This window comes from Hordeum vulgare, chromosome 2H (assembly GCF_904849725.1).
Source record: "Hordeum vulgare subsp. vulgare chromosome 2H, MorexV3_pseudomolecules_assembly, whole genome shotgun sequence".
Taxonomy (NCBI): domain Eukaryota; kingdom Viridiplantae; phylum Streptophyta; class Magnoliopsida; order Poales; family Poaceae; genus Hordeum; species Hordeum vulgare.
In genome coordinates this window covers 26,327,799-26,398,605 of record NC_058519.1, presented here as the reverse complement: position 1 = coordinate 26,398,605, position 70,807 = coordinate 26,327,799, and the positions used below count along the sequence as shown (strand labels likewise).

General features: G+C 45.1%; 4 protein-coding genes and 1 pseudogene across 6 annotated transcripts; 3 read left to right on the top strand and 2 right to left on the bottom strand.

The window, feature by feature from the left end:
* The first annotated feature begins 14,248 nt into the window (after positions 1-14,248).
* Positions 14,249-24,094, top strand: LOC123424594. Of its 2 annotated transcripts, none has more exons than XM_045108233.1 (28): positions 14,249-14,537; positions 14,939-15,098; positions 15,180-15,275; positions 15,361-15,475; positions 15,559-15,721; positions 15,938-16,109; positions 16,262-16,387; positions 16,467-16,928; positions 17,004-17,591; positions 17,793-17,861; positions 18,543-18,659; positions 18,742-18,987; positions 19,640-19,687; positions 19,770-19,913; positions 20,388-20,465; positions 20,544-20,606; positions 20,697-20,804; positions 21,077-21,157; positions 21,260-21,307; positions 21,583-21,657; positions 21,977-22,072; positions 22,173-22,253; positions 22,358-22,429; positions 22,650-22,694; positions 22,780-22,863; positions 23,238-23,341; positions 23,439-23,609; positions 23,705-24,094. In XM_045108233.1, exons 1-27 carry the CDS (start codon positions 14,350-14,352, stop codon positions 23,587-23,589), a joined length of 3,780 nt encoding a protein of 1,259 aa, XP_044964168.1. In that variant the 5' UTR covers positions 14,249-14,349; the 3' UTR covers positions 23,590-23,609; positions 23,705-24,094. The 2 variants fall into 2 exon arrangements, with proteins under 2 accessions (XP_044964168.1, XP_044964169.1); XM_045108234.1 differs by having other exon boundaries at positions 14,304-14,537; positions 23,710-24,094.
* A 938-nt stretch (positions 24,095-25,032) lies between these two features.
* LOC123429369 (peroxidase 21-like) lies at positions 25,033-26,438 on the bottom strand. Its single transcript, XM_045113412.1, has 2 exons — positions 26,331-26,438; positions 25,033-26,205 (listed from the first exon to the last, which is right to left on the bottom strand). Exons 1-2 carry the CDS (start codon positions 26,398-26,400, stop codon positions 25,262-25,264), a joined length of 1,014 nt encoding a protein of 337 aa, XP_044969347.1. The 5' UTR covers positions 26,401-26,438; the 3' UTR covers positions 25,033-25,261.
* Positions 26,439-34,557: 8,119 nt separating this feature from the next.
* Positions 34,558-38,224, top strand: LOC123424593 (phosphoinositide phospholipase C 2-like). The gene is made up of 8 exons (XM_045108232.1): positions 34,558-35,245; positions 35,678-35,813; positions 35,909-36,163; positions 36,252-36,493; positions 36,609-36,726; positions 37,261-37,407; positions 37,492-37,578; positions 37,697-38,224. Exons 1-8 carry the CDS (start codon positions 34,692-34,694, stop codon positions 37,988-37,990), a joined length of 1,833 nt encoding a protein of 610 aa, XP_044964167.1. The 5' UTR covers positions 34,558-34,691; the 3' UTR covers positions 37,991-38,224.
* Positions 38,225-40,891: 2,667 nt separating this feature from the next.
* Positions 40,892-41,022, bottom strand: LOC123433633 (annotated as a pseudogene).
* A 1,527-nt stretch (positions 41,023-42,549) lies between these two features.
* LOC123429368 lies at positions 42,550-46,480 on the top strand. 2 transcript variants are annotated; one of them, XR_006622656.1, is made up of 8 exons: positions 42,550-42,928; positions 43,197-43,316; positions 44,888-45,131; positions 45,223-45,288; positions 45,414-45,494; positions 45,727-45,771; positions 45,861-45,919; positions 46,098-46,480. XR_006622656.1 is itself a non-coding variant. In XM_045113411.1 (6 exons), the coding sequence occupies exons 3-6, from the start codon at positions 44,942-44,944 to the stop codon at positions 45,768-45,770; spliced, it is 381 nt and encodes a 126-aa protein (XP_044969346.1). In that variant the 5' UTR covers positions 42,571-42,928; positions 43,197-43,316; positions 44,888-44,941; the 3' UTR covers positions 45,771-45,839. The 2 variants fall into 2 exon arrangements, 1 of the variants encoding a protein (XP_044969346.1); XM_045113411.1 differs by lacking the exons at positions 45,861-45,919; positions 46,098-46,480 and having other exon boundaries at positions 42,571-42,928; positions 45,727-45,839.
* The last annotated feature ends 24,327 nt before the right edge of the window (positions 46,481-70,807 follow it).

Below are 70,807 nucleotides of genomic sequence, written 5' to 3'. Positions count from 1 at the left end.
GAGACAACCACACTCATTTTAAATAGGGCACCGCGTATTTCCGTTGAGATGACACAGTATAGACTGAGGTTTAGAGAAATCTAAACTGTCGTTTCTTGAAAGTTTGGGGCTTCGACACTTATGTGAAAAAGTTTCAGTATGATAAGCTCGAACCCAAAGCGGACAAATGCATCTTCATAGGATATCCAAAACAGTTGGATACATCTCCTATCTCAGATCCAAAAGCAAAGTGTTTGTTTCTAGAAACGGATCCTTTCTCGAGGAAAGGTTTCTCTCGAAAGAATTGAGTGGGAGGGTAGTAGAACTTGATGAGGTTATTGAACCATCACTTCAACCAGTGTGTAGCAGGGCGCAGGAAGTTGTTCCTGTGGCGCCTACACCAATTGAAGTGGAAGCTGATGATGGTGATCATTGAGCTTCGAATCAAGTCACTACAAACCTCGTAGGTCGACAAGGTCGCGTACTGCTGCAGAGTAGTACGGTAACCCTGTCTTGGAGGTCATGTTGTTGAGCAACAGTGAACCTACGAGTTATGGAGAAAGCGATGGTGGGCCCAGATTCCGACAAATGGCTGGAAGCCATGAAATCCGAGAGAGGATCCATGTATGAAAACAAAGTGTAGACTTTAAAAGAACTACTTGATGGTCATAAGACTATTGAGTAAAGATGGATCTTTAAAAGAAGACAGACGATGATGGTGATAAGTCACTACTAAGAAAAGCTCGACTTGTCGCAAAGATGTTTTCGATAAGATCAAACAGTTGACTATGATGAGACTTTCTCACTCTTAGCGATGCTAAAAGTCTGTTAGAATTATGTTAGTTGTTGATGCATTATTTATGAAATATTGCACGTAGGATGTCAAAACATTGTTTTCTCGACGGTTTCCTTGAGCAAACATTGTATGTGATACAACCAGAAGGTTTTGTCGATCCTAAAGATACTAGCAAGTATGCAAGCTCCAGTAATCCTTCAATGGACTGGTGCAAGCATCTCGGAGTTGGAATATACACTTTGATGAGATGATCAAAGATTTTGGGTTTGTACAAGGTTTATGAGAAACTTGTATTTCCAAAAAAAAGGTGAGTGGGAGCACTATAGAATTTCTGATAGGTATATGTGGTTGACATATTGTGGATCAGAAGTAATGTAGAATTTCTGTAAAGCATACAAGGTTGTTTGAAAGAAGTTTTCAAAGGAGTACCTGGATTACGCTACCTGAACGTTGAGCATCAAAGATCTATGGAGATAGATCGAAAGCGCTTAATAGAAGTTTCAACAAGATGCATGCCTTGACAAGTTTTTGAAAGAGTTCAAAATAGACCAGCAAAGAAGGAGTTCTTGGTTGCGTTGTGAGGTGTGAATTTGAGTAAGACTCAAAACCCGACCACGGCAGAATAAAGAGAATAGACGAAGGTCGTCTTCTATGCCTTAGCCGTAGAATCCAAAGTATGCCATGCTGTGTACCGCACCTGAAGTGTGCCTTGACTCAAAGTATGTTGAGAGGTACAGAGAGTGATCCATGATTGAATCACTAGCAGCGGTCGAAATTTATCCTTAGTAACTAATGGACTAAGGAATTTTTCTCGATTATGGAGGTGGTTAAAGAGTTTGTCGTAAAGGGTTACGTCAATGCAAGCTTTGACACTAATCCGGATAACTATGAGTAGTGAAACGGATTCATATAGTAGAGTAGATATTTGGAGCATTTCCGAATAGCTCGTAGTAGCAGCATCTATAAGATGACAAAAAGATTTGTAAAGAACGCACGAATCTGAAAGTTTCAGAACCGTTGACTAAAACCTCTCTCACGAGCAAGACGTGATCAGACCCCATAACTATATGGGTGTTGGATTCGTTGGAATCACATGGTGATGTGAACTAGATTATTGACTCTAGTGCAAGTGGGAGCCTGTTGGAAATATGCCCTAGAGGCAATAATAAATTAGTTATTATTATATTTCTTAGTTCATGATAATCGTTTATTATCCATGCTATAATTGTATTGATTGGAAACACAATACTTGTGTGGATACATAGACAAAACACTGTCCCTAGTAAGCCTCTAGTTGACTAGCTCGTTGTTCAAAAGATGGTCAAGGTTTCCTGGCCATAGGCAAGTGTTGTCACTTGATAACGGGATCACATCATTAGGAGAATCATGTGATGGACTAGACCCAAACTAATAGACGTAGCATGTTGATCGTGTCATTTTGTTGCTACTGTTTTCTGCGTGTCAAGTATTTATTCCTATGACCATGAGATCATATAACTCACTGACACCGGAGGAATGCTTTGTGTGTATCAAACGTCGCAACGTAACTGGGTGACTATAAAGATGCTCTACAGGTATCTCCGAAGGTGTTAGTTGAGTTAGTATGGATCGAGACTGGGATTTGTCACTCCGTGTGACGGAGAGGTATCTCGGGGCCCACTCGGTAATACAACATCACACACAAGCCTTGCAAGCAATGTGACTTAGTGTAAGTTGCGGGATCTTGTATTACGGAACGAGTAAAGAGACTTGCCGGTAAACGAGATTGAAATAGGTATGCGGATACTGACGACCGAATCTCGGGCAAGTAACATACCGAAGGACAAAGGGAATGACATACGGGATTATATGAATCCTTGGCACTGAGGTTCAAACGATAAGATCTTCGTAGAATATGTAGGATCCAATATGGGCATCCAGGTCCCGCTATTGGATATTGACCGAGGAGTCACTCGGGTCATGTCTACATAGTTCTCGAACCCGCAGGGTCTGCACACTTAAGGTTCGACGTTGTTTTATGCGTATTTGAGTTATATGGTTGGTTACCGAATGTTGTTCGGAGTCCCGGATGAGATCACGGACGTCACGAGGGTTTCCGGAATGGTCCGGAAACGAAGATTGATATATAGGATGACCTCATTTGGTTACCGGAAGGTTTTCGTGCATTACCGGAAAAGTTTCGGGCTCATCGGTAGTGTACCGGGAGTGCCGGGAGGGGTGCCGGGGACCATCGGGAGGGGTGTCACGCCCCAAGGGGTCTCATGGGCTATGGGAAGAGATAAACCAGCCCCTAGTGGGCTGGAATAAGTTCCCACTAAGCCCCATAAGGTTTGAGAAGGAAAAAACACAAGGTGGAAAGAGTTTCCAAGTGGGAAGGTGGAATCCTACTCCAAGTAGGATTGGAGTAGGACTCCTCCACCTCCAATTTCGGCCAAACCTTTAGGTTTTGAGGCTGCCTCCTCCCCTCCCTCCCACCTATATATACGGAGGTTTTAGGGCTGATTTGAGACGACTTTTCTCACGGCTGCCCGACCACATACCTCCATAGTTTTTCCTCTAGATCGCGTTTCTGCGGAGCTCGGGCGGAGCCCTGCTGAGACGAGATCATCACCAACCTCCGGAGCGCCGTCACGCTGCCGGAGAACTCTTCTACCTCTCCGTCTCTCTTGCTGGATCAAGAAGGCCGAGATCATCGTCGAGCTGTACGTGTGCTGAACGCGGAGGTGCCGTCTGTTCGGTACTAGATCGTGGGACTGATCGCGGGATTGTTTGCGGGGCGGATCGAGGGACGTGAGGACGTTCCACTACATCAACCGCGATCTCTAATCGCTTCTGCTGTACGATCTACAAGGGTACGTAGATCACTCATCCCCTCTCGTAGATGGACATCACCATGATAGGTCTTCGTGCGCGTAGGAAATTTTTTGTTTCCCTTGCGACGTTCCCCAACACTGATAAGAAGAGAACAATGATAAGTCAGCACACACATGAATATTTGCACCCGTGTCCACCCACCAATCGGTGGACTGACAAACTGTAAATACAGTAAGTAAATTACCGTACCCAGATGCACCACTTTCATTGTTGCCCACAATCATGTTTGCAGACTTGGAGTCCTGCGCCGGCTTCTTGTACTTGTTTGGGCATTTGTTCGCCCAATGTTCCTCTGAACCACAAGTATAGCAGCCATCTCCCTTCTTATTCTTCTTGAAGGGCTTCTTCCCCTTCTTCTTGAAGTCAGTATTCTGTTGGACAGAGTTCTTTCCCTTAGGCTTGTGAGAATTGAAGTTCCTCTGATGTACCATATTGGCAGCAGAAGAGCTTTCCACCGCTTTTCCATTGGAGTCCTTTGCTCTCGAGTTCTGCTCAACACTCAGATGGCCGATGATGTCCTCTACTGAGAACTCACGCCTCTGATGTTTCAGAGTAGTAGCAAAGTTCCTCCAGGAATTAGGGAGCTTAGCAATTATACAGCCCGCGACAAACTTGCCCGGCAAATTGCACTTAAGAACCTCAAGTTCCTTAGCTATGCATATTATCTCATGAGCTTGTTCCAATACAGAACGGTTGTCAACCATCTTGTAATCGTGGAACTGCTCCATAACATACATCTCACTCCCAGCATCGGTGGCCCCGAATTTAGATTCGAGCGCCTCCCACAAGTCCTTGGCAACATGCATATGTAAATATGCATCAACCAGCTTATCTCCGATCACGCTAATGACTGCTCCAAGGAATAGGACGGTGGCCTCCTTAAACATCTTCTCCTGTTCAGGAGTGATAGTTTCCGTAGGAGTGACACCGGCTACCCACAACACGTTCATAGCCGTGAGCCATAAGGTGGTTCTCGTTTGCCAACGCTTGAAAAAAGTACCGGTAAACTTATCCGGTTTCAGTGCAGCAGCAAAACCATTACTCGAAAAATTCCTACAGACATTAGGTTTTTGGATTGTTGAGTAAATAAGCAATTTTCCGAGTACATTAATCCACAAAATAATGACTAGCATGGCATTGACTAGACTAATGACATACCGATCTTGAGCGGCAGTATCCTCTGCCGTCTTCTTCTCGGCTTCCTCGCGGAGACGATCAGCTTCGCTTGATGAGGACATGGCGATGACGAGGGCGACGCGGACGGACGGAGGCGAGCAGTCGCGTGATCGCTCCCCAAAAACCTAATCGCCCCTCTCCCGTACAGGAACCGGAGAGGCGAGGTTTCGGAGGCCTGCTCTCCCGTCGGTATGAGCTCGGCTCATTCCCGCAACCCGCGGCGCGTCGTGGCGAGGCGTGGCGGGCGGCGGAGGAGGAGTGCGCGAGGGCACCTTCTCTTCTCACTCTCCAATAGCATGTGGAAGAGAGACCCTTATAAAGGAGTCCAAACTCTCCTCCACTAGCGGGGTGGGACTAAACTCCCACCACCTTGTCATGCCACCACCTACATGGGCCCTTGTAGATTTTTCTGAAATTCTCTAATGGGCCTAAGGCCCACCTCCAAATTTCAACATAGGCCTGGCCGGGCGTGGCCGTGGGAGCTCCGCACGCACCAGCTCTGGACGTGAGCTCGTCGTACGTGGCGGCACCGTCCGTGGGAGCACTGTACGCGACGGCTCTAGTCGCGAGCTTGCAGTATGCCTCGGTCAGCTAGTAGCGTTAGAAACGCCACCATTCATGGTGTTTGGCGGATGGGTAGCAACGCCAACATCAATAGCGTTTCTACGTGAATCAGCAACGCAACGGTAGACTGGCGTTTTAATGTGGACAAGAAACGTCAAGGTAGACTGACGTTTCTACGTGAATCAGCAATGCCACGGGCTTTGATGTTTCTAAAAGGGTCAGATCGTGAAATACTTACAGATCGAGTTCATTCTGTGAATTATTTTCGTCTCGTGGATCGGAATAGTATAAAAACTCTTATAGATGGACCTGACATATCTGATTAGTTAACTACTGAAAAGCTGGTGGTAGTGAGAGCTTTTCATTTCTGCATGCACATGCCATTTTCATCTTTTCATTTCTACACTACAACTGAACCTGCCTACCTGCGTGCTAGTGCATGCGGCTCCGTCTGTTCTGTTCTGTGAGTGTTTGGAGTGTGAGTCATCGATCGCTTAGCCTGGTTATAGTGGAGAGTATTATATAGTAGTATCATATATATGATACTATTGTATGATAGTATCTTTAAAATACATAGTATCATAAAATAGTATCATAGACGATCTTATTTATTGACATGTAAGACACATTGTAGCATTACATTTAACATGTTACGGTATCTATTACATATGTTACTTTAAACCTCTCTCTCATCTTAATTGTCTGCCATCATGTTTGCTAGTTCCAAAAGCATGATACTATCTAAGTTACTCCTACTATGACTAGCTTTATAGTAGTACTGTATATATGTTACTCATCTGTCGGAACGATGCATACCTCAAAGGGATCGATCGTACGTACGTTCGGAATTGAAAATTTTGATCCGCGTCTGTTCCCGGATCGTCCTGACCTGACCTGAGCTAATTAATTAACCCTCGAATTGCCACAACCTGCTGGGTCCCAACGACCAAGCAAGCAAGCGCAGCCTCCTTTGTTGTGCTAAAATTAACTTTATGAGAGGATTGGTAGTTTTTCCTTTTCTTTTTGAACCACACACATTGCATGAAACAATAAAATGGAGTACAATTTCATACATATATGTGGAAACTACCAGAAATACATGGACACGACAAGTGTCCAGAAAACTTTGTAGAGAAAAAAAATCCACATAAAAGATTATTACAAATAAGCTTCTTGGAGTCCCTGGAAACAACCAAATCTGAAACCATCGTCAGTCAGAGTTGCCGAGACGCACACTAAGGAAAGAGGCGGAAAACCAACAAGCTAAGATCCAAGCTAGCGTCATTAGCCTTATCCGCGTTGTGAGCCGAAAACCCAACCCGCAACAAGGAGAGGAACGGGAGCCCACCCCCTCCTCCAGCCGTCAAAGCAAGCTAGCGTCATTAGCCTTATCCGCGTTGTGAGCCGAAAACCCAACCCGCAACAAGGAGAGGAACGGGAGCCCACCCCCTCCTCCAGCCGTCAAAGCAAGCTAGCGTCATTAGCCTTATCCGCGTTGTGAGCCGAAAACCCAACCCGCAACAAGGAGAGGAACGGGAGCCCACCCCCTCCTCCAGCCGTCAAAGCAAGCTAGCGTCATTAGCCTTATCCGCGTTGTGAGCCGAAAACCCAACCCGCAACAAGGAGAGGAACGGGAGCCCACCCCCTCCTCCAGCCGTCAAAGCAACGGACAGAGAGGGGTGAAGATCACGGTCTTGCCGGCGTCCAAAGTAGAGGGGATTCGAACTCAACACCTCATGTGTATCGCCCTGCGCAGATTACCACCCCACCTACACAAAACATGTGATTTGGGATGGGATGCTTTCCTTTCGAACTAGCTTATGGAGGACTTTTAGTCCCGATTGGTAATACAAACGGGACTAAAGATCTATCTCTAGTCCCGGTTTGTAAGCTTGAGACAGAATTCGATTTAATCCGAAAACCGAACCAAAAGTTCGGTTTTCACATCTGCGAACCAAATTTATGAAAAAAAAAGTAGAAACCGAAATTTCAGCTTCTATCGAACGCCCAGGCCTAGAGGACTAAGGTAATATATAGAGGGCATTCTTTTTTCCGTTTATCTTTTCTTGTGTCAACCTGATATATAAACAATTTCAACAATTTGCCTCTAAATAGCCACATCCATGACCTCCGTCATTCTGCTTGGAGGAGAGTCCACCAAGTGTATAGCGTTCCCTCACAGTAAGATTATGCTTCACCGACCTGCCAGCTCAAGAGAATACAAACACAACGAACACATATCTATCCTTCTTTCTAATGGGAATAACACGTGTGGTTTGGATAAACCGCTAGATCCCAACAGTAATGCGTGATCTTCACCAAGAAAAGAAAGAAAAACGGGGAATGCATATGCTACTGTATCACCAGAACGGATTCAAACAGGACAGAAGCCGATGGATACATTCAGATCGCCTAATGTACGTACATTTCTAGGTCCCCAAAAACCTTCTTCTACGTTTCTACTACTCCCTCCGTTCCTAAATATAAGTTTTTTTAGAGGTTCAACTAATGGACTACATACGGATGTATATAGACATACTTTAGATTATAGATTCATTTATTTTGCTTTGTATGTAGACACTTAGTAAAATATCTTAAAAGACTTATCTTAAAAGCACCGGCAGAAGCAGGAACGGAAGCAGCTGGAGAAGCACCGGCACCACCGGAGCATCATCGCCGCTCGCGGCAGAGGCAGAGGCGGGCACTGGCACCTCCGTCTTTTAAGATATTTCACTAGATGTCTACATACAGAACAAAATGAATGAATCTATACTCTAAAGTATGTCTATATACATCCGTATGTAGTCCATTAGTTGAACCTCTAGAAAGACTTATATTTAGGAACGGAGGGAGTATTAATCTTTCTCGTTTGACCACGGGGCTGGGTTTGCACTTAGTATGGTTGCATCATCTTGAAGCGGTCATTGAATGAAATTCCTTTTGTATAAAAAGAAAATCTTTCGAATTGTGCTGAAAGAGGCTCCTACCATATGTTTTGCACCATACAACAACTTCATTTGGGATTGTCTGCTACTGGTATTTAAATGACTAGGTACGTAACATGTTGTTGGTGGCTAGTCTCATACACATTCCTGTGTTTGCTGTTGCCATCAGTGACCGAGTGTGAGCGATATCCAAGGAGGGGCCAAAAGATCTAGAGAGGTTAAAGAGGCCAGGAGATTAGCATCGAGTTTCATCTTAGGAGGAGCACATCCTTGGTCCTGCCGACGCTCAGCCAGTGGTTGCCATCACATTCTTTTTTTCTATTTCCTTTTATCTCTCTTCTCCTTCTTTTGCTTGTGTCTATCCATGTGCTAACTCGAAAGAGACACGAATAAAAACGGAGTAAGGATATTGGTCTCCACCACAAATTCCCCGAACCTATCAATGTCTACCCGTGACTATATGTACTTGATGGATATCTCGTTAGAATATGTTGCTGTAGTTGACGACCCCAATTGGGGGACTTGCATTCCAGTTATCGAGACAATAGCGTGCTCTAGTGACATCGCCAAACAACAATGAGCACATACTAACACGGTGGCAGGAGGGAAGAGAGATCGATCAGGCCTATATCTATTGATAAAGCGATAGAATTATTCCAAACAATTGCAGCTAACAAAACTGTTACCTAGCTAATTGATTCTTGTAGTTGTGACTTTTTTACAAATATTGGTCAAACTTTAGGGAGTTTGACTTTAGATAAATCCTATATGCAAACAAAAAAGGACGGGAGGGATTACATCCGTTTGAGCAACCACTAACATTTTTTAGAGTGTGCGGATCCTGTCATCCTGTCATGCATGTTTGAACCTACCGACCGGGCAAGATCGCCCTCCTTCACTGACGCATCAGAACTTGAGAAGGCACCACATCGAAGAAACACGAGTTGCATGCCATGCAGGGTTCACACTCACTCCTCCCGCTCCAACTTATAACCAGTTGACACTTAACTAGTAGTGGCAACTGCTAAGCAGTCATGCATGGCGGCGCTGATATGGTAACACTGCAACCATATACTCCTTATATACTAATATCTCTTGGACAAGGGAACCTTCCTGCGCATGGCTGGCGTTTGTCCGATTAGAGGACACGGATCCACGAATGCCCTCCCCGGAGGGAAATGGCGGGGGACACAGGAGGAGACACTGGTCTGAACCTCAAGGGATGCTTGGGGCCATGCATGGAGAGCATGTGGGTTACAGGGTTAGGAAAATGTTTTGGGAAAGCAAGGAAGCAACACATGGCCGGAGTCATGGATCGTCGACGGACCTGACATATCTGATTAGTTAACTACTGAAAAGCTGGTGGTAGTGAGGGCTTTTCATTTCTGCATGCACATGGCGGCTGCTAGGCCAAACACTACACTACAACTGAGGTGGTGTTTCTTACCTAGACTAAAAAGTCATTTTTAGTTTCTAGGTAAAGAAACAGAAGAGACTTTTCCTTAAAAGACTAAAAAAGATTTTATTAAAGAGATTTTTTTCTTTAATCCCTGAGACTAAAAAAAGTTTAGTCTCTTAGAAAGAAACACCACCTAAACCTGCCTACCTGCTCACTGCTTTCCTCTAAACCTGCCTACCTGCTCACTGCTTTCCTGTCTTGCATCTCGAGAATATCATCAGAGGGCAGCTTCCTTCCTCCAGCCTTGCGTCCGTCGATCGTCCAGGTGCTACGGTCCCGACCAGCATCGTCGAGACTGTCTGTTCCCGGATCATCCAGGATTCGACTGTTCAATCTATCACGGCAGCAACTTACTATTTCCGGGTTAAAAAAATGAAGAAAGAAGTTCGTTCTGACCTGACCTGACCTGAGCTAATTTATTAACACTCCAAATGCCACAACCTGCTGCGTCCCGACGACAAAGCAAGCAAGTGCAGCCTCCTTTGTTTTGTTCTCATGCCTATTTGGAACTGCTCTGCTTCTTAAAATTCAGTTCTGCTGAAAAAAAAACAAGTCAAACGGGATAGCTTCATACTTCATGATATGTCGCTCCGTAAAAAAACTAGAATCCGGGATAGAAATTCAAATTTTTTATGAAGCTCGTGAGAGGGTGCTCCAAAAAACTCTAGAAGATGGAGTTGAAGGGGGGGGGGGATTACCCATCATTGCCACCAATAAGTAGTTACCCCTTCATTTCTTTCCCCTCAACCAATCAAATAGATTCTTTCCATCATTTTTTCTATTTTTAAAGCTGGAGCTAAATGGAAGCCAAACATTCTCTTAATAGTGCTATAGCTTATGTATGAAACTGCTTCAAAGTAAATTTGATGAAGTGAAACTGATTTGGTGAATTGAAGCAGTCCCAAACAGGCCTACGAGAGGATTGGTAGTTTTTCCTTTTCTTTTTGAACCACACACATTAGATTAAGCAATAAAATGAAGTACAATTTCATACATATATGTGGAAACTCCCAGAAATACAGGGACACGACAAGTGTCCAGAAAACTTTGCAGAGAAAAAAAAATCCACATAAAAGATTATTACAAATAAGCTTCTTGGAGTCCCTGCAAGGAACCAAATCTGAAACCATCGTCAATCGTCAGAGTTGCCGAGACGCACACTAAGGAAAGAGGCGGAAAACCAACAAACTAAGATCCAGGCTAGTGCCATAGCCTTGTACGAGTTGTGAGCCACAGACCCGACCTACAACACTGGCGCTTAACGATATGGCGTGTCAGCCGAGGATGTTGCCCACGCCGACCTGGATTCAGATCTGATGCATCCCACCGTTGTTGCCCAAGAAAACACCAAATATGTCGCCATCACGCCATAAATCTTGTACCCGCGCCTAATCTGTCCCACTTGTCGGTGCCGCCAAAAGAGATGACAACCGCCAGACACAGTAAACATAGGGCATATTGATCCTAACGAATGGCGAGCAGACGAGGCAATCGACTCGGTGGCACCGCTAGGAAAAACGTCGCCACGATGAGGAAGAGACCAATGCCACCTTATTCGGCGCGACACCAACCTCATTGGAATGGTGCTACTAAATGAAGGCAAAGTCCTAGATCTATGGAACAACGGGGAGAGGAACGGGAGCCCACCCCCTCCTGTAGCCGTTAAAGCAGCGGGCAGAGAGGGGTGAAGATCACGGTCTTGCCGGCGTCCAAATGTAGGCAGGAACCGTCGCCTCTTCTTTCACCAGAGAAAGAGAGCAGAGCAAAGCGATTCGCAGCCTATCGCCTAGCCATGCTCAGGGTGTTGGTAGTTTGATCAAGCAAGAGTTAGTGGGCTCTACTACCGCACCTCTCTCCATCCACCCCCGGTCTGCCGAGCGCAACTTTGGCACCGACGTCCACCCCTTTCCCCTCTAGTCATCTCGCCATTCCAGTTACAATAACCATCGCCCCTCCTTCCTTCCCTGTAGGGGGGGGGTGGCATTGATAACAAGGGTCTAATGAATTATGAGTTTAATAGATCCTCCTTAGCAGAAATACGTATATTCCTTGCTCATTATCATACAATCACTTATTCCCAAACCTCGTGTGGGCATTCCACCCAAAACTTTAGGAATTCCTTGATAGTTGGTATAAATTCGTAAGCCGGGTCAGCTAATACGCTTTTAAAAAGTTCTTGGCTAATTTAGCTCTTAATACAGGATCATTGAAGTCTGGTTTCATTGTTATTGGGATAGGTGAACTCTTTAGGATCCATCCCCCAAAGGATCCGGACATGAGAATTTATCATCATCCGGCTTGAGCAAGAGTGAAAGAAATAAGACCGCGGAAGATCCTTAATAGAATTAAGGTATATAATGACTCAATGACTCTAGACAAAAAATGCTTTATCATATTCTCTTTTCCCTCTCAATGCTCTAACGCCCACACTGGATATGGACCGAACTGTTTCACGACGTTCTAAACCCAGCTCACGTACCACATTAATGGGCGAACAACCCAAACCTTGGAACCACCTACAACTCCAGGTGGCGAAGAACCGACATCGAGGTGCCAAACCTTCCCGTCGATGTGGTTAATGAGTTGCTTGTCTCGTTAAGCTTAACGAGCAGAAAACTCCGCTCGATTCTGTTCATCTAAAGCTTGTTAAGCTCGTGAGCTCTCGTTAACAGACTAAGTATGTTACGATCTATGGATAAGAATATATGTGTGGTTGTTATGAAGAAGATGGATACTACACGAGGAGGTGCACTAGTTTGTTGTCTCCTATAGGCTTGGTTGGGTCGATTAGATTGAATAGATTGGCTTGGTCGTCTTCGAAGTGGTATAATTTTTGTTACATAAGACAAAATTATGTGTTGTATGATACTAAGGAGCTTAACGAGTTGCTCGCCTACACGTCCGCTCGAGTGGACTGGCCCAATAACCTGAGCGCGAGAAGTTTTAGGAAGGTTCTATCTACAGTTTGGATTGATTTTACGAACCTTCTATTTCTGTTTTTTTCCTGTGTTTTTCTTTATGGGTTCTTATTGGGTTTCTTTCGTTTTTTAGATTTCCTTTTTTCCTTTTCTTTTTTTTTCTATTTCAAATTCATGTCGATTGTTTTAATACACCTTGAATATTTTTCGTATGCATATTGAACATTTTTCAGTTTCATGTTGAACATATATTCGAATCACACATTTGTACAATGCACATTTGAACATTTTTTATATACACAATTAACAAATTTTAAAAATGCCATTAACAGTTTTTGTAAAATGAGCAAAATAATTCTGAAGTGTTTATGAACAGTTTTTCAAATGGCACAAACATTTTTATACGTTATGAACATTTCAGAAAATTGTACGAACACAATTTTATATTCCACAAACATTTTTCTAAAATGCCATGAACATGTATTTTAATCGTGGACATTTGTAACTGTCATGAATAAATTTTAATTGTACAAACATCTTTTTACAATTATGCGAACATATTTTCATATTTTTTTACCAATTATGCGAGGCAAAACAGAGGAGGTTCTGCAGCTGCTATTTGTCGAGATGCGAACGGAAATTACATGGGCAGTTCATCCCTAGTCATCCCTGGAGTTCATGATGTAGCGACCCTTGAAGCAATCGCGTGTAGGGAGGCGTTGTCTTTGACGGAAGATCTGCTGGTGCACAACTTTATTATAGCCTCGGACTCTAAACAAGCAATCAATGACATCAATCTTGGCAACAGGGGATGTATGGTTCGATCATATAGGAGATCAATGACGGCGCTATCGGCTTTAACTGTACCTTTACCTTTGAGGGACGGGCAACGAATGCTGACGCCCATAACATTGCTAAATTTTCACTTTCCTTACAACCGGGGCACCATTTGTGGCTTGGTCATCCCCATGCAAATTGTATCCCACAAACTATGGATTATGATCAATAAAGTTTGGTTTCACCTCTAAAAAATGAATGTGTTTTTTTAAATCTAATCATTTTTCTAAATGTTGTGCATTCATTTCAATGGTTACTAATATTTTTCGTATGTCATGAATATCTTTTCGAAAGTGGATGAGCAAATGCTGTGAACAAATTTTGCACGAACAAAAATGCCTCCGAGCATACAATTTGTTGAAAACATTTTTGGAGTACATATACATATAAAGAAAGGAAAAGCAAAAAAAAAACCAGCAAAAGGGTACCAAGCCTCCATCAACTATTGTATTTTCATTAGGTTGTGCATAAACTTTTTTTATAAGAGGGTGTGCATCAACTATTGCTTTTTTTTTAAAAGGTTTGTAGGTCTCCATCAACCATTGCTGCACAAGCGTGAACGCTGTGAAGATGGGCCTGGCCCATGAGCAACAGAGTTCAATCATGTCGCTGCTCGTCCCATGATACCCAACAGGCCCGCTTACGCCCCGATTGGATACTTAAAGGCACACCAAAAGGGCCGAGCCATTAATAATTTATTAAGCAAGAAACAGAAAAAGGTTTAAAGAGGGGGAAGAAACCACCACTGCTCCCAGGACGCGCGTCGCCGGGGATCGCCGGAGCTAGGGTTCCGACGGCCCGATGGCGGTGGCCCTCCCGCCAGCCCTCCCTCCCCACGGCCTCCCCCACCCGGACGCCTCTGCCGGGGACATGGGCCCGCGCCTCCTGCAGGTGCGCGGGCTCCGCCGGCTGCCGCTCCACGAGCTCGTCCCCCGCCTCGCCGAGCTCCGCGCCGACGAGGCCGGCCCCGTGCGCAAGCTCGTCGCCGAGTGAGTAATCCCGCCTCCCGCCCCTCTCATCGGTCCGTTCCGTCGGGGCGCTTCGGTGCTCCGTTCCGCTAGTCAGTTCCGTCCGCAGCTTAACCTTGCTGCCTCCTGCCAGTCCGAGTCGATGAAACTTAAATTGATGCCGAATCCCGCAACGAAAGTAGCAGCGAAGTTCCAACCAAATGTGTAATCTTTCTGTTATAAAACGTTCTGGAGTTCCATGCGTTGCGGTGGGCAGTTACTCAAATGTGCAATTTGCTTACTAGCAGTAGTACCAAATGCCAAGGTTTCATGCGGTGGAATGGCGGCCGAATGCTTTCTGCCATGATATCATCTGATCTTGTTCTTGCCACACACCGAAGTATCTTGACTTATGCTTAATTCGACTCGTCCACCTGACATAGGATGATTGGTGAGATTGGGTCAAAGCACACTGTTTTTATACCCGACATGATGCCCTCTCTGCTGGATCTTCTGAATGACGAGACGCCGGCGGTCGCGAGACAGGCTGTTAAAACGGGAACAGACTTATTTGCCAAAGTACTGCAAGAGCTCGTTGTCCAGGTAACGCTAACAGCAGCACCTATAAGAGTTGCCTGTGTGTAGACTTTGACTCATATTGCTGTCTGCCGGTCCTAAATCCAGGGTTTGTTCTCGAGTGGGGGGATCGACGATTCGCTCAAATCATCATGGGAATGGATGCTCAAGCTTAAATCAGCGGTGTCGCTCATGGCATTCCAGGTAAGCGACTATCCTCTTTTTCGCATCCAGTTAATTGCATCATCTTGGCTTACAGTTCCTTTCATTTTTGGCATCTCCATGTCAGCCTACCGGCAATGAAGGAGTCAGGTTGCTGGCTGTTAAGTTTGTTGAGAAAACAGTTCTTATGCACACCCCGGATCCTAATATCGCATCTGATCCACCAAACCAAGCCATAGAAGGTAGAACAGTGCTGTACTAGTTTGTACGAATGGCCTGTTTAACATTTGGATTTATGACATCATAATCTGGCAATCCTTTTTAGATATGGGATTCAATATAGCATGGTTAAGGGGAGGTCACCCTTTGCTTAATGTTGGTGACCTAGCCATGGAAGCCAGCCAGAGCCTGGGACTGTTGCTAGAACAACTGAAGTCTCCTAAAATAAGACTACTCAGCACTTCGATGATCATTGTCTTCGTTACTAGGTTGGCCTCATCCATTTGTATTCCATTATATATTTATTTTGTGCATGTGCAGTTTGTATCATCTTTCGAGCAAATAAATTTCCTGAAAGATGATGCTGTGTCATTTCCTCATTCTGTTTGTAGAAATTTTTCAGGTTATAGCCCCTTACATTAGCATCTGTATATGTTCCGCTGCATGTGTTTCTTACCTCATCTTCTAATATCAACTTCTCCCAGTCTCTCTGCTATTGCTCAAAGAAGGCCCTCCTTTTATGGACGCATTCTGCCAGTTTTACTTTCTTTGGACCCAGCAAATACCATTATTAAAGTGCAAGTTCCAGACTCATTCCATGCTTTGAAGAGTGCCATTGATGCATGCCTGAAATGTACACATTCAAGTGCTGAGCCGGTACTTCTTTTACCCTTTTTGCTGCTATGTATGAAAGAAGTTTACTTGATATGCTCTTTTCAGTAGTATATCCGACATGTCTCACTTCATGCTTACGATTTCAGTCTCCACTCTAGGTGCATTCTTACTAATTTGAAGTTCTCATTTTTCAGTGGCGAGCTCGTCTATTGGAAGCTCAAAATATTATAAACCAGGGAGATTCAGTAGCTGCAAATGATTCAAATGCTCGCAGGAGTGCTGGAGACACTCCAAACAGGGCCGAATCGTTGCCTCTGACAGTATGTACCTGACCCACCCACATACACCAAGTATAACTATAAGTGTTCCAAATAACTATAAACTATATTTCTATGACAGGAGACAAGCACTGACAACAGTAACAAGCGGAGTCTGGCTGATGACATGAATAGTATTCTGGAAGATGATGGTCATTCTAGTAAAAGGGTCAAACAATCACATGATTCTCAGGAACATAGTGAAGAGGCAAACAAGAGAACTACCGAGGCAGCCTCCGTTGATTCATCATCCAATCAACCCACCCCTGCAAGAACTGAGAATTCTGAAGCTGTATATCAACTAATTGGTATGTTTGCTGCATTAGCTGCGCAAGGCGACAGAGCTGCTGGATCACTACAAATTCTGTCATCCAGTATCGCTGCTGACTTATTAGCAGAGGTTGTAATGGTTAACATGCAACACCTGCCAGTTTCTGGCCCTGAAGTAGATCAACAACAGCATCCTTCTACTAGCCAGTCCTCTGTTGTTCCTGGTCGGAATCTTCTTTCAGGTCGCTTTCCTCTGCTAGAGGCTCTGTGGAAGGTAGTTTCTTTAGCTGTCCCTGCTTATTTTGTTAGATTTTCTGTTTCATTTTGCTTATTGAATCCTCCATTTCAGACAATAAACCAAACTGATCAAGCTGAAGCGCCTCCAGCTAAGGATTCTGCTCTGGTGACATCTGCTGCTGGTGAGATCACACCAGTTCTTGCCAGTTCTCCTGTTCCTTCTGCATTAAAAACACCGAAGGAGGAAAACATAAGTTCAGCAGTTCCACTAGACATAGAAATAGTAGAGGCTAAAGTGCCCATTGCAGATGCCACTGGGTTATCGATGGAGATTCAGGAATCATCAGAAACTTCCCATGCTTCTACAGAACCTCAGGGAACCCAAGAACATTCTGGCAGTTTTGTTAGTTCATTGCCAGCTGACAATTCTTCAGTTGGTATCAGTTTGGCTCAGTGTTCAGAAACTCGCAGTCCAAGCTCTTCTACTATTGAAGGAAGCCAGCCACAGTTTTCATCTTTGAATGCCCCTACTTCACAGTATGTTCTTCCAAAATTGGTTGTCACTAATGTCGATCTGACCGATGAGGCTAAAGATCTCCTTCAAAAAGAAGCGTTTCTGCGTATTCTTGAGAGAGATAAGCAAGTAGAGTCTGGTTGTTCGAAAGCTCGTCTTCCGTTGCTTTCTCACCTGAGTGTTGAGGTATTGATCACCATTCCTCCTGTCGAGTACCATTCTTTTCCTTGAACTTTGCTTAATCGTATTTGTGTGCACCACTTTTTGGCTATTTAGAAATCCCAAATCAGCTTCCCTAGAAACACTGAACTGTTAGTGATGCTCTAGTTTCTTTGTATACTGTATTTTTTACATGCTCTCTCTATTTTACGGTACTTCCTCATGCAGTTTCCTTTGGAGTTGGACCCGTGGGAGCTTCTCAAAAAGCATGTACTATCTGACTATGTAAATAAGGAGGTAAGACTCGTATAAATGGTTTTCTGTAAGTGTTATCTTAGTTATTTAGTTATGAACCAGGAAAGAACTGGATGGCTAGTGATTTAACCCCCAAAAAGCCCAAATCAGAGCTTAGTCCTACTTAGGTGTCTGAACTAAGGTGGGAATCAGGTTCAGCCACCTGATCTGTATATCCAGTCAAGTTTATTACTGGCAAGTACGTGCGTAGAATACTTCTCCTAGGAGCCAATAGATACCCTGCCTGACAGCAGAGCATCAAACACAACAAAATACCAGTAGAATTACGAAAGAAGATAAACTAACCCCCAGAGAACGTCTGCCAAATCAAAATGAAAATAAATATATTTTTCACCATCACTTGCAATAAATTGTTCTTTTCTAGATTTGTACCATGTCTATGATCTGTTGTTCAACCAATGACCCAGTGATTGAATAAGTGAACTAGTGAATAAGCATGTTATCATTCTTGTTCATCTATGTATCGTTGGCTTATTATGCATGTGTTCTTGATTTCATGTAGCAAGATTAGACAGACTGGTAGAAATTGTTATTATATCTTATATGATAATGTTTGACATTTTATGTTTGGTGCAACTTTCCTAGTTTGCTTATGTGGTTACTTGCATGGTTTCACTCGATATGCCCCCTCCAGTGATTTCTAACTCATCTTTCCTTGAGCAGGGACACGAGTTGACACTGGGCATCCTGAACAGGTTATATCGCGAGGCAGAACAGGATCAGGATTTCCTTTCATCTAGAACTGCAACATCAGTTTATGAATCATTTGTTCTGACAATAGTATGTCTCCTTAAAACTTTGGTAACTTTTACATAGCTATCTTTTCTTTGTATCATGGCCAACCATTTTCCTTTTTGCCTAGGCTGAAAATCTTCGTGATATGTTTCCGGCTTCAGATAGATCACTTGGCAAGTTGCTTTGTGAGATGCCATACCTACCAGAAGGTGTATTAAAACTGCTAGAGGGTTTATGCTCTCCTGGAAATAATGAGAAGCAGGACAAGGATCTTCAGAGTGGTGACAGGGTAACTCAAGGTCTAAGTGCTGTCTGGAACCTTATCATGTTGAGACCTCCAAACCGGGACAGATGTCTGGACATTGCTTTGCAGGTGCTGTATGGATACCCTGATATATTACTGATAAATATTTTAACATATATGTGGGATATGCTTGCTTAGCCATATAGCTCTATTAATATCATCCGTCTGTCGAGCAGTTTTAACATGATCCCTCTTACCTCCTCTTTTCACACGAGAGGTAAGAGTATATAATAGATCTGAGCCGTTGATTTCATTAAGTAGTGGGTCTGAGTAACTCTTACCTTCTTACCTCCCATGTGAAAAGCGAAGGTAAGAGGGACCATGTTAAAATTGCTCCTGTCTGATTGGTCGCTAACTGACAAGTGCATGTCTGCGACATCTGTTCTGACTTCTGATTTGGTGGTACACTGTAAATAATAGCAAACATATCATCGATTTCAGTTCTATTTTCTTTTACATGTTTAGTAGCATTATGGAGCACTAAATCAATCTTAATCGCTTCTTTCGAGCATGGTTGGACACTAAATATAAGAAATGGTCAATCGTTTATATTTCCCTTTCACTTATGAGCTTTAGATTAAACTCTGAGCATGTAATTGCAGTGCATAAAACTTCCACATTGGTTTGTTTTTATGATCTAGTACAAAATTTCTGCTTCAAATATAGTCTTTAGTGCCATTAACTGTTTTCTTATGTCACTAAGTAGCAGTGTTTTTTGCAGAGTTCAATCAATCGTCTAGACGAGGTCCGCATGAAGGCAATACGTTTGGTAATCCCTTAATCCTTCTTGCTTGTAAGAAAGGTGCACATATGTGATTTTGTTCACTTCATTTATCATTTGGTAATAACAGGTAGCAAATAAACTATTTCCCATGGCAAGCATTTCCAAGAGGATTGAAGACTTTGCAAGTGAAAAACTTAATTCAGTCCTGGAAGTAATTCCAGCGGCTGAATCTGCATCAGCTGCTGAAATGGCCACACCCGAGGTTCACCAGGTTTGCTTCCTGCTCTAATTTCTTTCACATATTCCTTTGCTGCTATCTGAAATAACCATGGATTTAGATGATTCTTAAATCGGACTGCGTTGTATTTCGTTATGAAGTTGGTAAATAATCTCAAGAAAACTGTTGAAAACAGAGAAAATATTGATAAACCAATGTACATGCAAGTTTGGAACCTTTGGGTTACCCTCCAACCCTACTTAGTTCAACCAAATGAACTATAATTTCAAAAGTAGTGTGAATTCTGAAAATTTAGTTCACTTTGTTGAACTAAGGAGGGTCAGAGGGAACCCTCAAGGTTCCAAATTTGCATCCCTAATTATACTGCTGTAAATGAAAGGAGGTGCAAGTATTATTAGTAGGATATGCAGGTGGCTTAGTTATATATTGGCTTGGGAGTAGTATCATAACTTTCATTGTTTTCTATTCCTTTCAAAGCAAAATTTGGTTGACTTTCTATTTTTGAAGGATGGTGGTTTAGAAAATTTATCCTCGGTAGCAGATGCTCAAACTTTGATGTCGCTGTATTTTGCTCTGTGTACGAAGGTAAGTAGTTCTCGTTTGTAACCCTTTGTCTGGTTACGTGAATTCTACTAATAGCATGTGGTTTGTATCTTACTGCAGAAGCACTCCCTTCTCCGGCGTGTATTTGAAATATATGGCAGTCTTCCACAGGCTGCAAAACAGGTCTTGTATCCGACATTCTCTGTGATGCCATTAGATCTTATTCAATCTGTCATGGCTCGTTTTCTATAACATAAACTGTATGTTTTCCAGGCAGTTCACAGACAAGTACCCATTCTGATTCGCACGATACGTTCCTCTCCTGACCTTCTTGGTATGATCTCAGATCCACCAGCTGACTGTCGGGACCTACTCATGCAGGTGCAAGTTTGCTTTTCTTTGCCTATTAAGATATGCTGTCATATTGGCCAAAGTTCTACATTACATGTTCGGGAAAGAGGGTTCATGAAAATATAACTTGATCATTGCATTTCTCTCATATGAATACATTTGTATAATCCAAGATATTACATTGTCATGCAGGTTCTACATTACATGTTCGGGAAAGAGGGTTCATGAAAATATAACTTGATCATTGCATTTCTCTTATATGAATACATTTGTATAATCCAAGATATTACATTGTCATGCAGGTTTTACAGACTCTCACTGATGGAGCAGTGCCATCTCAAGATCTGATTTCTTCCATAAAGAACTTGTATTCAAAAACTAAGGTTATCTATTTCTCTGTATCTGAGTTAAGCTTCAAGTTCTTGCTGACATTTATATGATCAGATTGTGTGATTCTAATTTACAAAACATTCTTCATTTTGCAGGATGTTGAGTTCCTTTTCCCAGTCATGGCTCATCTGCCAAAAGACGAGGTTTTCTCTTTTACATTCTTAGAACATTTAAGATATACAAAATAATTAGCAGTATCTACTGTATGTCTACCTTTTTGTACTATAGAATGTATATGGTGGTTATACTTAATGAATAGCTGACATAATAAGTCTGCACATGGTAGCTGAAATGCTCACGTTATAAACATTGTAGTTGAGATACCACATGTATTCTGTAGGCATTGCTGCCAAGGTATAACTTATGTTTTGTATGTAGTTTCATGTTAGTTATTCTTCGTTTTGTCCTTTTTTTTCAGGTTCTGTCTGTGTTTCCCAATATTGTCAATCTTCCGGTGGATAAGTTTCAAGTTGCCCTTTCTCGAATCCTGCAGGTTAGTTTTTTCTCTACTATGAAATATGTGCTGGTTGAATTAACTTTATTTTCCTTCGCTATGATTTGAAACATTTTATGCTTGTTCATCAATTGTGAGTTAGAAATAAAGCACTAGTGTTTTTTCATATCTGGGCTTGTTTGTTGAACACTTTATGTAAAACTTCGTACCTTCAAGGTTTTCTTGGAAAATTTATTTAGCTCACTCTTGGACTTATGTTTCTCAAGTCACTTTAATATGCTTCGCCTTTTGTTTGTTTTAAGGTCTTTCCTCTTCTATGCAATGTTAATCATGCAGCATAACTTGCTGCCTATTGCAGGGATCACCACAACATGGCCCTATTCTTGACCCATCAGAAATTTTGATTGCGATTCATGTAATAGATCCTGAAAAAGAAGGAATAGCACTGAAAAAGGTTTGTTAGTTTTCCACTTCTCCATTTGTTAAAATGCGCATCACTTGGCGAGTTAATTCGTTACACCGACGGAGTGATAATTTATATTAATTTTCTGTAGGTTATGGATGCATGTGGTGCCTGCTTTGAGCAGAGGACAATATTCACTCAGCAAGTTTTGGCAAAAGCACTAAACCAACTGGTATCTATTTCTGGATATTAGCACATTTTTCATTGCATGTGGCTATGTGCCTTATGATATGATAATTTGTTGGCTCTTTGCTCAAACCCTTTGTGTTTCCACAGGTTGAACAGATTCCCCTTCCTTTGCTGTTTATGCGAACTGTTATGCTAGCGATCGGTGCATTTCCTGCCTTGGTAAGCCAATTGTGTGAACCCATTTTGTGTCAGAAATATGGCTTATGTACCTCATGCTCTAATCTAGCATGCGAGAGATGTTCCTGGCACGAAGTATATATGTGGATATGGATGATCTTGGTGTGGTTTATGCATTATTATCATGCTGAATTCAACAGCTCTCAGTTTTGCTCATTTGTTACTCGTTGTATTATAATCTGATAGTGAGACTTCCTTTCAGGTGGATTTTGTGATGGAGATCATGTCACGCCTTGTTAGCAAGCAGGTGCTCACTTTTGTGTTGGGCATGAATTCAGTTACAGTGTTTTTCTTTCATTTCTGACACTTCAGTCATCATTTTGTCATGACAGATATGGAAATATCCGAAGTTATGGGTAGGATTCCTGAGGTGTGCTATCCTGACAAAGCCTCAGTCCTATGGTGTGTTACTGCAGGTATGTTTGCTTCTCTTCTCCCTATACACCTATATGTGTTCTTTCGTATGCAAAAGAAGTCTCTAGCATGTGCATCATGTGTTAGCTGTACTTTTTTCTTTAACGTAGAAGATGTACTGAAATTTTAGTAGAGTGCATCATGTGTTGATAACTTATATTAAATTTTAGCGAGTGCCACAAACAGCTCTTTTTATCTGATAGTTAGCTCCAGAAACAGAAACTGTAACGTCCTAATAGTTGAAGGTTAAACTGCCGATCGATATTTATTTTTCTCATAAGCCTGCACCAAAATTTATAATTATTCCTGTTCAAAAATAGAAAAAAAAACTGTCATGTATCAAGACTTCTCAATAACATCACACTCGGTTTGTCAGTTACCAGCTCCGCAACTCGAAAATGCCCTGAATAAGAACCCTGTACTGAAGGCGCCCTTGGTCGAGCATGCCAGCCAGCCAAACGTGCGATCAAGTCTCCCGAGGTTTGTCACCTTGCTCTATTCATATGAGTTCAAGTGCTATACCATTTCAAATGCGCCGGGCCAGATCTGATTGGAGCTTATGCCTTCTTCTGGGCAGGTCTAGCTTGGTGGTTCTGGGTCTCGCCGAAGATCAACAGCAGCAGCCCGCACCCGAGGCGCAGAGCAGCCAGAACCAGGCCGCGGAGACCAGCAGCTCTGCCGCAGAGGCCACGACGGAAGTGACCCAGGAATCCTCCGCCGCCAGTTGACATTTCCCCCGCAGGCCCTGGTAAAAAATGCCTCCCACAGCTTCGTTGATTATATATACCCTTGTTTGTTGGATCATCATGAACGACCTTCTTTGTGTCTCTGTATTTCCCTTAGGGAAGGCCTTCTCTGCATTTGCTGGAACGGAATGGAGTCATTTCCCAGGCGACGAGGCGCTACCCGCATTGATGTAGTACCGGGAAAGATGGCATGGCAAGACCATGTGGGGGAAGCAATGTTCAGTTGCTGCGCGATTCGTATAAAGCATTTGCTACACCAAAAATTTGAAAATAGCGGTAGGAGAAAGTTGTTGTTGAGCCCTGCTGTCCATCTGTTTCGGTAGCCTGTATTCCAGTCCACTAAAGTGGTATGTAGAATATTAAACAAGGATTGTAGTAAAAAAAGGTTCCATCTGTTTCGGTAGCCTGTATTCCAGTCCACAAAAGTGGTATGTAGAACAGAACATTAAACAAGGATTGTAGTAAAAAAAGGTTCTGAATTTGTGCACTGACTTTGTTCTAGTATTTAACTGTTTATGACGGTGCGTTTGAGCTCGGGATCAGAAGGGCACTTTTCGTGTGACGGTAATGTTTCTTGTTAAATGGAATGTTCTCGAATTATGCAGTTTGTTTGTTTGTGTGATGAAGAGCTCGCTGCCCAGCTACAGAAGTGGCCCGTTCGTTTGCTTGCTCGTCATCCAGTGTTAAGATGGGCCGTGGCGTTCTCTAAAAATGGCACCTTTGCGCTTGGGGCAATGACGCAGCTTTTTTTCTTCTTTTGAAGAACAGGCAATGACGCAGCTAGTGAGGTAATAGCGAGGCGCGTCAACTGCTGGTTGAAAACTACTCCCTCCGTCTCAAAATTGTTGGTTGAAAACTACAATTTTGTACAAGAGGTAGTACAAAGTTGCGGGGAGGAGACAATGGAGGAAACGCACGCGGGGGAGGAGCTCGCGTGCCGCCCCGGCCACTATAGTTTCGGAGGAAATACTATAAGACATAACTAGATTAGGTTGCTCCTACAATATTAGGACAAAGGATGAGCAATCACCTGGCGGCTGGCGCGTAGAAACTGTTGAAGGAATGATAAGCAGTAACATGATGGCTTCATTCCCAAACATTTCTAGATTGCATCGACTTCAGTTCAACCATATAGACAACCCCGGCCCATCAAGATACAACAACATTTCTATATTGTAGTATTACTATATTAAACTGCTGGAGACATAACAAATACAGTATATACTTCCTCCGTTTCAAAATAACTGTCTCAAGCTTAGTATAACTTTGTATTAGAGCTAGTATAAAGTTGAGACATTTATTTTTGGGACGGATGGAGTATAAGTACAAGTTCAGACGGTTATTTTGAGACGGACGGAGTATATAGGAGGCAATGCTGGAACAGATGCGTTTGGTTCATCAATGCCTGCCATACTATCTTGCTACTTGTTTCGGCAGAATTTCATTGTTGCAGACGTTGGAAACTACAGCGAATTCGGATAACGCATCTCCATCAGGTATGCATGCTCTGCTCATACTACAGCAAGCATGCACAAACACATACACACCCATGGTCCCTTCCGAATTATTAGCGCCCCACGCCACACACACACACACACACACACACGATCAGCAAGCATGTACGTCTTGTCACTGAGCCAGTGATCACCAGCTCTCACTTGGCGTTGACGAACCTGCAGTCCGTCCTGACCTCCCCCAGCCCGCCGGTGAGCGGCCCGTTCTCCGACATCCTCACCAGCGCCGCCGCGAACGCCTCGCGGAAGTACCCGTTGTCGCCGGCCATCTTCCTCACGAACGGCGCGGTGCGCGGGTCGGACGCGAGCCGCTGGTCCACGAGCAGCAGGCCCCTCCCTTTCAGCAGGTTCCTGTGGTACATGTTGTCGAGCACCATGGGCGTGGCGCGGTCGTTGCGCGCGTACTCCACGTCGCGGGTGTCCTCCCTGGCGTCCGCCGTCGGGCACCGGCCCCGCAGGTACGCGCCGTACGCCGGCTCGATGCCGCCGTCCACGGCCGGGTACAGCCTGCCGACGAGGTTGCTGCAGTGCACGCGGCCCACCGAGTGCGCGCCCAGCAGCGCCACCACGGCCTCGGCGCCGAGCCCCATGGACCCGAACCGAGACAGCACCGCCGACACCGTGCCGTTGTGGTTCGGGATGTACCGCTCCACCTCGCCGTAGTGGCTCTCCGTGGCGTCCCGCCGCCCCGTCCGCATCGCGATCGGCGCCGGCCCGCCCAGCATGGCCGCGCCGTCCCGGGCGGCGAGGGCCAGGAGGTCCGCGCAGGAGACGGTGCCCGGGCACTCGCGCTCCAGGGCGGCCTTGATGGCGCCCACGTACTTGAAGTTGCGCATGCCGAAGCTCCTCGGCGAGGCCTGCTCGGAGACGAGGCCGGTGGCGGCGTCGGTCTCCAGGAGGAGGGAGGCGTCGCAGGACTTGACGGTGCAGTCGTGGAAGAGGGCCCGGAGCCACGACACGGCCGTGTTGCCGTGCTCCTCGTACAGGCTCCTCACCTGCTCCTTGACGATCTGCTCCGCCCTCGGGCAGCTCTCGGAGTAGTAGTTCAGCCTCAGACCACCACTAGCAGAAGCGGCAGCATTCCCTGCCATGGCAGCAGATTAGATTAAGCAAACCTTCCTGAAGTTCGACTGCGAGTACTCGAGTCGAGATTGATGATCGTGCGTTTCAGACAGAAACTGAGGAAGGAAATGCGCAGTTAGAACTTACAACCAGTGAAGCAGCAGCACAGGAGCAGCAGTGCAGACGCCACTGGCACCAGGCTCGAGCTCAGACCCATCTTCAATGGGGATTGGAAGGTGCTGAACCCACTCTCGTCTCATCCCGTTCTTATAGCCAAGTGGGAGGGTAGCGAAGTGGTGGTTGACTGAAAGTGACGCCATTGGAGAATGAAAATGCAGTTACTTCATGGCTGACCGACACATGCACAAGTGCGGTAGTAACAGAAGCAGAGGTCATAAACTTGGTTGAATGCGATTAAATCAACTTTCTGTAAGAGGGGGCTTACTTGTCAGTCGCTGAAAGAAGAACAGCGGCCAGCTCCATACCGTCCCTGCCGCCGGCCGGAAAGCCGGCCATGCCTGCATTTTCTGAATTTGACATCCACCACCACCTCACTCCATTTTCAGTCAAAAGAACTGCAGTGCATATGTGGTTGAACGAAACCGCCGAAATGAATGCATGCATCGGTTTCCCGACTCGGTTTCTTCCACTCCCTCCCTCAATTTACACCCTGCAACTTCCGACCGATTATGGCACAGATCCACATTAAAAACCTCTGGGAAGAAGCAAGGTAGTAGTATGGGGGGAATTGGATGATCAAAACCCTTGGTTTCAGCGTTGCGTGATTATATCAAACGTCTGAAACTCGGACGGCAACGCGTTCTTCTCAATCAGTCTTGACGCCGCGGGTTTCCAAGAAGTGCTCTGCTATTGCAAAGCAGTGCATGGGCTATTATTGCAAACCACCGCTAAGAAACAAATTATGTGAATGCTGAAAAATATCGCCGATAATGCGGACGAACTCTGAATGATGTTCTGAGATGTTTTTTTTCTTCTTCCAAATATGTGTATGGGCTAGAAAACAAAGTGGGATGATGGCATGTCGCATCGACTACCCTATGTCACAGTTATTGCGAGGGGCATTGGGACCGTTCTTATGCATTGGCCGTGGCCAAATAATGCTGGTCATTTACTTTTGTAGTGTTTTATTTGCACCACCACCTTATGCACAATTTCGGCCAAAAGATATGTGGTGCATATGTAATCGCGGTGAAACCGCTGAAATGGATGCATCCATCAGAGTTACCTGAGAGCGTCTACATCCACGTACCTCTAATTCGATTCGACTCGTCAAACGTTCGTGAACACGTCCGATCAATGACCAAACATGTCTATTTTAATCTCATATATGCCTGTTCGTGCATTTATAATGTTTTTTTTATATGCCTGGTTACTTGCACGTGATTAGTGAAGATAAAAAAACGAGAAAGAAAATATTGAATAAGGAAAAAAAGTGGTTCGGGGGTCGCGTCCTATCTACGAGGCCTCATATCCTTTCTATATTTGAGATGGATATGGGGATTCGCGGACAGACCGGCGTATAAGAATGATACGATAAATCCGGTTGTGTCAGTTTTTCTTCTCTCTCATGTTCGGTCACCTGCTGACCGGTCACGTCCGCGACCATTTGAGGAGGATTAGGGAAGTCCGGCTATGGTTCTTGGACCTAAACTTACACCATCTTGAAATGTTTGCCCCGTATTCAAACATGTCTTGGGAGTGTCAAAAATGTATTCTCATGTATTTAGAAAATTGTTTTTGAGATTTTTCTTCAATTTTCATGATATTAATAATATTTTTTCATGTAATATTAAAAAAAATTCAAAACATATAAAAATATGTCGCAACAATAAATTGATGACATTTAAAAAACTATACAATGTCAAAAAATGATTGTCTAACTTAAAAAAGCATACAATTCATTAAATTTATCATGACATTTTAAAAAAACTATTAAATATCAAAAATGGTTGTCTAACTTTAAAAAATATACAATTCATTAAATTTATCATGACATTTTAAATAAATGTGACGCATTTAAAAAATATGTCCATGGAAGTTGTAGAAAATGTAGAAAAATGTTCATATAATTTATAAGAAAATTATAATTCCAAAATATTATAACACTTTAGAAATTCTTTTTACGTCTTAAAAAATATTCATGTCATTAAAAAATTGTCCAATGTGTGTTAAGAAATGTTCTCCATGTATAAAAAATTATATTCAATGCGCATTTGACAAAAATGTAAATGAAAGATGAGAAATAGAAAAGAAAACAGATAAAACCACAAAAAGAAAAAAAACATACAAAAACCCACGTAACCTTCCAAAAACAAGGCGAAAGATTAGTAAAGTCAATTCTCATTGTTTTTCTAGGGGTATAACCAAGTTTATCTATTGGAAACCACGTAGTGTGGGATATAAATCAGATTATGGGGTTGGTCAAACAAAACATGACGTCTCAGACCTAGAGAGAGGGAGAACTAAGATAAACTATATGCTTCGACATTGACCGCATAACCTTTGGAAGTAAAATTACACTGAAAAAATTGATTTCACTGATGATGGGCCGTAGCTACCTCTCGTGCCTTTGATGATGTCCGACATAACATGCTTGGAGTCAAAAGCATTGACAAACTGTTGCAAGTGTGGATCTTCGTCGAGTTCAAGCCCCCCCCCCCCCCCCCCCCCCGCATTCATGCAGTGCCCTCCAATGTTGCTGGATCATCAACACATCGTAGGACCAGGGACCAGTGCCGAACTGTTGGGGAACATCGCATGAGAAACAAAAATTTTCCTACACGCACGAAGACCTATCATGGTGATGTCCATCTACGAGAGGGGGTGTGTGATCTATGTACCCCTGTAGACCGTACAGCAGAAGCGTTAGTGAATGCGGTTGATGTAGTGGAACGTCCTCACGTCCCTCGATCCGCCCCGCGAACCGTCCCGCGATCAGTCCCACGATCTAGTGACGAACGGACGGCACCTCCGAGTTCAGCACACGTACAGCTCGACGATGATCTCGGCCTTCTTGATCCAGCAAGAGAGACGGAGAGGTAGAAGAGTTCTCCGGCAGCGTGACGGCGCTCCGGAGGTTGGTGATGATCTTGTCTCAGCAGGGCTCCGCCCGAGCTCCGCAGAAACGCGATCTAGAGGAAAAACCGTGGAGGTATGTGGTCGGGCTGCCGTGGAAAAGTCGTCTCAAATCAGACCTAAAACCTCCGTATAGGGGGTCGGTCGAGCCAAGGGGGGAAGCTCTCCCCCCCCCAAACCGAGTCCAACTTGGTTTGGTGGGTGGAGTCCTTCTTCCCTTTCCCACCTCCTCCTTTTTTTTTCTTTTCTCTTTGATTTTTCTTCTTATGGCGCATAGGGTCTTCTTGGGCTGTCCCACCAGCCCACTAAGGGCTGGTGTGCCACCCCCAAGGCCTATGGGCTTCCCCGGGGTGGGTTGCCCCCCCCCCCCGGGTGAACTCCCGGAACCCATTCGTCATTCCCGGTACATTTCCGGTAACTCTGAAAACCTTCCGGTAATCAAATGAGGTCATCCTATATATCAATCTTCGTTTCCGGACCATTCCGGAAACCCTCGTGACGTCCGTGATCTCATCCGGGACTCCGAACAACATTCGGTAACCAACCATATAACTCAAATACGCATAAAACAACGTCGAACCTTAAGTGTGCACACCCTGCGGGTTCGAGAACTATGTAGACATGACCCGAGAGACTCCTCGGTCAATATCCAATCGGGACCTGGATGCCCATATTGGATCCTACATGTTCTACGAAGATCTTATCGTTTGAACCTCAGTGCCAAGGGTTCGTATAATCCCGTATGTCATTCCCTTTGTCCTTCGGTATGTTACTTGCCCGAGATTCGATCGTCAGTATCCGCATACCTATTTCAATCTCGTTTACCGGCAAGTCTCTTTACTCGTTCCGTAATACAAGATCCCGCAACTTACACTAAGTTACATTGCTTGCAAGGCTTGTGTGTGATGTTGTATTACCGAGTGGGCCCCGAGATACCTCTCCGTCATACGGAGTGACAAATCCCAGTCTTGATCCATACTAACTCAACTAACACCTTCGGAGATACCTGTAGAGCATCTTTATAGTGACCCAGTTACGTTGCGACGTTTGATACACACAAAGTATTTCTCCGGTGTTAGTGAGTTATATGATCTCATGGTCATAGGAACAAATACTTGACACGCAGAAAAACAGTAGCAACAAAATGACACGATCAACGTGCTACGTCTATTAGTTTGGGTCTAGTCCATCACGTGATTCTCCTAATGACGTGATTCAGTTATCAAGCAACAACACCTTGTTCATAATCAGAAGACACTGACTATCTTTGATCAACTGGCTCGCCAACTAGAGGCTTGCTAGAAACAGTGTTTTGTCTATGTATCCACACATGTAAATGAGTATTCATTCAATACAATTATAGCATGGATAATAAACGATTATCTTGATACAAGAATTATAATAATAACTTTATTTATTATTGCCTCTAAGGCATAATTTCAACACGAACTCCCCAAAAAATTACCATCCCGATCCCGACATACCGCTACCGCAATACCTTCAGCACATTTTTCAATTCCCACTATAGAAACTGCTTGCATCACAAGTGCTGTTGGGTTGGTCAATCTGGACGATCGCCTGAGGCGACTGTGTGCCATCTCATACAATAGATTAGGCGCAATTCTATTCAGTGTTTCATGCACCTGTTATAGGCTTAACCATAGCGAGCCACACCCCTTCGATCTAATGGGCCAGCCAATGTAGGCAGGTAACGGAAGTTCGTCCCGGTTGTTTGTTTCTGTTCTTTTGAGACACCCTTTGTTCTTAATTTTTGTTTGTTTTTACAAATGTGTGGACTTGTTAAAATTTGTAAATTATTCTCAACTTTGTGAAAAAAATTCAACTTCGTGCACTTTTTACGAAACTTCTTGTAGTTTTTCCAAATTAGCGACTATTAAAATTTCTTGAATTTTTTTTACTTATTTGCGGCCATTTTTTAAATATTACGAACCTTTTTGTATGAAAATTGTTTGGCTCGGTCGGCGATGTACCATCTCAAGTCATAAAATCCATGCACCGGTTATAGGCTTAACCATAGTGAGACACACCCCTTCAATCTAATGGGCCAGCCAATGCAGGCAGGTAGGTAGCCGAAGTTCGTCATGGTTGTTTGTTTGTTTCTGTTTTTTCTGAGCCGCCTTTTATTCTTATTTTTTGTTTGTTTTTTCAAACGCGTGGACTTGTTAAAATTCATAATTTGTTCTCAACTTTGTAAACTCTTTGCAAGTTCGCGCACTTTGTACAAAACTTCTTGAACTTTTTCCTATGGTTTTTTTTTCTCCAATTCGCTATTTATTGAAATTTCGTGAACGTTTTTCCTTAAATTCGCTAACTCCCCCCCCCCCCTCAAATACGTGAAATTTCTTCAATTTCATTTTTTTATTTCAAATCCATGCACTTTTTTGAAAGCCCTGTTGTATTGTTTCCTATTTCCATGTACCTTTTCTAAGTTTTTGTGTTTTATTTCCAAATTAGCGAGTATTAAAAATTCATGATTTTTTTTCTTTCAATAGTATGAGCTTTTCTTTTGTAAGAAAATTGTTTGGCCGGCCCATGACGACAATGTACCATCTAAGTCATAACCTCACTCCCCACACTTTGAAGTCCTGGATTCCACCCTAACTCAAGTCATAACCTGAGTCTGACCCAATAATGAAAACAGAGGCCAGCCCACTCCCCTCGCTCCCCATTTCCATGTCTTGAAATTCCCAAAGGAGAAAAAAAAAAAGCTTCGGAGTCTTGAAAAAAGGAAAAGCCTTTACAGCTTGGAAACGCCGGTGATGATACCCGGCAGCTGGCTCTTTACAGCGCGGGATGAGAAGAAGTATATGCCAACGCCAGTTCTTTTCGTATCCCCCTCGCCGAAAAACATTTCTTCTCCTTCAAATCAAAGAAGAAGCAAAGGCAAAGGTGCCGACAGGCACAAATGGGCCCGTCCAAGGCCTCCACAGAAATCCCGATCCAGGGAAAACCGCAAAGGAAAGCACTGGATGCCTTGCTTGCCCTCCCCAAAGCTGTGCCTGTTGTCCGGCTTCAATTCCTTATTTTTATTTTTTTATTTGTCTCGAAGGTTTGTATTCTTTTTTGAAGTAAAAAAGTAAAAGTCGTCTGCTGCGCTTGCAGTTGTTGACCGTTACGTGTGTACTGTTCCCATCTTGCAGGTTGCGGACTTTGTCTTGTCTCTATCCCAATGCGGCCGTGGCCTCATGCATGCTGCGCCGAGACACGTGTGCTGTGGCTAAACCACACACAAGAGGATACTGATAACATACTCCCTTCTCTTTATTATATTATAAACAATCATGTAAGATTTCCTCCAAAAAAAACAAATGTGTAAGACGTTCTGGATATTTCAGTCCAGGGAGCGTTATCCATGGAAGATCGTCCGTCCACAATGCATGTCGGGGGGAGGGTGGGCCACCCGGGCATTGCCAGACCAGACACCGGTGTTTCTTTCTCGTAAAATGTGCTACACGTGGACGGTATATACTATGAGTTGACTCAGCAACACTCCTCCACTCGGGCACAGCCACCTAGCATAGCATGTCTTTGTCATATATTCAGGCTGTAGAAGTATCATAAGTAGTATCATGCATGTCAACTAGGCATATTTGATGACGTGGCATAAATTAAATGAAGAAAGAAATGGTTAAGTATCATATTATGATACCGTATCATATTAAATGTTGTGCTATTATGTGTCATGCATGGCAATAAATGAACTGTTCTACTATGATACTAGCACATGATACTACGCATTACGGATGTAGTATCATACACTGGTATATGATATGCCCATTACAACCAGCCTCATGCGCGCGTCCTTGTCTCTCAACCGAATCACGGATCCGAACGACCGCCCAGTATAGATTATTATACGCGCATGTGCACTTACACTAGTACTCCTCCAATCGATATTAATGATCGCTGATTTAGTACTGTACTACTAGTACGAGTGAGATCACATCGTACACAGATCATACACAGGTTTTGTCGTATGCACAGCATTTTCGTAGTACAAAATCGAACCACATCAGGTATAATACGGATTAGAGGAATTTTTCAGAAAAATGAAAAGAAAAAGATGGCTAGCGTTTTATCTTCCCGGCTTCTTTCGGTCTTGTCGTTATCTGTTTCGTCTTCTCTGATTTTAGGGGCATTGAGGCATTGACCGTTCTGACAAAATGTCGGAGGGAGAGCTTCTCCTTCGTTTTTAGGTAAATAGAAATATAAGTTTTTTTAAGGTTTTATTCAGGTCAGAAAGACGAGCCCCGGTGACATTTTTTTTGAAGATGAAACAACCTTTTATCTGCCTAGCCTATGTTTCGGGGTGCAACTAGCATCATCGGAACACATATGAAGGTGTGTCTTTATTGAATCGTTTTGATCCGGTCTTCATTCGTATGTGTTCGTGTGTCTATAGGTTGAATTCTTCTCATCTATTCTTTCCTTCATTGCCACAAAGATTGTTCTGGTGCGCTGGTTATTGGCGGTCTTAGCATAATATTTCTTCGACTGTTTACTAACAAGGTTTGCCCTTGCTTCGGTGAAGGGGGCGACGACGGCGACGTGCCTCCATCTTACTTCAGTATTTATAGTCGTCGTATGATTTACGAACATTGATGTAATTTTATTGCATTTTATGTTCTTCATACTCATGATTTTGAATAAATAGATTGAAAGTTTTTTCAGAAAATACAATGAAAGTAAAATATGGAGTGCAGTTGAGTTTTTTTTTATGTGGGTGCAGTTGAGTTAAATTGATGGCCATACCTTAGGCTGGTTGTAATGGGTAGTATCATATACTACCCTCATGCATATTGTATTAATGTATGATACCACATCCGTAATGCGTAGTATCATATGTTACTCCTCATTTATAAGATAGTTCATTTAGTATCACATCATAAGATAGTTCATTTATTGTCATGCAAAATACATAGTAACACATCATTTAGTATGATACGGTATCATGATATGACACTCAATCCTCTTTTTCTTCATCTAATTCTATGCCACCTCATTAAAATTGCCTAGTTGACATGCATGATACTCCTATCTACTCCCTCCGTTCCTAAATATAAGTCTTTGTAGAGATTTCACTGATGGATTACATATGGATGTATATAGACATATTTTAAAGTATAGATTCAATCATTTTGCTTCGTATGTAGACCCTTAGTGAAATCGTTTAAAAGACTTGTATTTAGGAACGAGTATGATACGAACATTACGGGCAGCCTTAATGAGTGCCATTTCCGTGCCGACAGTTGTGATTAGCCCGCACCCCATTCGTCTCCCTCCCTCTCTACCAGTCTCCTCTCCTCCACGTATCCATCGCCGACCCAAGCAGCAAGCAAACCGTCAAACCCAACCCAACCCCCGCCGGCGAGACCGCCGGAGCCATCAACCATGGGCACATACAAGTGCTGCCTCATCTTCAAGCGCCGGTACCGCTGGACGGACGCGCCGCCGCCGGACGACGTGCGCGCGCTCTTCGCCGACCACTCTGGCGGCGCCGCCACCATGGGCGCCGACGGCCTGCGCCGCTACCTCGAGTCCTCCGCGGGCGGCGGCGGCCCCGCCGACGCCGACAACGCCGAGGGCGAGGCGGAGCGCCTGCTGGACCAGATCCGGCTGCAGGGCCACCAGCACCAGCGCGCCGGCCCGCGCCTCCCGCGCCTGGGCCGCGGCCAGCTGCTCGGCCTCGACGACTTCCACCGCTTCCTCTTCTCCGCCGACCTCAACCCGCCCCTCCGCCGCCCGCGGGTCCACCACGACATGTCCAGGCCCCTCTCCCACTACTACGTCTACACCGGCCACAACTCCTACCTCACCGGCAACCAGCTCAGCAGCGACTGCAGCGACGTCCCCATCATCAAGGCCCTGCAGCGCGCCGTCCGGGTCATCGAGCTCGACATGTGGCCCAACTCCGCCAAGGACGACATCAGCATCCTCCATGGCAGGTTGCTTTCCCCTCCTTTGATTTGATTTGCTGCTACCTACACTACAGTACATAACAGACTAGTATACTTGCCATGCTATTTGGATGCCGTTCCCCACATCGATCCGGCCTCCGCTCGCTTGGACTCTTTCCTCTTCGATGCCGACGATGGAGGAAAATTCCAACCAAATGTCCGTTGCTCCCTCGGATTCTTAGAAGTGCATATTTTTGGACAAACAGAAAGCTCCCCTGCTCCATTACTCGAATGGAACATGGGTGCAGGGTGCAGCGTTCAGTTTTTCAGTTTTATCATACTAGGAAATTAAAACAGGTTCGGTTTGCAGAAAACGGACATTTCATAGGTGTATATTCTTTAGTGACTCGCTCACGCTGCCGGTAATATAAGAGGGCTGAATCTTACGCCGTGTGATGTTGTCTTGCCGATTCTGAACAGGACATTGACCACGCCGGTTTCGCTGCTGAAATGCTTGAAATCCATCAAGGAGTACGCTTTCGTCGCGTCTCCCTACCCGGTTATCATCACACTCGAAGACCACCTTCCACCCGAGCTGCAGGACAAAGTTGCCAAGGTAGCTGTACTTGCTTCTGAAATTGTTGTTATCTTCATCCATCCAGGAGATTTGCACTTCTCTTGCTAACGGGCGCTTCTGAAAAATCTCCATAGATGGTCCTTGAAGTGTTTGGCACCATACTGTACTACCCTGAAGAAGAACATCCCAAAGAACTCCCTTCACCTGAGTCCCTCAAGGGTCGTGTGCTCCTGTCAACAAAGCCCCCAAAGGAGTACCTTGAAGCCAAGGATGGTGGCGGTGCCGTGAAAGATGGTGACGCTGAGAAGAATCCTGTCAAAGGAACTGACGACGATGCGGCTTGGGGAATAGAAATCCCAGATTTCAAGACTGAAATCCAATCTGCTAAAGTACGTGTTTGGAGTCCTCGATTTTCTGCTCTCTTTTGTCCTGGCATTCAGCGAGATTTTACCTACACAATTGTCTTTGCTCTGTCAGCAAGAAGATGATGCCTCAGAGCATAGAGATGACGATGAGGACGACGACGATGAGGATGAACAGAAAATGCAACAGCATTTAGCTCCGCAGTATAAACACCTTATTACTATAAGAGCAGGAAAGCCAAAGGGGGGTACTACGTCTGATGCCTTGAAGTGTGACCCGGACAAAGTTAGGCGGCTCAGCTTGAGCGAGCAACAACTTGCCAAAGCTGTAGTTAATCATGGCACTGAAATAGTGAGGTGTATATCTGAATGAAGGAGCTCTTATTATTAACTGTCATTCTTTCCATCTTTAACAGACAGAGATCCTCTTTTGTTTAATCTTACTGAAGTGTTCAATAATATTGCTAACAAGGTTTACACAGAGGAATCTACTGAGGATATACCCAAAGGGCACTCGGGTTACTTCGTCCAACTACAATCCATTTATTGGTTGGGTGCACGGTGCTCAGATGGTGGCCTTCAATATGCAGGTGCATTTCTGTTTCCGAGTAATCTATCCCGGTGCAATGGTCTTGCTTTATGCTCTGAATATCCAATTAAGTAAATTCAGTGGGAGTTGCAATCACATCCCATATCAAATGGTGGAAATGTATCGATGATTACAGTTATACTAGGTCAATGCGGAATAACCCTTAGCTTCTTATATGAATTCAAGTGGGATGCAATCTGTGCCATATGTTAAATCAAGATAACACGCCTAGCAAAAGCTGATGATCAGCACATTTCACAGCAGTTCCTGGACAAGCCCTAACTAAAGAAATAAAGGAGTTGATAACGTGCATTACTGAACTATTGTGGCCAGGTACTAGATAGGTTCTGATGCTCTATGTCTATGCACTATCAACATGGGAATGCTTTAGGTTTGGTAGATCGCAAGAAGTATCTGACCTGTTAACAATTCGGCATACACTTGCCTAAATTCGGGCAAGAAGTTACTAATGTTTATGGGTCATATGCTGCCCCTTCTGTATTGACATGCTATAACTGCATGATATTCCTTGCAGGGATATGGAAGAGCCCTTTGGTTAATGCATGGGTTTTATAGAGCCAACGGTGGCTGTGGCTACGTGAAGAAACCGGATTTCTTGATGCAGTCCGAGCCTGAAGTTTTCGATCCAAAAACGCCTCAGCCTGTTAAGAAAACCTTGAAGGTATGGCTTTCTTTAGACACGTGTTCAGTTCTGTTTGTGCCACTCAAAATCCAGGAGACAAACAAATTGCTGCTTTTCATTCAGGTAAAAGTGTACATGGGAGACGGTTGGCGGATGGACTTCAAGCAGACACACTTTGACCAGTATTCTCCTCCAGATTTCTATGCACGGGTATGGACGAAATCAACTTTGGCGCAACAATCAACTGGATAAGATCCATTTATTTCTCTGAAACACCATACTGAAGCCTGTATGTATGTATCCATGTATCCAATGATTGTTCCGACAGGTGGGGATCGCCGGCGTTCCGGCGGACTCGGTGATGAAGAAGACCAAGGCGGTGGAGGACAACTGGGTGCCGGTGTGGGGGGACGAGTTCTCCTTCGGCCTGACGGTGCCGGAGCTGGCCCTGCTGCGGGTGGAGGTGCACGAGTACGACATGTCGGAGAAGGACGACTTTGCGGGGCAGACGGTGCTGCCGGTGTCGGAGCTTCAGCCCGGTATCCGCGCGGTGGCGCTGTTCGACCGCAAGGGGAATAAGTACCCCAACGCCAAGCTCCTCATGCGCTTCGAGTTTGTGTGATTTCTTTCGTTTTGGTTTGGTTTGGTTTGGTTTGAGAGAGGACGATGTGGCGGCCTGGTCGCGGTGCTCTGTGCATTCTTTGTTCGTCCTGTAGATACGTGATGCGTGGTGGTGCCGTCTGTGTGAATATTGAGGGTACCGTTGTATATGTCGGTCGGTTGTGTAGGCACGAGAATTCATCAACCTTGTATTTTGTTGCGAGAGCAGTGTATAATAAGGTATTTACCATCACAATTTCTGCAGAGTGTGGATAGTTTTGTTTTGTGTTGACTCTTTTCTGAGGCAGCTGATGAAACTACTCTGGTTTTCTACATTTACAGAAGAGTTAAATGCACGGGCGGTCCTCAAAGTTTACGAGAAGCATCAAGTTGGTCCCTATTCTATGAAAATGCTGTCTTAAATGTTTGTTAAGTGATTCATGCGAGGTCCTTTTCTCGTCCGGGTCATGAATATTTGCATCTGAACCCTTATAAGACTCTGTCTTTCTATTCCCCAGTCCCTAGGTTTGCTCTTCCTAAGCTCTCTTCTCCAGCCGCCATGTCTCTCGCTGGTAGCTCGTCTGGTGGCAAGAGATCGAAGGCTTCGTCGCCGGTTGCACCGCTGCCAGTAGCTTTAGGGCCCATAAGGCCTGCACCTCTCGGGTCAGCACTGCCTTTAGTTCCGTGTCCGTGCTGTCAAATGCGCCGCACGGTTCGGTGCGTTTCCAAATCAGTAGCTAATCCAGGACGTGTGTTCTACAAGTGCCCTAATCATAGCGTAAGTTTCTCACTTCAAGATTTGGGTTTTCATTTGGATTTGAATGCTGATTGAATTCATTGTTTTTTCTGATTTTTTCTTTCTGAAGAAGGGGATGGATCCTTGCAATCACTACTACTGGGAAGATGGGGAGGACAACTATGTTGCATTCCTAATCGCAAATGGATTCATCGCTGGGTCGCCGTAGCAGGGGCCCCTTGCTTGCGGGCGCCATTCACGCGGCCGCCGCGTCGGTGGGACCGCCTCAGCTATCTGCCCGTCGGAGATGCAACTCCACCGCCGCCGGTCGCCTCCCAAATCGCCACAGACAGAGACAGGGGTTCGAGAGGAGCGGGACCGCGGTCGCTATTGAATTAGATTTGGGGGGGGGGGGAGGGGTTCATGCAAATATGCGGTGACGTGGCATGGGTCAAAGCTGGTCAGACGAGAAAATGACCTCGCATGAATCACTTAACAAACATTTAGGACCCAGACGTGCATTTTCATAGAATAGGGACCAACTTGACACTCCTCCTAAACTTTAAGGACCGCCCATGCATTTAACTCTTTATAGAATTTTAGTAGCTAAAAAGGTTTGAATTTGAGGTATCGTAGGGCCTTGCCCTTTCCGAGAAGGAGCCAATGTATAGGGCATGACCAACGGTATTGCCCCATACCGCTGCCCCGCAGAGCCAACTAGGCTTGGATGCCATGTTGGTGGCTCAGCGTATGCCTCGCAGACCGAACGGAACGGTCGCTTGGAGAGGAGGCGGCTTCTTCAGTTGATAAAGTGAAGAGAGAGATGAAAGAAGGAAAAGAAACATGGGAAAAGGGAACATTCAGGGAGGAGAGAAGAGAGAGGCGAGGCAAAATCGATAAATTTGATCCCTAAACACAAAAAAAATATCATAAACTAGACTACGTTTGAAAAAAATTCGCTCACCTGACCCTTTTGTGTAACGCCCGACACTTAGGCGTCACACCACAGTGTACTACATGGTGTGACGCCTTAACCGTAGACGCCACACCTTTGACCATACTAACGTCCGACTTCACTTCACCCCGGCAGTGTGACGCTTAAGCCGCATGCGTCACACTGTCACTTAAATGTGTGGCCAATAACTTAAGCCCCGACTCGTACATCTTCGCCTTGGCTGCAAAAACAGCCTAGTCAGCGCCATTATTACTCCTCGTTGCAGTTTGCCTTGCGGTTGGCGCTGCCTCCGAGAAAGTCTTCGAGCTTGAGCGGCGGCCCAGCCTCTGCGGCCAGCTCGGCGACCGCTCCCTGCTCCGGCTCCTTCATCTAGCCTGCACATGCACACACACATACTACTTCCGTTCTAAAATATAAGACTTTTTAGAAATTCCAGACTACATACGAAACAAAATGAGTGAATCTATACTCTAAAATATGTCTATGTACATCCGTATGTAGTTTATAGTGTAATCTCTAAAAGATCTTATATTTAGAAACGAAGGAAGTATGCATCTAGCCTGCACATGCACGGACACATATGTACCCATCAGCGCAACGGCGAAGAAGGTTTGTGAGCAAGAGAAGGAAGGGATTGAGGCGGGGTGGATGGTAGTAGTAGTACTCACAGGTGTAAGGAAGGGATCGAAGCAAGAGAGAAAGAACCGTCCGCGGCCACAGATTTAAGTGGCAGTGTGGCGCCTGTGTTAGGCGTCACACTGTCCGGGGTGAAGTGGGGTGGAACATCTACGTGGTTGAGGGTGTGGCGCCTACGGTTAAGTCGTCATACAGTGTAGTGCGGCGACTAAGTGTCGAACGCCACATAAAAGGATCAGTTGAGTGAAAAAAATTTAAACGTAGTTTAGTTTATGATTTTTTTGCGTCTAAAGGTCAAATTCGTCCATTTTGCCGAGAGACGAGCTTTATCTCACGCATGATACAACAATGGGCAGTGGCTGCGCGTCTGACGACGTCATGAAGCTATTGCTGTGATGGATCAATGCAAGCTTAAATAGCAGTCCCATTTTCATGGGCTGATGTGGAGGTATACATGTACTCCCTCCGTTCCTAAATATAAGTCTTTCTAGAGGTTTCACTAGTGAACTATATACAGATGTATATAGACATATTTTAGAATGTAGATTCACTTATGTTGTTTTGTATGTAGACCACTAGTGAAATTTTTTAAAAGACTTATATTTAAGAACGGAGGAGTACATGCCCTAAAGGGCCAAAGAGGGGTTTGGAAATAGTTTTCAACCAGCAATTGACGTCCCTCGGTATTACCTCACTAGCTACGTCATTGCCCCGACGGCCCAAGCACAAAGATGCTTTTTCCAGTGCGCGCCAAGGCCCATCTTATACCCGTGATCTGCGCACAGCCCCTTTTCCCTAGCACTACAGGAATCTGGTATTTTGCCGTTAGGACGTTATAAACGGCAAAGAAACGACTACTGATGGCAAAATTTTGCCGTCAGCCCCTGACGGCAGACAGTGTCGTCATACACCATGTCCGTAAAGGATAATTTTGCCAGCAGCCGTTGATCGGGCAGGCGGTAAAGATTTTGCCTTCAGCAAATACGTTTTGCCGTCAGCTGGACCCTACAGACGACAAACAAAAGTTAACACACGAAACGGTCGACGTTAGTTTTTTTACCGGCAACCTTCGGGAAACCCGCAAACACACAATTTTGCTGTCTGCCGACCTAATATACAGACGGCAAAGATTTTTTAATTAAAAAACGCACTGACCACCTGAACATCAGAACAAATCTACATATCAATTTACACAACAAATATAATCGATTCACAGGACATCTAGACATAAAAATTCACAACCACAAAATTCTTTAAAGATCGATTTACAAAGCAAATCTATAGATTTGAACATTCATAATTTTTACATATCTGAACATCTACATCAACATCATAAAAATTTGCAGATAAAAATAGAATGGCTCGGGGGCGTCGGGGCAGCCTTGCTGCAAGACCACACGGTCCTTCTGGCGTGGAGCAGCACCCGTCCGCAGCTGCACGAGCCATGGAGCCGCTTAGAGACCTCCAGTCGATGGGGTCGAGCGACAACAACCCTACGTGTCCGGCGCTGCTCCATGCGATGGCCGGTGGACGAGTGACGGCGGCCGGTGAGAAGCGGAGATGGCGCGGGCGGAGGCCGACAGAGGCCGACGAAGATGGCGCGGGCCACGTGCACACGCGGGCGGAGGCACGCGCCGCCAAGCGGCGGGAGGCCATGACTCGTGATGATGCAAAGATCCGGGCAGAGGCGAGAGGACATGACCGGAGGCAGGCAATGCATGCGGGCGGAGGCAGGCGACGGTGGGAGGACGAGGCCAGAGGCAGGAGGGCGGAGGTAGGCGGGTGAGGCACTACATGAATCATCTATTTTGCCGACACGTATTATCTCTGCCGTCAGAAAATCGTCGGGACTGACGGCAAATGGGAAGTTTGCCGTCATGGGCAGACGGCAAACAACTACTACCGCCAAAAATCATAGAAAGCAGACGGCAAAAAAAAAAACACACGGCAAAAAATAGTTTTGCCGTCAACTATTTGGATAGATGACAGCAAAGACACGATTTTTGCCGTCTACTTACGCTATGGATGACGGCAAAAAGATGTCCACGGCTGCGGCTAACTGACCTAAACGGCAGGCTGTTTTGCCGTCTTGCATTCGCGAGGGCAGACGGCAAAAATTAATCTTTGCCGTGTGGTACGTCGTACAGAAGACGTCAAAGTGTAAAAAACACAGCCAGCGCGCTACCTCTGGCGAGTGAAAAAAGACCACACTGGATAAAAAAACACCACAGCTAGCGCGCACCAGCGCCCCTCCCTCTCGCGACTGAAAATAGCTAGGGTTCCACGGCGAGCCTCCCAGCCGCCGCCGGTGCCCTCCGCCGTCGTGAGCCTCCCAGCCGCTGTCGCGAGCCTCTCCGCCGCTGCCGGTGCCCTCCGCCGTCGCGAGCCATTGCCAGTGCCCTCCCCGTCTGCCGCCACCGATGCTCTCCCAGCCGCTGTCGTGCGTTTGCAGACGCCATGGAGCCGGCGGTGCGCGTGCAGCTGGCAGGGCTCGGTGAGGACAACCGCCAGGAGGGGCTGTGTAGGCGGCCGTCGCCCCATCCGCTCCATCCTCTCCTCGAGGCCCAGTTCGAGCGGGCAACATGGCGGTCCCAGATTTGCGGCGGATCTAGCTCGCCCACCTCTTTCCCCAGGTACGTCCCCCTTCTCTTGCTCCCCTCCCCTCCAATCCTCTCCTCGGATTGCTCTCGCTTGATCCATCATTGCTGGTTTCGCCGCCCGTATGATTGTGTAGGTATCTATGTAGGCGTGGTACTAATGTAGTGCAGTATTCAAACTTGTCTGACAATCACTCTCCATGTTTATACATAACATCTAGTTCAGTATTTATATGCAGTAACAGCTGTATCCAGTACTGTTGCCTACATGCTTCTTGCGGCTGATGCATTTAATTTTGCTTAGTTTTTGTTGCTTCGGATCGCTTCCTCCTTGACACCCCGATCCGGACGGCGGCAACAGCGATGGCGTCGACACTCAGCGTGCCTACCTCTCCATCTATAACTGGCCCATCTTCTTTGGAAGGTTAGCATCGATATGATTTTGTATGTAGCAAGCCAGCAACAATAGTTGGATTTTCTTGTAGCACAGGCCTATTCATCCCAATGATTTTTAAGTTACAGAAATTATGTATGATTACCATTCCTTGCTTCAAGAAAGTTTGAGATATGACATAGCATGAGGGTATCCGAATGATTTTCTTAGTGAGGAGATTTATTTATTTATAGTTATTGGGATCGTGAATAAGATGATGTGTCACCCAAATCTCTTCGTGCCAATTGGCATTGATCATGGCATATTTATGTCAACAAATTAATGCATAGTAAAATAAAATACTTTAGCCTATGTAATCACATATAGGATGTAGGAATAGGAATATTGAACACATTTATGAATCTCTTCAACGTATGCTTTTGTAATCAAGTTTGTTAATTATTTATATAAATATTAACATCTGCAATGAATGATGTCGGAGAGAACATACTCATAAAAAGTTCGACTGAGGAAGATGCTACCTTCCTTTTAGAAGACAATTCATTCAAACATACTCCAAAGTAGTAGGAATTCATGTTTTGAATTTAAATAATAATTCTGGAACAGGGTACGTAGTTCCTAGCCCGTGCAGGGGCACGGGTTGATGCCTAGTTTAAACTAACTATAAATCAAGTTCATCGACCATACATGATTGGGATGTTCATAGGTATTGTAGAGCTTGAAATATCATGAGAGCTTGATTAACATGGTTCTCCACAAGTCGAATGTTCTACTTTTTTCAACGTTGACATCCAATATGAAATACTTATACAACATAGCAAGCTAGTAAACATGAAATACATGCTGGGCAACTAAAAGAATTACTACTCAAGCTGAAAAATCAAACAGTAATTGGAATAGGAGATTTCAGAATCCACCCCATTCGTTAATAATATTGTACCAATAAGTATGTAGTATCTATGTTAGACAATAGATCAGAATTTCTTCAATTAGTACATTGTTAGCTAGCGGCAGCTTAACTTTTCACACCAGATGTTTTTTTTTTCTGTTTTCTGTTCCATTATAATAGATAGTGGAACCTGGGACGCGGATTTTTGGACATGGTTCCACGTGAGGATTATATCTAGACCGTTAGTTTTGTCTTTGAGATCTGTGGTTAATATAGCATTTAATAAATATAAGATATATACATCATGGATAAACAATAGATACCAAAAGGAATACATTGTATCGTGGGCCAGGACACTTTAGTGCTAACAAATGCGTCCCAGGCAACTCTGTCATATTTCCACCTACCACTCCCAGTCTCATGGGTCTCTCTCCTGGAGTCATCACATGTAAACTGCACTGATGTGTTCATGAGCGTGTGGCTAATTCATTATGAGACATTTAAGGAAATAAAACAGTAACAGAAGCAGCTAGCCATCGTATACATTATGTGTGAACTATTATATTTGACAACAATTAAGATAAACTAGAGGTAGCTCGTATATTCCATACGACATATTACGTTTAGTACTAGCAACTTAATTAGTTCACTATAACTTACTCCCTCCGTCAAAACGTTTTTATATTATGGAAGTTTTTTATTACTTTTCTAGCCTAATTGGGATCCTCGGAGAGAACAACAGCTCCAAATCGTCAGTACCACTCTCATGCAAGTGCGGTACCGCGTGCGGCTGCTCCTGCTGCAGCTGCAACTGAGCCGGCGCCCAGGAGGCCAGCCGGCAGAGGCGAGCACGAGGATGAGAGGAGGACAAGCAACCAACCAAGCAAGCACCATCACCAGTTCGCCACCAAACCAATCTCAATTTCACTGCCCTCAGTCGCACGTTCTGTATGCAGGTAGCCTGGAGTACACAACAACATTTTTCTGAATCATGCATCTAGTTTCTCATCCTGACGAACCACTGTGAATATCGGCAACACTACGCAGGTGCTGAAGGAGAGCATCAAGATCTAATGTGCGGTGAACGATGGCATCATCAACCTCGTGGATGTGGTGCGTTATTTTCCTGTGGTTTTTGAATTTTTCTCATCTTCTACTGGTTCGTCATTGAGCTCTGCCTCTGACCGGATTATATTTATAACGCTAGAATGATTTCGTTTTCCCTATGTTTTCTTCAGCCACCGGCGTCGTTTCTTGTGACGATGGAACAGTACATCAGAGAAGCTCCCAGGGCTGGTCAGGTTGCAAACAAGACCATTGTGAGTCATTAAGCATAACAAATGTTCAATAGATTTTTGAAAAATGCCACATTGCAAATATGACCATTGTGAGTCATCAGAGAAGCTCCCGGAGCAATTATTTCAATAGAATCTTCTCTGATCTCAAAAGTGCTTATGAGCAAAAAAGGGTTCTCAGTGTCAGTTACCGCTGAAACTGACAAAATGTCACTGAATTCAGTTTTTAATTGAATCTTCATTTCTTTGGTTTTAGGTTGTGGCAGGAACATCCATATCTGGTCTGCTGGCCAATTTTAAAGTGTGTCTGCTCTTGCTGTCATAAGACTTTTGCCCTCCGAAATTGCTTGATGAAAGCCTGATCCACTTCTCCATATTTGGTTTATGCAGTTCTTGTTTATGCGGAGAGGCGCCGAGCCAGCTGCTAGTGTCGTCTGCTTTTGGCAGTTGTGAGCACCTTCTTCTCCATATTTGTGCTTGTTTAGAATTGTTGGCTTGAAACACCTGAACATTCATTTTGGAGTACTCCAATAGCAGTAGTAAATATCACCATTTCGATTCAAACTCAGTTGACAATAACTTGTTCACATTACTGCCAAATATTGATAGAGTTGTTGCCAAATTCAGGTTGATGAGATGAATGTGGGCATCAACCGACCTCAGCAGCAGCTCCAGGAATAGCCTTCACCTGGGTGTGCCGTGTGCAGCACCACCACCACTAGTAGCAGCAGCTCTAGGATAAGGCCTAGAGGTGGAGTGGAGGAGTGTTGTGTGCAGCAGCACCACCACCAGTAGTAGCAGCAGCTCGGGAGAGGAGGATCGCCTGGGCCTAGAAGTGGAGGCGCTTGGACCTGGGTGCAGTCTTGGAGGTGGAGGCACCAGGATCTGGGTGGAGGTGGATGTGGAGGTCGAGGGCGAGGCCGGATGTGCCATATATTATGTAGTAATGCCAAATATTATGACATGGATGTGCTATATCTATATAATGGGATATGGATTATGTTATATGATGTATGAATGTGCTATGGATTATGTTATATGTTGTATGTATGTGTTATGGTGGGTGCTATATGCTATATGTATGTGTTATGGTTTGTGATATATGTGTGGATTATGGATGTGTTATGGTGTGTGCTATATTGTGTATTTATGCTGTTATATTATCTATTTCTGCTGCTATATTGTCTATTTATGTTGTTAATCTATCTGTGTTGTTGTTTATTTAGCAGCCTCTTTGCCGTCATGTTCATGACGGCAAAATAACACGATTAATTTGCCGTCTTGTACACGTTCGGCAGACGACAAAGATATAGTGTGGTTTGCCGTCTTGTACAGATTTGGTAGACGGCAAAAATCTTAGGTGTTTTGCTGTCTTGTACACGGTCGGCAGACGGCAAAAATGACTAACGTCGTCCGTTAGCTAGGTCGTTCCGTCTTCCTACGAAATATTTGCCGTCTACCAGCCAAGAAGACGGCAAAATAATTTCACTAACGGCAAAAATTTTGCTGACTGCCCTCCCAACCGCTGACGGCAAAGACACCCTTTGCGGGCACATAGGCTGACGACATTGTTTGCCGTCATGGGATGACGGCAAATTTTTTTGCCGTATGTAATTCTTTCTTTGCCGTCTGTAGCGTCCTGACGGCAAAATGCCCCGATTCCTGTAGTGAGGGATGCGGGTGGGGCGGGCAGAGAGAGACGAACAGGGAGAGAGGATAAGGCCAGCGGGTCGGTGTGCGTGGGTGAGTGGGCCAGCGGGTCGGTGTGCGTGGGTGGGTGAGCCAGCGGGTTGAGAGTGATGCGGGGGCGCCGCAAATCATGACACATCATTGATCCGCGAGATGAATCCGTGGGATGTGTTTTCTCTTTGCCGTCTGCGTTTTGTTTTGCAGACGTCAAAGTGCTCCATTTTGCCGTGTGTAAAGTAAAATGCACACGACAAATACTTTGTCGTCTGTTTTTATTCCTATAGACGGCAAAGTAAGCTCTTTGTCGTCTGTAAAATAAAAACGCAGACGGCAAAATATTTGTGCTGTTTGTATTTTTTTATAAATGACAAATTAGTTTTTTGCCATTATCCTTTCTTTGCCGTCAACAATAGTCGGCAAAATTGGTCTTTACCGTCTGTCCCGATGAAATGTTGTCGGCAAAGATTAGTACTGAAGGAAAATCCCGTAGTGTAGCCAAGGTGGGACTAAAAACGTTCTCTGTTGTTCTGAACCAGTCTGTTTCTCACGTCACAAAGCCTACACATAGTCAATCATTCGAGTGTAGCCTTTAAAAATCTCTTATAGTTTAACTAAATTCTTCAGCGACAGAGACGGTGTTCTTCTCGTCTATGAGGAAATTGTTGGGGAACGTCGCATGGGAAACAAAAATTTTCCTACACGCACGAAGACCTATCATGGTGATGTCCATCTACGAGAGGGGATGAGTGATATACGTACTCTTGTAGACCGTACAGCAGAAGCGTTAGTGAACGCGGTTGATGTAGTGGAACGTCCTCACGTCCCTCGATCCGCCCCGCGAACAATCCCGCGATCAGTCCCACGATCTAGTACCGAACGGACGGCACCTCCGCGTTCAGCACACGTACAGCTCGACGATGATCTCGGCCTTCTTGATCCAACAAGAGAGACGGAGATGTAGAAGAGTTCTCCGGCAGCGTGACGGCGCTCCGAAGGTTGGTGATGATCTCGTCTCAGCAGGGCTCCGCCCGATCTCCGCCCGAGCTCCGCAGAAACGCGATCTAGAGGAAAAACCGTGGAGGTATGTGGTCGGGCTGCCGTGGAAAAGTTGTCTCAAATCAGCCCTAAAACCTCCGTATATATAGGTGGGAGAGGGGGGGCCTTGCCTTGGGGCTCAAGGAGCCCCAAGGGGGTCGGCCGAGCCAAGGGGGGAAGGTCTCCCCCCCAAACCGAGTTGGACTTGGTTTGGTGGGTGGGAGTCCTTCCTTCCCTTCCCACCTCCTCCTTTTTTTTTCTTTCTCTTTGATTTTTCTTCCAATGCGCATAGGGCCCTTTTGGGCTGTCCCACCAGCCCACTAAGGGCTGGTGCGCCACCCTCAAGGCCTATGGGCTTCCCCGGGGTGGGTTGCCCCCCGGTGAACTCCCGGAACCCATTCGTCATTCCCGGTACATTCCCGGTAACTCCGAAAACCTTCCGGTAATCAAATGAGGTCATCCTATATATCAATCTTCGTTTCCGGACCATTCCGGAAACCCTCGTGACGTCCGTGATCTCATCCGGGACTCCGAACAACATTCGGTAACCAACCATATAACTCAAATACGCATAAAACAACGTCGAACCTTAAGTGTGCAGACCCTGCGGGTTCGAGAACTATGTAGACATGACCCGAGAGACTCCTCGGTCAATATCCAATAGCGGGACCTGGATGCCCATATTGGATCCTACATATTCTACGAAGATCTTATCGTTTGAACCTCAGTGCCAAGGATTCATATAATCCCGTATGTCATTCCCTTTGTCCTTCGGTATGTTACTTGCCCGAGATTCGATCGTCAGTATCCGCATACCTATTTCAATCTCGTTTACCGGCAAGTCTCTTTACTCGTTTCGTAATACAAGATCCCGCAACTTACACTAAGTCACATTGCTTGCAAGGCTTGTGTGTGATGTTGTATTACCGAGTGGGCCCCGAGATACCTCTCTGTCACACGGAGTGACAAATCCCAGTCTTGATCCATACTAACTCAACTAACACCTTCGGAGATACCTGTAGAGCATCTTTATAGTCACCCAGTTACGTTGCGACGTTTGATACACACAAAGTATTCCTCCGGTGTCAGTGAGTTATATGATCTCATGGTCATAGGAACAAATACTTGACACGCAGAAAACAGTAGCAACAAAATGACACGATCAACATGCTACGTCTATTAGTTTGGGTCTAGTCCATCACGTGATTCTCCTAATGACGTGATCCAGTTATCAAGCAACAACACCTTGTTCATAATCAGAAGACACTGACTATCTTTGATCAACTGGCTAGCCAACTAGAGGCATGCTAGGGACAGTGTTTTGTCTATGTATCCACACATGTAAATGAGTCTTCATTCAATACAATTATAACATGGATAATAAACGATTATCTTGATACAGGAATTATAATAATAACTATATTTATTATTGCCTCTAGGGCATAATTCCAACAGTCTCCCACTTGCACTAGAGTCAATAATCTAGCCCTCACATCATCATGCGAATTACATTGTAATAAATCTAACACCCATACAGTTCTGGTGTTGATCATGCTTTGCCCGTGGAAGAGGTTTAGTCAGCGGGTCTGCTATATTCAGATCCGTGTGCACTTTGCATATATTTACGTCCTCCCCTTCGACGTAGTCGCGGATGAGGTTGAAGCGTCGTTTGATGTGTCTGGACTTCTTGTGAAACCGTGGTTCCTTTGCTAGGGCAATGGCACCCGTGTTGTCACAGAACAAGGTTATTGGATTCAGTGCGCTTGGCACCACTCCAAGATCCGTCATGAACTGCTTCATCCAGACACCCTCCTTAGCCGCCCCCGAGGCAGCCATGTACTCCGCTTCACATGTAGAATCTGCTACGACGCTTTGCTTGGAACTGCACCAGCTTACCGCACCCCCATTAAGAATAAATACGTATCCGGTTTGCGACTTAGAGTCGTCCGGATCTGTGTCAAAGCTTGCATCGACGTAACCTTTTACGGCGAGCTCTTCGTCACCTCCATACACGAGAAACCTCTCCTTAGTCCTTTTCAGGTACTTCAGGATATTCTTGACCGCTGTCCAGTGATCCACTCCTGGATTACTCTGGAACCTACCTGCCATACTTATGGCCAGGCTAACGTCCGGTCTAGTGCACAACATTGCATACATGATAGAGCCTATGGCTGAAGCATAGGGGACGGAGCGCATATGCTCTCTATCCTCATCAGTTGCTGGGCACTGAGTCTTACTCAACCTCGTACCTTGTAAAACTGGCAAGAACCCCTTCTTGGACTGTTCCATTTTGAACCTCTTCAAAACTTTATCAAGGTATGTGCTTTGTGAAAGTCCTATCAGGCGTTTTGATCTATCCCTATAGATCTTAATGCCTAGAATGTAAGCAGCTTCTCCTAAGTCCTTCATAGAGAAACTTTTATTCAAGTAATCCTTTATGCTCTCCAAAAACTCTACGTTGTTTCCAATCAGCAATATGTCATCCACATATAATATTAGAAATGCTACAGAGCTCCCACTCACTTTCTTGTAAATACAAGATTCTCCAACCACTTGTATAAACCCAAATGCTTTGATCACCTCATCAAAGCGTTTGTTCCAACTCCGAGATGCTTGCACCAGTCCATAAATGGATCACTGGAGCTTGCACACCTTGTTAGCATTCTTAGGATCGACAAAACCTTCGGGTTGTATCATATACAATTCTTCCTTAAGGAAACCGTTAAGGAACGTCGTTTGACATCCATCTGCCAGATTTCATAATCGAAAAATGCAGCTATTGCTAACATGATTCTGACGGACTTTAAGCATCACTACGGGTGAGAATGTCTCATCGTAGTCAACTCCTTGAACTTGTGAAAAACCCTTTGCCACAAGTCGAGCTTTATAAACGGTCACATTGCCGTCAGCGTCCGTCTTCCTCTTAAAGATCCATTTGTTCTGAATAGCCTTGCGGCCCTCAGGCAGTACCTCCAAAGTCCACACTTTGTTCTCATACATGGATCCTATCTCGGACTTCATGGCTTCTAGCCATTTGTTGGAATCTGAGCCCACCATTGCTTCTTCATAATTTGCAGGTTCATTGTTGTCCAACAACATGATTGACACGACGGGATCACCGTACCACTCTGGAGCAGCACGTGGTCTCGTCGACCTGCGTGGTTCGACAGAAACTTGAACCGGAGTTTCATGATCATCATCATTAACTTCCTCCTCAACCGGCGTCGCAACGACAAAGGTTTTCCCTTGCCCTGCGCCACCATCCAGAGGGATGAGAGGTTCGACAACCTCGTCAAGTTCTATCTTCCTCCCACTCAATTCTCTCGAGAGAAACTCCTTCTCGAGAAAAGCTCCGTTTTTAGCAACAAACACTTTGCCCTCGAATTTGAGATAGAAGGTGTACCCAACTGTCTCCTTTGGGTAACCTATGAAGACGCACCTTTCCGCTTTGGGTTCCAGCTTTTCAGGCTGAAGCTTTTGACATAAGCATCACATCCCCAAACTTTAAGAAACGACAACTTCGGCCTTTTGCCATACCATAGTTCATATGGCGTCGTCTCAACGGATTTTGATGGTGCCCTATTTAAAGTGAATGCAGCTGTTTCTAATGCATAACGCCAAAACGATAACGGCAAATCGGTAAGAGACATCATAGATCACACCATCTCTAATAAAGTACAATTACGACGTTCGGACACACCATTACGCTGTGGTGTTCCAGGCGGTGTCAACTGTGAAACAATTCCACATTGTCTTAAGTGAGCACCAAACTCGAAACTCAGATATTCACCCCCATGATCAGACCGTAGGAACTTGATCTTCTTGTTACGATGATTTTCAACTTCACTCTGAAATTGCTTGAACTTTTCAAATGTTTCAGACTTGTGCCTCATCAAGTAGACATAACCATATCTACTCAAATCGTCAGTGAAGGTGAGAAAATAAGGATATCCGCCGCGTGCCTCCATGCTCATCGGACCACACACATCGGTATGTATGATTTCTAACAAGTCACTTGCACGCTCCGTTGTTCCGGAGAACGGAGTCTTAGTCATCTTGCCCATGAGGCATGGTTCGCACGTGTCAAGTGAATCAAAGTCAAGTGACTCCAAAAGTCCATCAGCATGGTGTTTCTTCATGCGCTTTACACCAATATGACCTAAGCGGCAGTGCCACAAAAATATGGCACTATCATTGTTAACTCTAACTCTTTTGGTCTCAATGTTATGTATGTGTGTATCGCTATCAAGATTCAATATGAACAATCCTCTCACATTGGGTGCATGACCATAAAAGATGTTACTCATAGAAATAGAACAACCATTATTCTCTGACTTAAAAGAGTAACCGTCTCGCAATAAACAAGATCCAGATATAATGTTCATGCTCAACGCAGGCACTAAATGACAATGATTTAAGTTCATAACTAATCCTGATGGTAATTGAAGTGAAACTGTGCCGACGGCGATTGCATCAACCTTGGAACCATTTCCTACGCGCATCGTCACTTCATCTTTCGCCAGCCTTCGTCTATTCCGCAGTTCCTGATTCGAGTTGCAAATATGAGCAACAGAACCGGTATCGAATACCCAGGCACTACTACGAGAGCTGGTTAAGTACACATCAAAAACTTGTATATCAAATATACCTGATTTTTCTTTGGCCGCCTTCTTATCTGCCAGATACTTGGGGCAATTGCGCTTCCAGTGACCCATACCCTTGCAATAGTAACACTCCGTTTCAGCCTTAGGTCCAGCTTTGGGTTTCTTCGTCGGATTGGCAACAGGCTTGCCGCTCTTCTTTGAATTACCCTTCTTGCCTTTGCCGTTTCTCTTGAAACTAGTGGTCTTATTCACCATCAACACTTGATGCTCTTTACGGAGTTCAGACTCTGCGACTTTCAGCATCGCAAACAACTCGCCGGGAGACTTGTTCATCCCTTGCATGTTGTAGTTCAACACAAAGCCTTTATAGCTTGGCGGCAGTGATTGAAGGATTCTGTCAGTGATAGCCTCTTGCGAGAGTTCAATCCCCAGCTCAGCTAGACGGTTTGAGTACCCACACATTTTGAGCACATGTTCACTGACAGACGAGTTTTCCTCCATCTTGCAAGCATAGAATTTATCGGAGGTCTCATACCTCTCGATCCGGGCGTTCTTCTGAAAGATAAAGTTCAAGTCCTGGAACATCTCAAATGCTCCATGACACTCAAAGCGACGTTGAAGTCGCGGTTCTAAGCCATACAAGACTGCACATTGAACTACTGAGTAGTCCTCCTTACGTGCTAACCAAGCGTTCTTAACATCCTGATCAGTCGTAGCGGGTGGTTCATCTCCTAGCGCAACATTAAGGACATAATCCTTCTTCCCAGCTTGTGAGATTAGCTTAAGATTACGAGCCCAGTCTACAAAGTTGCTTCCATCATCTTTCAACTTAGCTTTCTCTAGGAACGTATTAAAATTCAGGGTGACTATCGCGTGAGCCATGATCTACAACACAAATATATTCAAAGTGGACTTAGACTATGTTCAAGATAATTAGAGTTTAACTTAATTGAATTATTCGCTAAACTCCCACTCAAAAAGTACATCTCTCTAGTCATTTGAGTGGTTCATGATCCACTTACACTAGCTCAACTCCGATCATCACGTGAGTTGAGTACAGTTTCAGTGGTAAGCATCCCTATGCTAATCATATCATCTATATGATTCATGATCGACCTTCGGTCTCATGTGTTCCGAGGCCATGTCTGCACATGCTAGGCTCGTCAAGCTTAACCCGAGTGTTCCGCGTGCGCAACTGTTTTGCACCCGTTGTATGTGAACGTTGAGTCTATCACACCCGATCATCACGTGATGTCTCAAAACGACGAACTGTAGCAACGGTGCACAGTCGGGGAGAACACAATTTCGTCTTGATATTTTAGTGAGAGATCACCTCATAATGCTACCGTCGTTCTAAGCAAAATAAGGTGCATAAAAGGATTAACATCACATGCAATTCATAAGTGACATGATATGGCCATCATCACGTGCTCCTTGATCTCCATCACCAAAGCACCGACACGATCTTCTTGTCACCGGTGCCACACCATGATCTCCATCAACGTGTCGTCATCGGGGTTGTCGTGCTACTCATGCTATTACTACTAAAGCTACATCCTAGCAAAATAGTAAACGCATCTGCAAGCACAAACGTTAGTATAAAGACAACCCTATGGCTCCTGCCGGTTGCCGTACCATCGACGTGCAAGTCGATATTATCTATTACAACATGATCATCTCATACATCCAATATATCACATCACATCGTTGGCCATATCACATCACAAGCATACCCTGCAAAAACAAGTTAGACGTCCTCTAATTTTGTTGTTGCATGTTTTACGTGGTGACCACGGGTATCTAGTAGGATCGCATCTTACTTACGCAAACACCACAACGGAGATATATGAGTTGCTATTTAACCTCATACAAGGACCTCCTCGGTCAAATCCGATTCAACTAAAGTTGGAGAAACCGACACTTGCCAGTCATCTTTGAGCAACGGGGTTACTCGTAGCGATGAAACCAGTCTCTCGTAAGCGTACGAGTAATGTCGGTCCAAGCCGCTTCAATCCAACAATACCGCGGAATCAAGAAAAGACTAAGAAGGGCAGCAAAACGCACATCACCGCCCACAAAAACTTTTGTGTTCTACTCGAGAAGACATCTACGCATGAACCTAGCTCATGATGCCACTGTTGGGGAACGTCGCATGGGAAACAAAAATTTTCCTACGCGCACGAAGACCTATCCTGGTGATGTCCATCTATGAGAGGGGATGAGTGATCTACGTACCCTTGTAGACCGTATAGCAGAAGCGTTAGTGAACGCGGTTGATGTAGTGGAACGTCCTCACGTGCCTCGATCCGCCCCGCGAACAATCCCGCGATCAATCCCACGATATAGTACAGAACGGACGGCACCTCCGCGTTCAGCACACGTACAGCTCGACGATGATCTCGGCCTTCTTGATCCAGCAAGAGAGACGGAGATGCAGAAGAGTTCTCCGGCAGCGTGACGGCGCTCCAGAGGTTGGTGATGATATCGTCTCAGCAGGGCTCCGCCCGAGCTCCGCAGAAACGCGATCTAGAGGAAAAACCGTGGAGGTATGTGGTCGGGCTGCCGTGGAAAACTCGTCTCAAATCAGCCCTAAAACCTCCGTATATATAGGTGGGAGAGGGGGGGCCTTGCCTTGGGGCTCAAGGAGCCCCAATGGGGTCGGCCGAGCCAAGGGGGGAAGGTCTCGCCCCCCAAGCCGAGTTGGACTTGGTTTGGTGGGTGGGAGTCCTTCCTTCCCTTCCCACCTCCTCCTTTTTTTTCTTTCTCTTTGATTTTTCTTCCAATGCGCATAGGGCCCTTTTGGGCTGTCCCACCAGCCCACTAAGGGCTGGTGCGCCACCCTCAAGGCCTATGGGCTTCCCCGGGGTGGGTTGCCCCCCCGGTGAACTCCCGAAACCCATTCGTCATTCCCGGTACATTTCCGGTAACTCCGAAAACCTTCCGGTAATCAAATGAGGTCATCCTATATATCAATCTTCGTTTCTGGACCATTCCGGAAACCCTCGTGACGTCCGTGATCTCATCCGGGACTCCGAACAACATTCGGTAACCAACCATATAACTCAAATACGCATAAAACAACGTCGAACCTTAAGTGTGCAGACCCTGCGGGTTCGAGAACTATGTAGACATGACCCGAGAGACTCCTCGGTCAATATCCAATAGCGGGACCTGGATGCCCATATTGGATCCTACATATTCTACGAAGATCTTATCGTTTGAACCTCAGTGCCAAGGATTCATATAATCCCGTATGTCATTCCCTTTGTCCTTCGGTATGTTACTTGCCCGAGATTCGATCGTCAGTATCCGCATACCTATTTCAATCTCGTTTACCGACGAGTCTCTTTACTCGTTCCGTAATACAAGATCCCGCAACTTACACTAAGTCACATTGCTTGCAAGGCTTGTGTGTGATGTTGTATTACCGAGTGGGCCCCGAGATACCTCTCCGTCACACGGAGTGACAAATCCCAGTCTTGATCCATACTAACTCAACTAACACCTTCGGAGATACCTGTAGAGCATCTTTATAGTCACCCAGTTACGTTGCGACGTTTGATACACACAAAGTATTCCTCCGGTGTCAGTGAGTTATATGATCTCATGGTCATAGGAACAAATACTTGACACGCAGAAAACAGTAGAAACAAAATGACACGATCAACATGCTACGTCTATTAGTTTGGGTCTAGTCCATCACGTGATTCTCCTAATGACGTGATCCAGTTATCAAGCAACAACACCTTGTTCATAATCAGAAGACACTGACTATCTTTGATCAACTGGCTAGCCAACTAGAGGCATGCTAGGGACAGTGTTTTGTCTATGTATCCACACATGTAAATGAGTCTTCATTCAATACAATTATAACATGGATAATAAACGATTATCTTGATACAGGAATTATAATAATAACTATATTTATTATTGCCTCTAGGGCATAATTCCAACAGAAATTGGTCTGACTGAAGAGTTAGGATTTCGTGAGTGTGAATTGCCTACAAGTAAGGAACATGATAGATCCGAGGACTTTCATAGTTCAGAGTTCCGACTGTTGATGTGTTGTGCGCTAGCTGTCCCTAAGATCTTATCCACATAACATTCATATAATTGGTGGCATTTATGTCTTATCATGCCGGGTTGCACCCTGGCTATAAATAGCCGCCCTCATAACCACTAGTTGGTTGGCTGCTCTAAGAGAGAACTTGACACTTGTCATTTGAGAGCAAGCTATCCTTCGAGGACTTTGAGAGAAAATCATCAGCGAGGAAAAAACCCAAAACCCAAAACCAAAAAAAAAACTCAAAGTGATTGAGAATCACTGAAGAGATTGTTTCTATGTGAAACAAATGCTTGTTACCTTTGAAGAATGTGTATCTTCCAGACGGTTAGGCGTCATGGTCTAGAGCATCCAAAAGGAAATTGTGGATTGCCGGGTGACTGAGTTTGTGAGGGTTTGAAAGTCTGCCGTGAAGACTTACCACGAGTGTTGGGTGAGGTCTGTGTGACCTTAACTCAAGAAGAATACGGTAAGGACTGCATGTCCTTGGACTGTGTGTCCTCTCGTTTAAATATCAAGCCGCTCCAAACCATACATACGGTTGTTACAACAGTTGGAACTGGGGTGATAAAACCATTGTCTTCAGCGGGCTCCTGGTTCTATTTTCTCAACCCCTTCATTTTCTCGAATACTTATTGATGAAATTGATCGTTAGTGCTTGAAGACTTTAAGTGAGGACTTCCTTAATTTCCTCATCTCAAATTCTTCAGTCACCTTGTTTGTTGTTTGCTTATCCTATTTTCAGCCTGCTTGTGCATTGTGTTCGTTTCATTTCATCATGACAACCATGCTACTGCTATGTTATGCTTACACCTGACTACTTATTCCGCTGCAAGTAGTTCGCCACTTAGCAAAGTCCTCGAGTAGTAATTCTTGAGCGATGAATTTGTAAAAATAGCTTATTCAACCCCTCTAGTCGATATAATGCACTTTCAGAGGAATAGCATCATCTCGAAGTATTATGGCTATGCCATTGATATCCTCTTTGATTGGTGGTTGGCTACTTGGTGGTTGGCTAGAAGAATTGGGGACATACACCTCCGCACTAACTTCATGTATTGGAGAGAATACATTGCGGTTCAAATCAATTTGGAGTGGAGGAGCATCAACCTTTAGGCAAATATCTTAAGTGACTTGTCTTGTGATGCGTCTAATTTTTCCTTGTGCACAACACAATGCAATTGAGAGGTGATGGACATACTCTTTAATCGGGACTTTACTCCCAATCCAACACCATACCTCCCAATAAGCTTAACCTCGACAATTGGGTCATTCCAATGTAAGATGCTTCTCAATTTCATTGGAAGATCATCAAAGCTTGAACTTGTGTCAAAAACCATAGCCTCTTCCCCTTCATCATCATTTCCATTCATAAAATCCACCTTGTCCAAATAATGAACATTTACGATCCTATCCATCCAAGAACTAATGGAAACAATAAAGTCAAACAACATACTTTACGGACACATTGAACAAATAACTTCTATTCATTCCATTCAATCAAGAAAAGACACATGGTCATATGTAATCCATAGTCCAAATCCAAACCCTAACCCTAATCCAAACCCTAACCCCTATCCACTAACATGACCACTAATTCTAGCACTCGATGTAGGTACCCCCAAGAATGTTAGGCCCACAATACATATCCAAAGCACAAACATAACCAAAAATGCATCATATTCATCAATTTCATCATAATTTTAGCAATTGCAAATAAGTGAGGAAATCAACCATAATAGATGATTTGAACCAACCAAAAAGAGGGGAGTGGGAGACTCACCTTGGGTGATGAAAATGCTCCGGATCAACCGGTTAAATCCCAAGCAAATGGAGTGGATCGATTGGGTGTTTGTGTGGGGAAGAGAGAGGAGAGATGGGGTTGAGCTCGGGGGACGAAGATGATTGGGGTGAATGGGTGGTTGGGCCCCCACCCATTCACCCCTCCACCTTATCCACCCCAGTGCCCTATTGTCGGTGGTAGGCCCTTTGCCAGGTCAGCGGTTGGTAGACGATCGTCCATCGCCTTACCGCCGGTGTCCATGACAGTAGGGTGCGGTAGGCTACCGAGGAAGCCTCCGACAGCACGTAAAAAGATCAAAACCCCATTTCTTTTCCAACGGGGGTTAGATCCGGCTAAAGTTGACCCAAAGGGTCAAAACACGAATTTTTGCCGCCCCTTAGGCTTTGGATAGAGATAAGTTGCTTTCCTAAGACATCTTACGGTTGTGTGTGAAGTATCTGCATTTGAATTTGTAACCGGTAACTTGTGCTGCGTGAAGCATTCTGCCAGCACACTCATCCTGCCGTCATGTTGCTCCTTTTCTCCTGTGCTTTCATGTAACGGCTTTGTAAAGTGTACATTTCTAACTGGTAGAAATGAAGTGCTGCTTTTCATTTAGGTAAAAGTGTACATGGGCGACGGCTGGCGGATGGACTTCAAGCGATTTTTTTTCAAAACTACTACGTATTTTATAATAAATTCGAAAAGCATACGTGCTTTTTAAAAAATTTCAAAACTAGCACCCCGTCGGCCTCTGATGGACCGACGGGGGACGTGTCGGCCTGTGGGAGGCCAAAGTGAGCCCGTCGGCCTGCAGGTGGCCGAAGAGCCACCTGTCGGCCTGCGGTTGGCCGAAGAGGGACCGTCGGCCTCGAGGAGGCCGAAGAGTGTCAGGGGCACAAAACGTGATTAAGATGGCCTCAAATAAAAAGTTATCAACATGAACAATCTTCGTCTCGTCGAATCGATTGATTTTGATATACAAATTATCTTAATCAGAAGTCGTATGGGACCTGTAGAGTCAAAACAAGATCAGGAACATAAGCTCTAGAGTTACTTCGGACAGACCGAATGAATGTCAGAAAATTTGTCACGGGACACCCGATACACTCGGTGAGACCGTGTGGGCATGGAGTGTAACATGAGATCGAGCATCTTGAGTGTCCAATGTTTTGTCATCATTTTGGAAGCAAACTAGCAACACAAACACTAGGTTGTTCAAGTTCAAGGGCGTCGTTCCCTCGTTGTGATAGTGTCGCTGCTCTCCATGGGACTCTTCGGGCTCACAATATAGACACCAACAGACATGAACTATATATTATTGTTTCTCACACATGTTACTATGGCAATGAACTTTTGCTTGAGCCGTCACTAGAGTATGTTTCAACGAACATTAAAGTATGCTTCAAATAATGTTGTGTTGCTTATCTTGGTAAATTGTACTGACATTTTGATTCTTTTGGAGAATTTTATTTTTTGACCTATGTTGGTGTGTGCTTCATTGCATCTCTTCTCATGGGTGCTTTCATTGTACATACATTTTGCTGCACTGTTTCTAGACGTGCTTGTTAGTTTCTCATACAATCAGGATGATGTTACTATGAATATGAGTGGTGGCTACATTGTTGATGATGGACTAGGCAAGACACAAAAGTAAAACATACTATCGTAATATTATTTTTGTTGTTTTTGCCTACAGAGTTGTAAACTATTGTTCACATTGGCTGAAATTTGTTTCGATGCTTCGTGCTTCTCTTTGTGCTCCGAGTGAACATGACCAAACTTGTGTACTTTTCTGTATTCCACACAGTCTCACCGAGTGTACCGGGTGCTCCGTGACAAATTTTCTGACATCCATTCGGTCTGTCCGAAGTAACTCTACAGCTTTTGTCCGTGATCTTGTTTTGGCTCTACAGGTCCCATACGACCTCGGATTAAGACGAATTTTATATCAAAATCAACCGTTTTGACGAGACGAAGATTTTTCATGTTGATAATTCTTTTCATTTGAGGCCATCTTAATCACGTTTTGTGACCCTGACACTCTTCGGCCTCCTGGAGGCCGACGGGCCCTCTTTGGCCAACCGCACGCTGACAGGTGGCTCTTCGGCCACCCGCAGGCCGACAGGCCCACTTCGTTCTCCCACGGGCCAACAGGTCCTCCGTCGGCCCATCAGAGGCTGACGGGGGTGCTAGTTTTGACATTTAAAAAAAATCACATATGCTTTTCGAATTTATTATAAAATACGTAGTAGTTTTGAAAAAAATCGACTTCTTGGTCTGTCGGGGTTTCAGAGGTGACGATGTGGACACGAGGCTTACCTTCGACAGGTATTCTGTCTACCACCAGGGGTTTGAGAGGCGGCTGGCTGCTTGAAGCATCTATGGCGCCTTTAGTTCTCTTGGTCGGTCTCTTCCTTTGCTTCTTGGGGGGTGGCGGTAGTGAGCCCACCATACCTTCCCTAACCACCACCCCAAGTGTCCTCGGGCTAAACAGTGGACGGGCCTCGGGGGGTTGCTGGGTAGAGGGAGCATCTGGAGGCATCTCCCGCGAGGATGGCTTGAAGAGAGACTTTTTGCATTCCGCCTTAGAACGTTCCAGCTCCGGCAAATCAGGCAGCATCAAGTCATCATCTCCACGGTCATAGCCTGAGTCTTCAGTGTCCTGAGCCATCAATCCATCATAGGCGGTATTGAAATACCGGTTCATGTCCTCATCATCATCCTCTCCGAGTCAGCATCAACATTTGCTTCTTCGACAGCGGGGGCGACATGATCTGACACTAATGGAGGCTCTCCCTCGCATCGTACGCTACCATCATCTGCCACGACAGGTGCAGGTAATTTGGTAGGTGGGGTGGTGTTCATACCTTCTTGAGAACTTGGCGTTGGCGTGATACTGGGCTCCTCAAGACGAATAAGAGACTTCGGCCAAGTCAAGAACCAGTTCTTGCATCCGCCAATAAGCGTAGGGGTCTCGTCGTCACCGGCTGGTATCGGAGAAGGCAAATCCTCGAAGCCCGCTAAGACACTGGCCACGTTAACCTTGAAGACGCCATCGGGCATCTGTCGGTTGTGGAACATGCGGTCCTTCGGCTTCACGATGGTTGCCTTTCCGACAACCACCTTCTGGCCCTTGATGTCGTAGAGTAGCGTGCATGGGGTGTCGTCGACCTATACGAGGAGACATGTCTGCGACATCAAACATCTGAAAGGCAATTGAAACGGAAGATGCTGGTGAAAAGGGTATGACGCGTAATTACCATGAGGGCGTCGAGCTCAGCCAGCGAGGAAGGCCCGCCGAGCATGCCACAGACGGAGATCGGGCTGCTATGAACAAGAACAAGACCTTTTGCGGTTGCTTGGGTAGGTGTTGGTGCTTTGGTGTTCGCCGATTTGCTCGCGCCAAAGATGGGAATTGGGTATTCCTCTGGCCGTGCATTTGGATTGCTCTTTGACCAACTGAAAATTGCCGGAATCAAGCTGGCCACCGCGTGAGTGACCAACCCACTTACTATGTCGACCAACTCTTCTTTGGTCTCAGCTTTGGTCTTATTGACCGCAATCGCGACCTTCTCGTCGATGCTCTCCTGAGTGACGACCAACGGTCTCTTCCTTCTATCCTCTGGCCCCTCGGGGTAGCATGTCTTCCACGAGGCGTCATCTCCGACGCCGTGCACACGTCCATAGGAAGGCGGCTTGTCCACCGGGACCTTTTTCAGTATGTTCAGGGCCCGGTTGAATGGGGTGTCCCACTTGGGCCTCGCCGACGATTGTGACGACTCGTCGCTTTCGGCTGCCTTTTGGTGCTGCTCTTTCTGCAAAAGGAACGTGTATGGTTTACTAATGTGACAAAACTTACAGTCAAATTGATTGGAAGCTAATATGATAATGTGGTAATATAACAATTACCAGAAGTCTCGTCAACTCCCTCGTGTTCGGGTCCGTGTAAAAGATCTTCTTGACTTTGTCCAACTTGTACCGGGCCCTGATCCAGTCATGCTCCAGCGGGTCGGTGAACTCCGCCAAGGGGTCTGGGATCCCGAGACTTTCACGTTCGGCGTCCTCCTTGGCCCATATGTGCCTCTTCCCCTCGTAACCACGGCTCCCGAGGCGGTGGGGAGGCGTGTTCCTGGCCTGGAGCGCCTTCATTTTCTCCGACTTTGCCTTGACCTCTTCTTTTTCGCAATTCAAAAGGAATTTTGCAAAGTCCTCTTCCGTTATTGTCGGATTATCAGCATGAATCTTGGACCACGGTTCATTCTTCGCAACCACTTTTTTCACCCGAACTTTCCAGGAGGACAAGTCGTTGGTGAACATCACCATCGCCTTCTCGTTTATCTTTGTCATGGCTGGGTCCTTCCACGGGTCTTTATATTCCTTTTCATCCCGGCCGGGGAACATGAACCTATTGTGCAACTTCTTTAGGAGCATGTGCTCCATATGTGGTATCTGCTTCAACCTCTCGTCGTTGATGTTGGTGGTTTCCCTGAGGATGCATCCAAGTTGATTGCCCCAGCACTTGCGCGCTTCCTCTGGTGTCGTTGGCTCTAACTTCAAGGGGTGAATCTCCGTGACCACAATTTTTCCGATGCCAAGCTCGTTTGGTTTTCGTGTCCTCTTCTTCTTCGGTGCTTTACCGGCTACGACATCATCGTTGCCGGTCTCGGGGGCGGTGTCGGTGCTGATGCCAGTGTCGGCGCCGGGATCGGGATTGGGACCACTGCCGCCACCATGCAACCCCATCTGGTGTTCGTCCAAGTATTCGAAAAAGTGATTTGCTGCCTCCACGGGGTGTGCGGAGTGAGCAGAACCACGCACGACTTCGGCGTCGGTAGACATGTTTCCTATGCAACAATTGTAAATAAAAGATATAATGAAGAGAAAAAAGGGCCTATATTTGGTCGGAATGTTGATTCATTCCCCTTCCGGCAAATCCCGGGTACTCCATATGTCCTAGTTTCTAGCACAAGTCGGAACGTTATTTTCTTTATTACTTCCTTTTTATTATGTTTCTTTATTACTTTATTTTTATTATGTTTCTTTATTATTTTCTTTTTATTATGTTTCTTTATTACTTTCTTTTTATTATGTTTATTTATTATTTATTTTTATTACTTTCTTTTTATTATTTGTTTTTCTCCCGACGACGACGACGTCTCCCTCTCCCCCAATGCGCGAATATCACCGAAATCATGCATGTGGTAACATATCATTTGACCGATAACGGTTACTTAAGTGCGTACACAAAATAGATACAAATATATAAATGTAGGTTTCTGATCAGCTGCGTCGACGACGTTTCACATTGAGATTCTTCCCTTTCTTGTTCGTTGCCGAGTAATTGAGCTCCTCCTTGTGACTTTTCCGAAGCCATGGAGTACGATCTTTCCGCCGCCATGTAGTCTTGATTCTTCTTTTCACGTATGCTTCATCGTCATCATCATCTTCCCTCATCGGGTTGCCGTATTGGTCGTAGTCTTCCTCGTTAGCGACTCCATCCATTCCGATGATGCTCCTTTTGGATCTCCTCACGACAACACGGCTGGGATTGGCGGGGTCGGTTATGAAGAAGCATTGTGTCATGTGCTTAGCATGCACCCATGGCTCATTTTTGGCAATGATGTTAACGTTCACGGGAGTGCTCTTCGCGTCGGGTATAGACATGGTGGTGAAATACTTGTTTTCTCTTACGACGTCCTTGGCCCATCTGACACGGAACATCGTCGCATCGTGTATTCCAGCATAGTCAAGCTCCCAGATCTCTTCGACCCTTCCGTAGAATCTTTCAGTTGTGCCGTTGGCGTCGGTCACGCATTGGATTGTCACCCCGGAGTTCTGCCAATCACTGTCCATGTCTTTGGCCTCCGTGTAGAACATGTACCCATTGATATCGTAGGACTGATAGGTCGCGAGCTTGGGCGTAGGGCCATGTGCTAAGGCGTGCATGAGCAATCCGTCCGAACTGCCCTTTTTCGGGGGATTTTCAAGAACTTGATCTTTGAACCAACGCAAGAAAGTAGCGTTGTGCTCTACAGTAACTTCGTCGTCCGTCTTGAGCATCCTCTTATCACGGTACTTCTTTGCGATGCTTTCTTTGTGTCGTGCCACATAATCATCTACCACATCTAGGTGTTGTAGCACTACTAAGTTAGCCCTGTCAAAGTCGTTCCGTCGTTCCGAGTAGTCCACGTGCAATTCCCTCCGGCCGTTGTTGTGACCATCTCCTTCGAGCTTCCCATTGTGCTTCTTGACGGGCAAACCAACAACAGGGTCTCCAACGCTTATATAATTCTCGCAAAAGGAGACGCACTCATGCGTCAGATACCCTTGGACGATGCTCCCTTTGGGACGGGACTTGTTACGAACGAATCCTTTGATGACCCCATTCATCCTCTCGAACGGCATCATGCTGTGAAGGAATGTCGGCCCGAGGTCTATGATGTCGTCCATGATGTGGACACACAGATGCACCATGACGTCAAAGAATGCGGGCGGGAAGTACATCTCAAGTTCACATAGTATGACAACGATCTCTTCCTGTAGCCTTCGAAGCTGCTTCACACTTATGGACTTTCGAGAGATAACGTCGAAGAAGTTGCAGAAACCAATAAGCGTGCCACGGACGTGCTTGTCCATTATCCCTCTAATGGTAACCAGGAGTATCTGCGTCATCATCACGTGACAGTCAGTCATGAGACTTCATCCCGCTGAACCTTTTCTTCTTGGGGTCTAGAAATCTGCTTATCTTCCCACAGTAACCGGAACTGACTTTGATTCCCATAAGGCACTTGATGAATTGGTCGATCTCCTTCGGACTTAAGGTGAAGCAGGAAGGGGGCAATAATTCTCCTCCTTCTTCTTGACTTTTCTGCCCCTTTCCCCCTCCTTTGTCTCGGTCTCCGTCTCCTCCATCAACCTTTTATGGTGGATGTCTTTCCTGATCTTCAAATCTTCCAAGTCTTTCCTTGCATTCGGTCCATCCTTGGTCTTCTCCGGCATGTTCATCAGTGTGCCAAGCAAGCTTTCGAGGACATTCTTCGTGATATGCATTTGATCAAGGCAATGAGGCGTGTCGTGATTGGGCCAGTACTCCAAGTCCCAGAAAACATACCTCATTTTCCATACCTTCAGCAGCGGCTCTGGCGCCTTTTTGATCTTTCCCGGCGCGGGGCATTGTTCCTAGTTTCTCAACAGCTCGTCGATTTCGGCGTCGCTCCTCTTACGTGGAGGTCCTCGAAGCTCAGCCAACCCATTGAATAGATCTCCACGCTTTCTCCATGGGTCATCCTTCTCGAGCCATCTACGATACCCCATGTACACGATTTTCCCAGACCCGCCATCTCTTGTTGACGTAAGTTGCTGAGACGTTGTATCATCCATGCACCTCGTGCATCCACAGTATCCATGGCACACCTGGCCTGAGGTGTACCCGTAACCGAGATAGTCGTGCACTGTCGTCATCAGCGCGACTCTTATATGGAAATACTCTCCTTTGTTGGCGTCCCATGTCCATGCCGGTGATTTCCATAACGTGTCTAGCTCCTCTTGCAGAAGCCCCATATACAAGTTAATACTATTTCCCGGTTGTTTCGGCCCTTGAATCAGCATGCACATGTGTATGTACTTTGTCTTCATGCACTTCCATGGGGGGAGGTTGTACATCCATAAAACACGGGCCATGTGTTGTGGTTGGTGTTCTCGTTTCCAAACGGATTCATGCCATCGGTACTCACACCAAGCATGGTGTTCCTTGGATATTCTTTAGCAAATCCATATACGGTGTTGAATGCTCTCCACTGGCTAACATCTACGAGGTGTCTCAGCCTCGGATCATCTCCATCGTCGGGCTTCTTCCTCTCCGCGTGCCAGCGCATGAGCTTTAGTTCCTTACGATCTACGAAATACCGCTGCAGACAGGGAGTGATCGGAAAGTACCATACAACTTTCTGAGGAGCTTTCTTTCCTGCCTTCTTGTATCGAGAAGCATTGCACACTGGACAGTTGGTTTTTTCCGCGTGCTCCCCCCAATAAATGATGCAATTGTTGATGCATGTGTGGTACCTAATGTGTGGAAAATCAAAAGGGCAAACGATTTTCTTGGCCTCCTCGACACTACTAGGACACAGGTTCCCCGCGTGAAGAACTTTATTATGTAGATACTTCAAATGCTCATCGAGGCTTTTGTCTGTCCATTTGTTTTTGGCCTTCGTCTTTAGAAGTTCCAGTGTGAAACTCAAGCGGGCCACCTCGGGATCGCAAACGTCATACAATGGAGTCCTCGAGTCCACTTCAAGTTGAGCCAGCTTGGCCTCCTCTCTAGAAGCAGCTCTCTCGGTAGTCATACTCTTGCGAAGGAGGTCTTAAACATGAGGGTCTTGCACGACTGCACTTAGTAGCGTCGAAGCCTGCGGCGTGACCACCGCCTCTTCTCTGCCATGTCCGAACTCTTCTTCGCCGTGTCCGGAATCTTCTCCGCCGCCGTCATGTACGGCACCATCGTCTTCGTGTCGATCGGTCATCTCTTCGTCTAGCCCCATGTCATTATTCCCTGCCATTTGGACGTCCTCGTCATCATCATAATCTTCTTCACTTATCCACCGAGTATAACCATCCATGAAACCATTCATCAACAGGTGCGCCTTCAAAGTGCCACGATCAAAAGGGTCAAAAAGGACTCCTTCCTTGCATCTCGCACACGGACATCTAATCCTAGTCCGATTATTTGCATGCATGTCCATCACCGCGGATTGCATGTACCGCTCCACCTGCCATCCATTAACATTCATGACCGACTGCACGGTATAACAAGCAAAAGGGTTATAAAATAAATAATGCATGCATGCTTCAAAGTCATATAAAATTTTGGCATGACCTTGCCTAAAAATAGGACATATTGAGTTTGCTCGAAATTCACCGAAACGGAAATAAATCGACATTTCGGCAAAACATAAGCAACTCGATCGGATGGCATGTCACACTCGCACAAATCTCTCCATATATATATATATATATATATATATATATATATATATATATATATATATATATATATATATATATATATATATATATATATATATATATATATACCAAACACACATATTCTCATTCACACACATATTCCCATTCTTTAAGTGAACGACTTTTTACTCACCTATATATATATATATATCCCGAGAGAGATCGATCGAGTGAGATGATGAGAGAGACCGATCAAAAGAGCACACGTGGATGGCTAAATAACTACCAAGATCTAGTTGTTGGGGAGGAAAGGTGAATCTAGCTATCTAACTAATGGAGAGGGAGTTATGGTGGAGGGGGGGATTAATATAATGGAGAGGGAGTTATGGTGGGGAGGAGATGTGAGAGAAGTCATTTATGAATGAGAGTTATGGTGGAGGGGGATATTAATGAGGATAGAAGAGAGGTAGGAGGAAGAGAGAAGAAGAGCAGCAATGGTGTGGAGACTGTGGAGAGGGGAGAGGAGGCGGAGAGAGGTGAAAGTGGGGGAGAGGAGGGGGAGGGGAGGGGGGGGGGGGGTAAACAGGTGGCAGTCACAACTAGCAGTAGCGCTGGATATCAGTGCCCGCTACTGCTATTTTATTAGTAGTAGCGCTGCGTTAGAGAGAGCGCTACTACTAAGTGCGGTCAACTAGCAGCAACGGTGTTGCAAAACAAAGCGTTACCACTAAACACTTAGTAGTAGCGCTGGATTTTCGGCAACGCTGCTACTACAGCTACCGTCAGTGGCATAGTCTGGTCTCACATAGTAGTAGCGGGTTTTTACAAAGAAGCGCTACTGCTAAGGTGTTAGTAGTAGCGGTTAGCTGAAGACGCGCTACTGCTAATTAGCAACAACGTTTTTTATTTTCCAGCATTACTACTGAGGTCCTGCCTATAAGGTTTTTTCTAGTAGTGTGTAGAGGACGACTGTAGTGAACAAGTGGCAGTTTGGGCATGACATCAACCAAGACCCGAGAGCAACAGAATTGAGAACTATTCCATGAAGTATTTCTTGGTTTCTTGTGCAGAGTGTCTACCCCTACCTTGTAGCGTTCCTAACAAGAGAAGAAGGGTTTCGCAATTCCAGAGCAACGAAATCGTACAGGAAATGTCACCTATCACTCTCTCAGCAGCATATATACTCACGAGTCCATGGTTAATCCCAGTCCAAATCACGCAATATATCTACACTAGAATCTGTAGCAGAGTACACATCTGACAAAACCGAGAGATGTGGAGAGGAAGGGGGCAAGAGACGCAAGGAATCGAAGAGATTGTGGGGGGTACCTAGGCGAGGTTGCTGAGGTGGAAGCAGCCGGTGGAGCGGTCGAGGTCGCCGCTGAGGGTGCCGCCGGTGCGCTGGAGCTCCGCCTACTCGTCCCCAACTCGACGCCCACGTCGATGCCGTCGCCGCTCGGGCTCGGCTTCAACGCCTCCTTCACCCTGTCCTTGCTCGCCCAACTCGCCGGCTTATTGGTCTCGACGAGGCTCCCGCTGAAGTACTCCACCCCTGCCGCTGCATAGACGAGCAACCCAACTGAGGGCGCCCGCAGCTCCCCCTGAAGTGCTCTGCTCTGTCCAGCACCACTCCGTCGCCTAGATCCAACGTCGGCGCCCACACCAGCTCCGTCGACGTAAAAAAAACACATTTTTTTTACCTTGGAGTGGGAAAGGAAGGAGAGGAAGCACGCAGTGGGAAAGGAAGGAGACGACACACGCGGTGGGCTGTGGGAGGAAGAACGCGGTGGGCTATGGAAGGAAGAACGGTGGGCTACGGTGGCCGGCGACGACACAGAGAGGCGACGAGGGAGGGGAATGAGAGGGTGTGAGATCTGGGCAGCGAGTGGATGAGAGTGGGCAGGTGGGGGCATTTTCGAAAACTCGGGAAGTTTCGTAGTGTCGCTAAATTTACACTAGAATCACTAAAACGTCTTATATTTTGATACAGAAAAAGTAGTTGTCAACAAACAATTGACGCGCCTCGGTATTATCTCACTAGCTGCATCATTGCCCCAAGCGCAAAGATGCTTATTTCAATGTGCGCCTAGGCCCATCTTGTACCCTACGCGATGCGCCTAGCCCCTCGTACCTCCCCGAGGTCGGACTAAAACGCTTCGTTGTCCGCTTCTCTCATTCGCAAGGGAACTCCTACCTGCCGCTCGCTGCGGCAGGGGGTCGCTCCCACGCACAGGGGGGCGCCCGGCTGGGCCGACCCAACTTCTTTTTTATCTAAAAAATCGGATAATTTCTTTTTAATTTTTTTGTTTCTTTATTCCTTTTTTGGCTCATTTTTCTTTCCATTTTCCAATTTTTTTTATTTTTTATCAAAACGAACGAACGTTGAATTTCTCAATTATTTGTTTGGAAACATGAATGTTTTTAAAATCAGTGAATAAATTTGAAAGCGCGAACATTTTTAAAGCACAGACATTTTTTCAATCCAGAGAATACATTTTCAAACCAAAAACAATTTCAAAAAATTCTGAACAAATTTCGGACCTTGATTTTTTTGAAGCACGAACATTCTTTCAATATTAACAACAAAACTTTGAAACGGAGAACAATTCTGAAAATCGAAACAAATTTGGCAGCAAGATTTTTTTTCAAAAAGCATGAACAGTTTTTTAATCTCGAGAAATAAATTTTCGAAATGAGAACAATTTTGAAAAATACTAACAAAATTCATAAACGTGTACAATTTTGAAAACACGAACATTTTTAGAATACTGAGAACAAATTTAGAAAAACAAGAACATTTTTTTAACTTTTTTTAGAAAATCCAGAACATTTTACTAAAAAGCAAAATAATTTTTCGAATTTGAACAACAATTTTTGAAAATGCAGAACATATTTCGAAAATCCAGAACATTTATAAAAAAAGCAGAAACATTTTACGAATTTGAAGAATTGTTTTTTGAAAATAAAGAACATTTCTGAAAATCTATCACATTTTAAAAAAAGCAGAAACGTTTTCCTATTTTTTTTGAAAAATCATGAACAAATTTGGAAGCCTGAACAATTATTTAAGGCAAGAACATTTTTTGAATCTTGAGACCAAAATTTTGAAATAGTGAACAATTTTGAAAAACCACGAACAACTTTTTAAAGCACAAACAGTTTCTCAATTTTGATTTTTTTTTGGAACTGAGAACAATTT

Bases quoted from the DNA above. Each gene is read 5' to 3' on its own strand.
- LOC123424594 (XM_045108233.1), top strand. From the start codon at position 14,350: ATGGCGGTGGCCCTCCCGCCAGCCCTCCCTCCCCACGGCCTCCCCCAC. The intron at 21,158-21,259 runs GTTATCTATTTC...TTCATTTTGCAG, and splicing joins ACTTGTATTCAAAAACTAAG to GATGTTGAGTTCCTTTTCCC. The intron at 23,342-23,438 runs GTTTGTCACCTT...TCTTCTGGGCAG, and splicing joins GTGCGATCAAGTCTCCCGAG to GTCTAGCTTGGTGGTTCTGG.
- LOC123429369 (XM_045113412.1), bottom strand. From the start codon at position 26,400: ATGGGTCTGAGCTCGAGCCTGGTGCCAGTGGCGTCTGCACTGCTGCTC. The intron at 26,206-26,330 runs GTAAGTTCTAAC...CTGCCATGGCAG, and splicing joins GTGCTGCTGCTTCACTGGTT to GGAATGCTGCCGCTTCTGCT.
- LOC123424593 (XM_045108232.1), top strand. From the start codon at position 34,692: ATGGGCACATACAAGTGCTGCCTCATCTTCAAGCGCCGGTACCGCTGG. The intron at 35,814-35,908 runs GTAGCTGTACTT...AAATCTCCATAG, and splicing joins TGCAGGACAAAGTTGCCAAG to ATGGTCCTTGAAGTGTTTGG. The intron at 37,408-37,491 runs GTATGGCTTTCT...CTTTTCATTCAG, and splicing joins CTGTTAAGAAAACCTTGAAG to GTAAAAGTGTACATGGGAGA.
- LOC123429368 (XM_045113411.1), top strand. From the start codon at position 44,942: ATGCAAGTGCGGTACCGCGTGCGGCTGCTCCTGCTGCAGCTGCAACTG. The intron at 45,132-45,222 runs GTAGCCTGGAGT...AACACTACGCAG, and splicing joins GTCGCACGTTCTGTATGCAG to GTGCTGAAGGAGAGCATCAA. The intron at 45,289-45,413 runs GTGCGTTATTTT...TGTTTTCTTCAG, and splicing joins TCATCAACCTCGTGGATGTG to CCACCGGCGTCGTTTCTTGT.